Source organism: Solanum verrucosum, unplaced genomic scaffold (genome assembly GCF_900185275.1).
Source record: "Solanum verrucosum unplaced genomic scaffold, falcon-dt-bn FXZP01000113.1, whole genome shotgun sequence".
In the NCBI taxonomy this organism is placed as follows: Eukaryota; Viridiplantae; Streptophyta; class Magnoliopsida; order Solanales; family Solanaceae; genus Solanum; species Solanum verrucosum.
This window is the reverse complement of record NW_026020105.1, coordinates 1,929,006-2,000,893: the sequence shown is the minus strand read 5'-3', so window position 1 is coordinate 2,000,893 and position 71,888 is coordinate 1,929,006. Positions and strand designations below refer to the sequence as shown.

Sequence of the window (71,888 nt, the reverse complement as noted above, 5' to 3'; positions counted from 1 at the left end):
AACAGAATCAGCCCACCATCCATCAACACTTTCAACCATGTTTATGTCGGTAATTACCGCCACAAAAGGTTCTTCGGTAACGTTTTTCTGAGGGTTAGGACCACGTTTTCGAAATCTGCAAAATCGAGCAATATGCCCACTCTTGCCACAAACAAAGCACGGTCCCTTATCTTGAACTTGTTGATTTTGTGCTTGGTTATTTTCACCATTATTTTTCTTGGGAGGTCAACTATTATTTTTCTTAAATTTTTTCTTCTTAGGCTTCAAAGAAGTATTTTTGTGAGTTTCAAGAGTAGCATTATTTGAAGTAATTAAATTTACCTTCGTTGTGATGTTGTTCTCTTCATTTTGTAAAAGCGCATCTTGGCCCTTTGCCTCTTCACCATCGTACTTTCCCACTTTCTCATGATGAGAAATAAGTTCATCATCATCCATGGAGGTGTCATCAACTTTATTAGGATTCTTCTTAGTTAACACATAAGAAGCATTGAGAACACTTAAGTAGAAAAGTATTTTACCCTTCCATCTTTTTGAAATGGTTACCTTTGAACCGAAATGGCTTGTTAAGGTCTTACATCTTGACATCCGCGGTTTTTTCAATTGTAGTCATTCTGAATCTCCTTAAAATTATTAGTGAAAAACTTACAAGATAACAAAAAATACAAGATTACAATTGAAAATACAATAAAGAAATAAAATCTCTTCAGGCTTAGGCGCGGATATATCGCTCTCTTTAAGGAGATTCAAGTCCACTGCAACAAATGTTTTCACCGGTCCAGCAGTAGTCCTTCTTGACTTGTCCCCTCCAGGATACAAAAACCTATTCACAATATATAACTCAACAACTCTGGACAAGAGTTGAGTTCAAAGCTACACAAAAAGAACACCTCCCTTCAACTAATAAGAACTCTCTATTTGATAAACTTTATGCACTCTATATTTTTCTCTTGTATGTTGTGTGCCAAACCAAATGAAGACCACCATTATTTATAATAGAAGAAGTCTTCCTAGGAATAAATAGGAAGATAATGGGGTAGTAAATAGTGAAGATAAATGGCCTTAGGAGTTATATAGGTTATAAGGTATAATGGAGGAAGAATAATGAAGAATGAATGGCAAAGGCCACCAACGGCTAAGAGTGCTTACAAGAAATGTTGTAACATAACAAACAATAACTCCGAATGGAGTAATGCAGCAAATAAGTGCCACCAACGGTCAATGTCAGAAACGTCAAGTAATGGGCAATTAAGCCTCAAAACATTGATTCCAAAATACAATCAAAGTGGCCACTAACATTCTGATAGGAATAGCTGCAAGAGGAATGGGAAATATGCACCTTAACCATTACTTACTAATATTAAAATGCTCCCAAACCAACAAACCCTACCATAGCTGAATTGAACACCAGCATTGCTACAGTAAATGAAGAAACAAGTGGTTCCACTTTGTTCTGTCCTGACTGCCTCAAGGCGGCCGTAGAATAGAGGAAAGAAATCTTAAATTCAGGTAAATTATTAAATTAATAAGAACTGTATCGTCTAACTTCATTTAATAATGAAACTTGTATTTTTATAAAATTAAAATAGAAAATAAATGATTTTCTAATCACTCGATGATGAATCAAGGAACTAGTGTTGGTTGCTTTTTCTTATATCTCTTGTTGAGATATAGGGATGCGATATAGTACTCCACTGATATATAAATTGAATAATTATAATATATGTCTTATAAATGAGGTATCGAGAGATAGAATATACGTAGATATTATGAAGTAAGAATGGAAATAATATAAATTTTCAATGAAAAATATATAATATAAAGTCAAAATAATAAAATCTAACTCAAAATTTTGAAAAGTTTAAATAATGATATCGAAACAGTGTTGCGGTGAATTTGATAAGTTGATATAATGATATTAACGTAGTACGCGTTGATTAGTTTTAGTGTTTGAAATTTGAAGAAGACATCAAAAAATAAATTTGGTCTTTTTTTATGAACACATAACAATAGCTTTTGCATAATGTAGAAGGTTTAAACACTTGAAAGACTTTAGAACATTCAATAATGAGAGAATAAAAATAATAATGGGGGATAAAAAAATAAATATAAGAATAATAATATTGGTTAATAAGATCTTTTAAAATATATTTACATATATATATACATCTTAGGAGGAAAATGAGGTGATTGCTTCAGTGAGTGACCTTATAGTTGAGACGATCTTGACCAAGTAAAGTGTAGATTAAAAGAGTATACCAAATAAGAAATTTAAGGGGTAGGTGAAATGTCAATCTAGCAAAGAATTGCAGTATGATTGCCCCGTTTTCTTTTTAAGATGCAACAATATTAAACAAACATGGCAAGCTTTAATGATAAAGTAATATGAAATAGATAAGTTAAGTTGGTTTAATAACACACTGTCTCAAGAAGTTAAACTTATAGGAAAATCATAAAATTAATTGTAATGACCCTAAAGGTCATTTTTGGAAATTTTCATAAAATGACCGTTTTACCCCTCCCGATACTTGCCCCGAGTCCTAATTGTTGTATTTTCAAAGTTGGTTTGAAGGAAAATTGATGAAAAGTTGAGTTTTTAAGAGTTAAAGTTTGGTTAAAAGTGTTATTTCGAGTCATTTGGAGTTTCGAGACTCGAATCGGATTTCCGTCGATTTCAGCAGTTTTAGAATGTCGAAACGGGTCTATGAGAAATTACGGAATCGAATTTGGAGTTAAAACGAAGATTTGAGGTCCTAAGTTGCAAAAATTGTGAAATTTTGATCAAGAGTTGACTTTGGTCAACAAACGAGGTTCCGGTGCTCGAAATGGAATTCCGAGGGCACCGTTGGATTCAGGGGGTGATTCCAAGTCTAGAATGAGTCTTGGTTGAATTTTTAGAGGCCCCGAGTGCGTTTCGAGTTTTTGAGCCTAAAGTTAATTTTTTGACGCCTTATCGGATACAGGGTCAAGGAGACCTCGAATTCAAATTCCGACGATTTCATTGAGTCCAAAATGTCATTTTCAAGCTAGTAGCATAATTGGTTTGTGTTCGGGAAGTCCCAAATGAGTTTTGGGTGAGCTTTTAAGCTTCTTGGATGCTCTGACACTATTTCAGCAAATTGTGGCAACTAAATGGTTCATTATTAGTTTTAAAGGTCGAAAAAATTTTCCGAAGGTTCTGAAATTTTGAGCATGAATTATAGGACTTATCTGCATATTTTGGTGCATTTTTGCTAAACCGAGATTGGACTTTTATCGCAAATAAGAAATAATTGTTTACTGAGTAGAAACGATATTTGACTGGGCAAACAACCATAAAATTGAGTTCCGATTGAACGAGCAGGTTCGTATCATTATTTAAAACATTTATAAAAAAGAATCGGGTCATTTCACTATCGTATGAGGAAATTACCGCCTTTTTAGTGAAAGATTAACTGCTGTTTTTCTGGTGCATAACAGTCATGTACTATTATAAAAATCTCAGACTGTGTTCATTTGGTATTTTGAGCATATCGGGAGTTCTAGAGATCGGAATGGAGTGATTCTTACTGGTTTCTTCTTGAATTAATATGTGGGTTAGTATTCAATCTTCAATTTGACATTTTCTCATAATTTCTTTATCTGATTTTTTTTCCTATCCGTAAACCTCTTGGAAAAAATTGGGGTTTTATCGATTTGGACACCCTTTTTGATGAAAAAGGTATATTTACGATCCTTATGTTATGGGTAAACTGATTTTAACATAAAATTATTGATTCATCGATTGTTTTCATCATATTAACCGCGTACAATTTGGACTTTCCCGGTAAAGTTAAAGTTTGATAAATTGAGAATTTCAAGGTCGATCTTAACTCCGTTTTTGATGAAATTTCATATGTGAACTTATCTAAGCATGGGTAAGATGTTTTTCAAGAGATATTTCATTTTCGAGTGGGGTTTCGGATCCGAATATTTTAGGCTTCTTCAAGAACATGGATTTTCCTTCAAATTGAGTTTGTGAATTGATCTCAACTCCGTTTTCAAATTGGTTTTCACCATTAGCTTCCAAATACTTTAAGGATCATTTTACATAAAAAAATTCCAGATTTGGGTATCATTTTCCGGTATGAGACTTTTGGACCGTTTTGCCCTTTTTCCCTAAATTTCTTGATTTTGGTGTCATTGGACTCGAATTGTGATTGTGATTAATTTTTTGAATAGATTATCGTGATCCGGATTATACTCGGAAAGGAAACGCTCAAGTCAAGTAACTTTTGGAGTTCGTTTTAAGGCAAGTGGCTTCCAAACTTTGTAAAACTCTTAGACTACGCATGACTACTTTCCTAATTGTGTTGGGGATTGAGGATGGGTTTTATTTGTTGATTGAAATTGTTGTAAATGAAATATGGGGAATAAAACGAGCTAAATGTGTTATATGTGACTTGAATTTGTTGAATAAGTCATGTGATAACTGATATTGAGGGGATAGAAGAGCATGAGTAGGCTATGATTGATACAGACATTGATGTTGAGACAGATGATGTGTAATACTATGATGTGGTCGTGATATGGTTGTGATTGAGACAGGTGATGTGTAATACTATGATGTGGTCGTGATATGGTTGTGATTGAGACAGGTGATGTGTAATACTATGATGTGGTCGTTATATGGTTGTGATTGAGACAGATGATGTGTAATACTATGATGTTATCGTGATATGATTGTGATTAATGACATGTGCATATTCATTATTCATCCCACGTGTGAACTATCTGTTGCATGAGTTCTGAGACACTGATATGAGGATGAATAGATATGAGACACAGTTGAGACTAGCTCCGGCTAGCGATTTGGATGCCGATGGGATCTGGTTTCGGCGATGATACATGGTCCATGTGTGGCACCCATGGGTTCTGATTTGAGTATTCAGTGCGGACTGATTACATCAACAGATGTGTATCGTATGACAGACATGCATCACGACTACATGACATCATTATTGCATTTTGTATCGCATTTGCCTTATCTTTTTATGTGATGTGTGGATTGTATCGGTTTACCCTTCTTATGTGAAATTTGATCTACTTGCTCTTATTTGTTTATCTGAGGTTGATGAGAATATACTGTTGGTTCTGGCTGTTGAATATGATCTGTTTAGTATAGGTTGGTTGGTTTGCTTCTAGATTAAAGTTTCGGTGGTTCGGTTGGGTTTGAAAGGAGTTGTTTGTAGCTGCTAGTTTTGCTTAGTGTAGAGTTACTTGCGAGTACATGTGGTTTTCAGTACTCACCCTTGCTTCTACACAATTGTGTAGGTTGACAGCTCTCTCAGATTCGACTTAGTATTTTCTTTAGCAGATTGAGCTTCGGGACATACTCGAGAGGTAGCGGTTCATTCCAGATGTGCCCTTGAGTTATCTTTACTTTCAGTTTTGTTCTATTCGAGAACTATACTCTGAGATTTGTATATTTTTATTCGAATTCTGTATTTAGAGGTTTGTACATGTGACAACCAAATTCTGGGTAGTGTTGAGTCTTAATTAAAGTCTTCCGCTTATTTATTATCTTTTATTCTCGTATTTCTACTTCTCTATCGTTGTGGTTGGGTTAGGCTGACGTGTTCGGTGGAAAATGGACAAGTGCCATCACATCCAGATTTGGGGTGTGACAAAATGGTATCAGAGCCCCAGGTTCATGGGTCTCACGTGTACAAGTCAAGTCTAAGTAGCGTCTCGAGGATCGGTACGGAGACATCTGTACTTATCTTCGAGAGGCAATGGTGACTTTTAGGAAAGGTCTTTATCACTTGATTCTCTATCGTGTGTCCTTGGTCTGATCTAATTCTTATCATTTCACTTTGTTCTCTCTCTCATTGTAATGACTCGTGGTTGGTCTTGCATGGGTGCGAGTTTAGGTGTCATCGCGTGATTTTAGTGTTAGATCTGATTTTGATGCGGAGGTGATAGGCTTGTGGAAAGGAAGTATGATCAGACATGGAATTCTCTTCGAGACGAGTGAGTAAGGTTGTGGCCAAGGGATGTGTTTTGAGTTTATGGTATTGGAAGATGAACATTTATTAAGAGACTTCAGGAACGTCTTATTTCTCCGGTCATTTATTCAAAAACGAGAATAGTGCTTGTGTGACTTATACGATGGAAGAGGCTAGACAATGAAGAATGGTGTAAGTAAGAGAATGACTATGTTGAGAGTGTTGCGACTTTGGAAACTACAGTTTGTGAAGTTCGTCATAAGAAAATGGATTGCGTAGTATATTATGATGATGAAGTTGCACCAACCAAAATCAGAAGTTCTACGGTGGTTTTATAGTGTGGGTGTATATCATTACAAGGTCATTGTACGGCGACTACGACGGTACTCGTGTTATCTTGGTTAGGGTTATGGGCTATGTTGTTTCTGCCATCGATCGGGCTTACGAAATTGTACATATCATTTTCGGCCGGAGACTGAAGTTCTTTGGTAATGTTTTGCAACTATTTAATGAGTGTAAATGAACAGGTTGTTTGAGTACGACCTTCTCAATGGATCTGATGTCTTCTAGTGGTGGATTTAGCGGTTGTTCATGATGTGGTACTAGTGATATATGGAAGCGGAGAAATCTGAGTTGTCAGCTGTTTCACCTAATCGGGTCAGAAGGTTGATGTTGCATTCTCGATTGAGAAATCAAGTGGTTGTGTCACGACCCGGGATCACCCCCTAGTCGTAACCGGCGTACTCGACCTCGAAGAGGTCTAATACAAGTCTCTTAGCATTCATTCATCGCATAGACACTAAAACCATAAGGAATTAAAAACTTTCTTTACCAAGAAAACATTTCATAAAAAAAATAGCAAGCGGAAGACTTTCTAGACTTTATACATGATGTCTCAAAACCATCTAATACTTTAGAGTACAAAATTCGGGACCAATCCCATACACAACTTAAACAATACTAAAAAGACATAAAATAACATATGGTTTATTGTCCTCGAATATATGAGGACTCATCAAGTCTTCATCTTCAACACTTAGAAACCTATCAAATAGCCATGACATGTCACCATCTCTAAATCCCTACACTTTAGTCAAAAAGGGAAAGAAAGGGGTTAGCACAATTAAGTACTAAGTATGGAAGTCAGGCAAAAACATGCTAAAAGGGACGTTTATTAGAGAAACATGCTTTTATGCCATTTGGTAAAACTTCATGAAAAAAAATACAAGTATAAGAGTCACAATATCCAACCATAACCAACATACAAGTCATTAACCACTTTAGCACATACTCCACACATAACCCATTCCTTCACCTTAAACCATCCACCTCAAGTAACCCTTGGACAACACTTTGTGCAATGTATGGATAGCGTCCCATACCACTATCCACACTAAAGCATCATCCTAAGGCCACCAAATGTGATCTTACCACTTATCATGCTTCATATCACAAGCCATCATGCACAACTAGTACCAATGTACAACACATGAACATAATTGACAAATAAGCCTTTTCATCATTTCTTGACCTCTATCTCAAGTTACCCAAAGCCACACTTAAGTGAAACATGAAGTGACCGCCCATACAATCTCTTCATATACACCTAAGTGTTCCTAAGGGTTACCATAGATAAGGAAATTTTACCATTACAATATAGCATACTAAGTCAATGTTCACATATAAAACCATAGCCAACCGTATACATACTCAACATATATTCATATACAACCCATGCTTAACTTTAAAGGAACACATGTCATTTCATTACCATAGGACCTCTACCTAATATAACCTTAAGACACAATTGAGTAAGACAAGAAGTGACCGCCCATACAACCTCTTCAAGCACACTTAAGTGTTCCTCAAGATTACCTTAGATAAGGACATTTCCTTTACAACATAACATCAATAGACCAACATTCTTTAAGAAACCATTTTTGGAGACATTCAAGCACATAAGGGGACTTTCACATAATAGTCGTTAGACTTAGGGAACTCACTTTAGTATCTTCAAAGCCTACTCGTGCCATGTGTAGATAGCATCCCATACTACTACCTACACGTTGTAGAACCTATCCAATAACTAGAGTGCGCATCCCACATGATGGGAATAGGCATAACCGACATAGACCATACTAGCTAGGTATGGAACCCGGAGTCTATCCTACTCCGTGGAGGTTGTTCTACTTGCCAAAGGTAGAACTAGTAAGCAACCCATGTAGGCACATGGTTTAGGGGATGTCCAAGAAAGTTCATTGTGCCTAATCTCATACTCAAGTAGGCCACCTTCCTAACCACATCCACTCGGTGCTAGCTTTGTTTCCCATAGAGTATTCAATCACATATGTACTTAGAGAAGGTTCATTTTCTAACTCAACTAACTCATAGTACCTCTTCCCAAGAAAGGCCCCATTTCTTAGTCATGGCCAATCAAGGTTCATAAGGATAGCTCATTAAATCCCCCTGGGAGGGTGCCTTAGGCCTACCGATTTTTCATTAAGGGTGCCTTAAGCCTGCCAGTCCAAGGTTCATCATTTCACACATGAGAAGGGCTACCACCATTAGGTCTACCGATTTCATGGTTTTACATTTACTTAGGAAAGCTAGACTTATGAAAGGGCACCATTTCTTGGTTTTGCCGATTCAAATCTTGGCCTAGAATTCCTCTTTTAGCATTTATAGAAAGGGCACCATTTCACGCATTCATGCATTCAAGACTTCAAGTAACAAGGAGGGACACTTTAGTCTACCAACCAAGTCACAACATTGTCATTTAAGGATACTTCATAATCCAACATCATTTCATATATACATCATGAGAAATCATACTTTAACTCACAATGCTTCCACTTTACATAGGATCATCACAAGATCACATAAAACTGATTCACATCATACCTTCACATATAGCTTCATATAAAACTCATTCACATCATACCTTCACATATAGATTCACATAAAACTCATTCACATCATATCTTCACATATAGCTTCACATAAAACTCATTCACATCATACCTTCACATATAGCTTCACATAAAACTTTACATATAGCTTCATATAGGACTTTACATATAGCCTCATTCATATATAACAATATAACAATACAATAACACTCATATAATGCCCTTCATGGCCTCAAATCACAATAATACAATATTCCAACATTATGCAACAACTTCCCCAATGCCTTCATGGCTACAATTCACAATAATACCACACAAGAACAAGATATAACACTTCCACCAAAGGTGGATTCAACCTACCAACAACAATTAATTCGATAAAGAGAGTTCAAGCTTTCTTACCATAATTCAAAGCCATAGCCAAAATCACCAAAAATCCAAGCAATCACCAATATTTCACTCATAAGGCTTACCACCCTTAATTCACCCATTATCAACAATTAATCATCAATAAACATTAAACAACACAAGAGATATCAATACAATTCTCTTTACACATAATTTCATCAACTTTGAATTTATAGAAATATACCCACTTCATAAACACATTTTGGGGTTTTGTAAAATACAAGGATTCATGGAGTTTTTCATCTTAAAACATCAAATAAACATCAATAATATCATAACTTATCATTTGAAATCGTTTCATGCAAGAACCCATGAGTTTGAGTAGAAATTAGGCTTTTTCACAAACTTTGGAAAAGTTGAAAACCATTTGAAATTGGCTCTAGGGTGATAGCTTGCCCTAGATAAAGAACTCCCATACCTTTACTAAGATTCCCCAAGAAATTTGATGAAGAAAACGTCTTGCATCCACAACCCTAGCTCCCACTTCTTCTTCTTCTTCTCTTCTTTCTCTCTTCTTCTCTTCTTCACTCAAGAACCCTAACTCTTACTCTTTTAAAATGGAACAAAAATGATCCACAATCAGTCTAACACAACAATATAACCTCAAAAGAAATGATTTGTGAAAAGACCAAAATACCCTTAAATTTTCGGACAGACTCCCTGCCAACTGCCCAACTTTTCAAAGGGCATAACTCGCTCATACGAACTCGGAATCGAGCATACTCGGTGGCGTTGGAAAGATCGTTCCAAGGGATTTCCAAACATAACTGGAACTACTCCTGGATCATCCTGAGCTAGGAGTTATGACTATTCAAAGTTGGCCAAAAACTCACTGATTTCCACACTTGGCCGAATTTCCAGATTCTAAATTTTTTTCCAAAAATGACTACTTCCAATTTCAAGCATTCTTCATATTCATTTTAAATTGTCGGATGTTACAGGTTGCTACTATGAACGCTTGAGTTAAACATTAATTATAAGGAAAGTTATAGTGGAGGATCGAATGAATCGATCCTGTCTTGTTTCTAGGACAAGGTACGACCCTTGGGTGGTCATGATTATATAGGAAACTAATGGCTTCATGATGAGTCAAAACAAATGGGCAACAATAAGCCATGGATGAAGAAAGTTTTAACAAGTATACTCGTGTAAAGGCAATTAAGGATTTTAGCGAGAAGGTACGATTAAAAAGGAATCGGGTTGGTTTTGTCAGGATATGGGTTGGCGAGGTAAGAGATGATTGGTTGTATCAACTTGTTAGCCATTGGAAGGACTTTTGCATGGTTTGAGTTGTAGCAGTTAAATACTTGTGATTGTAGAAGAGTTCGATGAAGTTTCATTTGAGAAGTTTGACTTAAGGTAAAAGGTAATATGCAGTGGATGTTTGGCCAAGAAACTATAATGATAAATGATTTACGGGGAGAACAAGAGTCTTGCGCGATGGATATAAGTTAAGAGATGTGAAGGAATAAGACATCACGTGTAGATCCTTAGTTTGAAAATCAGGATTGTGTAAATTTCTGCTTTTATGTTAGATATGACAATGCAAGGTGCACTGGTTCAGCACAAATGTATGATGTGTTATCAGCTACTTTCTGAACACTTGGTATTGGTATTGGTATTGGTGGTAAACGTTGATGTATGAGGAATTCTGCAGTTTTTGAATTGGTTTGAATTGTTCAGCTTATGGTAGGTGGCTTACAAGTGTCCAACCGGAAGGACTTATAGCTCTACATGGTTATTGAGGATATTGAACTGGGTTGATAACTCTATTTATGGAATTATCCAAACGGTTGTAACGCGTTACATAGATCCTTGATGGTAAATAGAGGTTGTGTGCTCATAGTATACGGAATTATTGGAGTGACCAAGAACTGCTTCAAGTTACGGCATGAGATATATGATGGTTTGAATAATAGTTGAAGCTGGGTAAGTAAAGGATCGCGTGTAATCGATATTGGTCGTGATTCAATAGTTCTATCTCAATGAAAAGGTACTATGACATTTAGAACTTGGATTATTAGCGATTGGGTGAGACCCATATCGATCGTGGAATGCTTCAATGGAAGGAGGAAGGACCATAATTCAAAATTTTGGAAGCAACAATGTGTTTCTAAGAATGACTAGATACTAGTGGCCATCTGAGGGTAAAGTAACTGGCCGATGTGACTATGATGTTCTGGTAGTATTGATATTGTTAGCTTTAATGGATTATTGTAAAGAGTATGAGAAAATGAATAAATTGAGTATGTCTATGATTGTTATGAGGCCGGACTGGCTGATTGTGAAGTCAGACGAATGGGAAGGTATGTTATGGACATCTTGGAAGGGATATCTTGGGTTGTTCAATTTCGGTTTTGTATATTCTTATGTGACCACCTACCTCATTTCAGACATGGTTTTGGATTATGATTCTTTGTCTATGTTCAAACGTGTTTTTACTTTTGAGGGTGGATGCCTAGTGGTGAATCGGATGGAACGATTCATGCTCTCTTGGCAGAATAGAATACTTGTGTGGGTGGGCCGATTCAGAGATAGTGGGTTCGATGTGGTATTGGGGTGGTGGAAGGTTTTCGGAAGTTCTACAAGTGTCATCTTGCTTTTGGAAAAGTTTAGAAAGGCTACCGTATGTGGCTACGGTTTTTGGCTATTTTGGTATTTATCTTGCCCCTGTATGCATGGTTCAGCTAGGTGTGGTTCGATGCTTAGGTGGCCCATGGGCCTAGTTCTTTCGTTGCTGGAGTTGTCTACAATTACGGATCCTACTTCAGTGTTTTGGTGGCATCCTTAGAGGTTTTATATGCTTGGATGGGTCGATCATCAGTTGGAATCTTAATCATTTCTATCTGTGGGTTAGATAAGCGTGATTATTCCAAGAGGGGTGCTCGATGGATATGCATCAGATTAGTATGACTCAGACTTGTGGAAATGTGGTAATGGGAATGAAATTTTTTCTAGAGTCGGTGATGGTTCATGTGTTGTGAGAGCTTGGTGACTGATTTAGGTTCATTCTTGATTTTTCTGTGGTTATTGATTACGAAATTTCTCTCATGCTTACATGATTAAGGGTTTGTCATGGTAAATATGTTGTGGTTTTGAGATTTTAGATTCAGATTCAGTCTTTGAGTTAGTCGGTGGTTTGAAATAACCCTTTAAGGGTTAAGTTGTCAAGATTGATTTGGGAATCCTTTTTATGGATCTTTGGGATAAGGTTTAAGAATGGGTTCGTTTGGAGTAGTAATTATGGAGTTCGAAAATTTCACCTCGGGGTTGATAGCGTCGAGTATTTTTTTGCCTTCTTCTACTTTATATTCGAGGACGAACATGATTTTTAGTGGTGAATAATGTAATGACCCTAAAGGTCATTTTTGGAAATTTTCATAAAATGACCGTTTTACCCCTCCTGATAGTTGCCCCGAGTCCTAATTGTTGTATTTTCAAAGTTGGTTTGAAGGAAAATTGATGAAAAGTTGAGTTTTTAAGAGTTAAAGTTTGGTTAAAAGTGTTATTTCGAGTCATTTGGAGTTTCGAGACTCGAATCGGATTTCCGTCGATTCCAACAGTTTTAGAATGTCGAAACGGGTCTATGAGAAATTACGGAGTCGAATTTGGAGTTAAAACGAAGATTTGAGTTCTTAAGTTGCAAAAATTGTGAAATTTTGATCAAGAGTTGACTTTGGTCAACAAACGAGGTTTCGGTGCTCGAAATGGAATTCCAAGGGCACCGTTGGATTCAGGGGGTGATTCTAAGTCTAGAATGAGTCTTGGTTGAATTTTTAGAGGCCCCGAGTGCGTTTCGAGTTTTTGAGCCTAAAGTTAGTTTTTTGACGCCTTATCAGATACCGAGTCAAGGAGACCTCGAATTCAAATTCCGACGATTTCATTGAGTCCAAAATGTCATTTTCAAGCTAGTAGCATATTTGGTTTGTGTTCGGGAAGTCCCAAATGAGTTTTGGGTGAGCTTTTAAGCTTCTTGGATGCTCTGACACTATTTCAGCAAATTGTGGCAACTAAATGGTTCATTATTAGTTTTAAAGGTTGAAAAAAATTTCCGAAGGTTCTGAAATTTTGAGAATGAATTATAGGACTTATCTGCAAATTTTGGTGCATTTTTGCTAACCCGAGATTGGACTTTTATCGCAAATAAGAAATAATTGTTTACCGAGTAGAAACGATATTTGACTGGGCAAACGAGCATGAAATTGAGTTCCGATTGAACGAGCAGGTACGTATCATTATTTAAGACATTTATAAAAAAGAATCGGGTCATTTCACTATCGTATGAGGAAATTACCGCCTTTTTAGTGAAAGATTAACTGCTGTTTTTCTAGTGCATAACAGTCATGTACTGTTATAAAAATCTCAGACTGTGTTCATTTGGTATTTTGAGCATATCGGGAGTTCTAGAGATCGGAATGGAGTGATTCTTACGGGTTTCTTCTTGAATTAATATGTGGGTTAGTATTCAATCTTCAATTCGACATTTTCTCATAATTTCTTTATCTGGTTTTTTTTTCCTATCCGTAAACCTCTTGGAAAAAATTGGAGTTTTATCGATTTGGACACCTTTTTTGATGAAAAAGGTATATTTACGATCCTTAGGTTATGGGTAAACTAATTTTAACATAAAATTATTGATTCATCGATTGTTTTCATCATATTAACCGCGTACAATTTGGACTTTCCCGGTAAAGTTAAAGTTTGATAAATTGAGAATTTCAAGGTCGATCTTAACTCCCTTTTTGATGAAATTTCATATTTGAACTTATCTAAGCATGGGTAAGATGTTTTTCAAGAGTTATTTCATTTTCGAGTGGGGTTTCGGATCCGAATATTTTAGGCTTCTTCAAGAACGTGGATTTTCCTTCAAATTGAGTTTGTGAATTGATTTCAACTCCGTTTTCAAATTGGTTTTCACCATTAGCTTCCAAATACTTTAAGGATCATTTTACATCAAAAATTTCCAGATTTGGATATCGTTTTCCGGTATGAGACTTTTGGACCGTTTTGCCCTTTTTCCCTAAATTTCTTGATTTTGGTGTCATTGGACTCGAATTGTGATTGTGATTAATTTTTTGAATAGATTATCGTGATCCGGATTATACTCGAAAAGGAAAGGCTCAAGTCAAGTAACTTTTGGAGTTCGTTTTAAGGCAAGTGGCTTCCAAACTTTGTAAAACTCTTAGACTACGCATGACTACTTTCCTAATTGTGTTGGGGATTGAGGATGGGTTTTATTTGTTGATTGAAATTGTTGTAAATGAAATATGGGGAATAAAACGAGCTAAATGTGTTATATGTGACTTGAATTTGTTGAATAAGTCATGTGATAACTGATATTGAGGGGATAGAAGAGCATGAGTAGGCTATGATTGATACAGACATTGATGTTGAGACAGATGATGTGTAATACTATGATGTGGTCGTGATATGGTTGTGATTGAGACAGGTGATGTGTAATACTATGATGTGGTCGTGATATGGTTGTGATTGAGACAGGTGATGTGTAATACTATGATGTGGTCGTGATATGGTTGTGATTGAGACAGATGATGTGTAATACTATGATGTTATCGTGATATGATTGTGATTGATGACATGTGCATATTCATTATTCATGTGTGAACTATCTGTTGCATGAGTTCTGAGACACTGATATGAGGATGGATAGATATAAGACACAGTTGAGACTAGCTCCGGCTAGAGATATATGAGATGGACTAGCTCCGACTAGCGATTTGGATGCCGATGGGATCTGGTTCCGGCGGTGATACATGGTCCATGTGTGGCCCCCATGGGTTCTGATTTGAGTATTCAGTACGGACTGATTACGTCAACAGATGTGTATCGTAGGACAGACATGCATCACGACTACATGACATCATTATTGCATTTTGTATCGCATTTGCCTTATCTTTTTCTGTGATGTGTGGATTGTATCGGTTTACCCTTCTTATGTGAAATTTGATCTACTTGCTCTTATTTGTTTATCTGAGGTTGATGAGAATATACTGTTGGTTCTGGCTGTTGAATATGATCTGTTTAGTATAGGTTGGTTGGTTTGCTGCTAGATTAAAGTTTCGGTGGTTCGATTGGGTTTGAAAGGAGTTGTTGTAGCTACTAGTTTTGCTTAGTTTAGAGTTACTTGCGAGTACCTGTGGTTTTCGGTACTCACCCTTGCTTCTACACAATTGTGTAGGTTGACAGCTCTCTCAGATTCGACTTAGTATTTTCTTTAGCAGATTGAGTTTCGGGACATACTCGACAGGTAGCGGTTCATTCCAGACGTGCCCTTGAGTTATCTTTACTTTCAGTTTTGTTCTATTCGAGAACTATACTCTGAGACTTGTATATTTTTATTCGAATTCTGTATTTAGAGGTTTGTACATGTGACAACCAAATTCTGGGTAGTGTTGAGTCTTAATTAAAGTCTTCCGCTTATTTATTATATTTTATTCTCGTATTTCTACTTCTCTATCGTTGTGGTTGGGTTAGGCTGACGTGTCCGGTGGAAAATGGACACGTGCCATCACATCCGGATTTGGGGTGTGACATTAATAAAGACAAATATGTAGAAATTAAGGAACAAATAATGTTAATTTTTGATAAATTTAAGGAAACAAACATATGTTGAATTGAAGAGTTGGAGTTTGACTATAATATAAAAGAATAAATTAGTTTGATTGGAAAGAGTTTCACTTGAAGTAGAACTCTAAGTCAAAAGAATTTCAGTTGATGGGTAATTCACAGTAAAAGAGAAACACTCTGAAAAGCTGTGTTTAAATAGAAGTGCATTAGAGGAGGTTGTACACTTACACAGCTAAAAAAAAAAGAGGCAATTAAAAAACTGAAGTCTCATACTGATAACGTATTATGAAATAAATATCAATATTAAAATAACAAAAAAGATAATGAGAAAATAACAAGTATAGTATTTTTCTTTACACTTGTTCTTGCATTTTTCTTGTTACAAGTAGAGGGATACATCTATATCTATCTATCTATCTATTTATATCTATATTATCTATATTACCTTAAAAGCATGAAATCCTAACTTGAATGTTAAATTACTATAATATCCTTAACTTAGGTTGTGATTTTTTTGATGAGTTGTGACTTATTTCAAAGGGTTGTGATTTTTCGATGAGTTGTGACTTTTTCGATGAATTGTGACTTTTCCGATAAGTTGTGACTTCTTCCAAAGGGTTGTGATTTTTCGATGAGTTGTGACTTTTTCAAAGAGTTGTGACTTTTTCGATAAGTTGTGACTTCTCAAAAAGGTCATGACTTTTCAGATAAGACACAAAAAATACTTTTTCATACTGCCCTTTGTTGACTATAAATAGAGGGGCTTCCTCTCATTTTTCAACCACAATTTTTTAAATCTTCTACTCTTCTTATTCTTGCATTTTAAAAAAATTTGTGTGATTTATTGTCGTTGAGTGAATTCGAAGTTTAGCGAAATATGAGGTGTCACTATTCGGATGAAGTAAATCGTTCTATCATAAGAAGGAATATTTCATAACCACGAGTACTTGAGAAAAATAATTTTGATGATATAACAATTATTTTTTTACTTAATATATACATTAATATTCCAATATATGAAGTTAACATGATGTAGTCTAAATACATTTGTTTTTGTTAATAATTTCTCTTGTGATGTAGATATATACTTCTGAATAACTATTTCCAAAATTATTAGACTTCTTAAGAGTTAGATAATTGTCATGATTTATTTTTTTGACGTTCAAGAAAAAAGAACATTCACAAAAGAATCTGTAATATTATTTTGTGCAAAACTTATTATTCAAATCTTCGCTTAAATAAGCAATATTATTTACTATGCCATATATTTCTGAATTGGTAATCACGTGCAACGCACGTGTTGAAAAAATAGTTACCTTAAAAGCATGAACTTCTAACTTGAATGTTAAATTACTATAATATCCCTAACTAAGGTTGTGTCTTTTTCAATGAGTTGTGACTTTTTTCAAAGGGTTGTGATTTTTCGATGAGTTGTGACTTTTCCAAAAAGTTGTGACTGTTTCAATAAGTTGTGACTTTTCCAAAGGGTTGTGACTTCTCTGAAAGGTCATGACTTTTCAAATAAGACACAAAAAACACTTGTTCATACTACCCTTTGTTGACTATAAATAGAGGGGTTTCCTCTCTTTTTTCAACAACAATTTTTTTTTAATCTTCTACTTCTTGTATTTTATAAAAATATTGTGTGATTTATTGACGTTGAGTGAGTCTGAAGTTTAGAGAAATATGAGGTACCACTAATTAAGTAAATCGTTCTATCCTAAGAAGTATATTCCATAATCTCGAGTACTTGAGGAAAATAATTTTGATGATATAATAATTATTTTTTTACTTAACATATACGTTAGTATGTATTGTTCCAATATATGAAGTTAACATGATGTAGTCTAAATTCATTTGTTTTGTTAACAATTTCTCTTGTGATGTAGATATATGCTTCTGAATAACTTTTTCCAAAATTATTAGACTTCTCAATAGTTGATAATTGTCATGATTTTTTTTTTGATGCTCAAGACAAAAAAAAAAAAAAAAGACTTTATTTATCAATATTACTTATGTGATTTGAATTGTCAGGAAGTTTGCTTCAAAATAGTTATTACTATTAAGCTAACAAGATCTTCTAACTTCAAAATCTATTATTTTATAATGTTTTGAATTCTTTAAAAAATAAAATAAAAACTCACAACAAATTTGAAAATATGTGGATATATATGAATCATTTAAAATTTATCATTTACAAAATAAATTTTATATTAGATAATATGAAATAAACATTTTCATGTTGTCCCTACACTAAATTAAAATCTAATAACTATAAAAATAATGGAAACATTAATTAAAAGTCCTATTTATTTATGTAAGTATAAGATTTATTAGAAATCCAGCTATTACACATTAATTCTTTAGTTATAACATTATAAATTCTTAGTTATTACTCCCTCCGTCCCATTTTATGTGGCAACATTTGACCGGGCACAGAGTTTAAGAAATAAATGAAAACTTTGAAATGTTTACCAAATTGCCCTTTAAAAATTAGACTTCACTTTTCTCTCTCCTCATAAATGTCTTGGAGTATTATTTTAAGATTAAGTGGGACCAACAAGGGTAAAAGAGGAATTGTACCTTTAAATACTTACCATATTAGGAAATGTGACATTCTTTTTGGGACTGACCAAAAAGGAAATGGTGCCACATAAAATGGGACGGAGGGAGTACTAATTATTGCAAACGTGATTCTCACTCTTTTACATTCTTTAGTTATAATAATGTGAATTCTCATAGTTATTACATTAATTATATCTATCTTTCATACTTCCTTATATTAACCTTTGACCGATAATTTTTTATATTATTATATTGCCCCTATATATGTTATAACACAGTGTTGAAGTATATGAACTATATCTTTTTCGGGTGTAAGATGAACATGTGATTATATATATGATTTCAGATAGAATATATTCTTTGATTTTAACTTTTAGTTTTTCCGGTAAAAAAAAAAAGGAAACATTTCTCAGTTCACTATGGACAGTCAGATAACTATCTTTGATTTATGTACACAGTCAATAGAGAAGTCAAATATGAGAGCCAATAACAAGAACGACATCTACTATGTTATAACTTATAAAATAAAAATTAATATACAAAAATAGTTCTAAAAAAATACATCTAAATTAACGTGAATTACACCTGCAAAGTACATCTAGTTAGATGACAAGAAAAATGCACAACAAATATCATCTATAAGGTAATATTAGTAAGATACGACTAATTACATGATTGAACCTCATCAAATTGAAATAAATCTATACTTTATTGCATTTAACTAATAAAATATTTCATTGACAACCTTCATAGGTTCGTGTGAATAAGAGATATATATGACGATCCACATTGAACATTTACAAAAGAATTTGTAATATTATTTTGTGCAAACTTATTATTCAAATCTTCGCTTAAATAAGCAAATACTATTTATTGTAACATATATTTTCTAAATTGGTAATCACGTGTAGCGCATGCATCAAAAAAACTAATATACATATATATACTTGAACACAAAATATATTATATGAACGTTGATTTTACAACACAGAGTATAAAATGTGTACATGTGTGTTACAATACAAAGCATATTGTGTGTACATGCATGTTACAACACAAAATATATTGTGGGTATATTACATGTTACAACACAGTATATTTATTTTGGACATTCATTTTATAACTGAAAGAGATTAATTACTTTATTTAAAAGGTGTTTGAACCGAAAATGAGGGAAAAAATTCAAAATTATAAAAAATTTAGATAAATAATCATACTAGCCAACGAGGCATATCATATCATAATTATTTTTAGCTTTATAGATATACATAACTTCCTAAGAAGTCTTTAAAATTACTTCAATTTTCTTTGATATCATTAATTAGTTAGAATATAAAAAATGTTTAATCATGAATTCTAAATATTCTTAGCAAGGAAATATGATCAAATATAACCCCAGATCTAACATCAAAATTTTCAAATAAAGTGAATAATATTGTCAAACGCCTACCAGATGTGTTGGTACGAAGGATAATATTTTTCATAGAGTATGTTTTCTTAAAAAATAAATCAATTTTTACTTGTGAGCAAAAAAATATTTATCTGTAATCTAGCAAAACACAATAGGAATGAGAGAAAGTGGGTTTTTTTTTTTACACTCCCTAGGAGCTCCCACCCCTTTTGCTCCCTTGGTGACTCGAACTCGCAACATTCGGGTTGAAAGTGAGGGGTGCTTACCATCCGAGTAACTCCCTCTCATCGAATGAGAGAAAGTAGGGAATAAACATACAAAATAACTTGTAGGAACATTTTCCTTGAGAAATTTGTTTTCCTAGAGAAATGTTTTCTGACCACAGTAGAAAAATAAGAAAACACTATCCAAAAAAGTTATCCTCCAAACCAAAAACACCCTGAATGTTGAATCTTAACATATTGTTTTCGAGCTACAGTGTTGCAAAATTACAATGTATGTATTGTAGTTACGCGTCCCTCTTCTAAAAAAAGGGATACAGAACTATAGGTGATCAACTTTTATTGATTGAAAAACTCACCACATAAACATGGCAAGGACATTCACATCAACAACAATGATATATAATACAATCCGACAAGGATGAGATATAGACAAATCTTACCCTTATCTTTGTGAAGTAGTTGTTTCCGATAAGACCCTCACAAAGGATTCACACTTCACATCCTCATTACTATTAGCCAAACATATAACAAGTTGGTAATGTAGTAGCAATTAACTTATTTTGATGGAGCCTGTGGTGCATAATATACTCGATACAATTACAGTCCAAGGAGGTACGGTACCTACCCCTCAATGTTTGTGCCATTGAATGGCGAAACACGCCTGTCCAGCTTCCAATCACTGGGACAGGAAAGGTAGACCCTAAACTACATAATCTTAACTTTTAAAAAAAATGAATTTTGCATGCATTAATACCTAAGAGATGAGATAAAACAAAATTTCAACAGTTCACGTCAATGAAAATTACTTGCTATCTTTATGGTGCTAGTTAATTCCCCGGGTAGGCTGGCTCAACCCCTTCAGCAGCTAGTTTTATTCGTTGGTGATGCTCCGCAACCTTGTAATCTACAATTTCCTTGAACAGTTGAGAATCAAGAACGCAGTCTGGGCTCCCATATACAGTTGCTTGAACACTTGCCACAAGTTTTGCAATCTCACGCCCAGAGAATCCTTCTGTCTTCTTAGCAGCCTCTCTAATCACATCATCAGACAAATCTTTTATAGTTATCCTTTGCGGGCTCTTCTTGAAGAGGTGTCCCCACTTAGAATTGCTGTCACTGTCACCTTCACCGGCAAGGTACTTGTTCAAATAGAGCTTCAGCAATTGGAAACGTTCATCCTCTTGAGGGAGAGGGAATTCAATAACTTCATCTATACGGTCAGTGACAGCACTGTCAAGATCTCCTGGCCTATTGGTAGCGAGGACAAGAACTACGTCTCGTGACTGGTCCCCTGTTCGAAAGAGTAAAGCATTCAAAGCGCTTCGCTGAGCTTCACTCATGTATGTACTATTCCGCCTGCCATCAAAGAGCACTGTCCTTTAAAATTATATTTCTAGTAGTTGGTTCTATATTTAGAGAAGTAACTCAAAAAGGGCAACATATCATTATCATGAACCAGCTAATAAGTAGCATTCTAAAAGGAAGCAGCTGCACTAAAATTTTACTTACTCGCACAAAAATGCATCAGCCTCATCAATGAAAAGTAGTAAGCCTTTCTTTGATTTTTTGGCCCAATCAAATATCTCATGAATTTTGGTGACAGCCTGTGCACCCAGGGGTGCAACATCTCCTCCAGTCATCATGGCATAGTCCAAACCCTGTAATATTCAGACAAAATATTTAGCTACGGACTAATTTTTGGAATCAAAAGAAAAAACTGCAAAGGTTATTTCGTTCCTTTTGTTTCCTAACTTCAAAAAATGCAAGAGTCGGAGGGTGGGTTCTTCCCTTCTAAATAATTTGGTAGGGGAGAGGGGAAGGGGGCAAGCAGTTAATTTCTGGCTATAGTTCAGAAAAGTGAAAAGTTAGTCCATTCATTGCCATAAGCAATTATTCATCCTGCTCAATAGATGAAAGGGTATTTACATTAAAAAATAGGAGCAATTAATGATGGTTGCCCGAAAATTCGATATTAATAGCATGAAAACATCCACACTTACTTATTTATTAACTAGTGGAGTAACAATATAGTTGAGGAACAAGTAAAAATATGAGAGAAGTGTACCGATTTTCTTGCTATTTCCCTTGCAACCATTGTTTTCCCAGTGCCAGGAGGACCATAAAAGAGCATATTGCGAAATGGTGCCTGGTGAGACTTGGTGTTTGCTGTGGCCCTAGCAAGGTGTTCTATTCTCCTCTGAAGAGAAGGATGAAGAATAATGTTCCCAAAAGCAGATTTACTTTGTCCAGTTGCTGACGAACCAGCTGCTGTACCAAATTTGAGTCCTTTGTTTGCTACTTGAGAAATCATCCCTGACCAAGGAAATCTTGACATGGATGATTCACGAATTAATGATGGCTGACCAAGAATTCTGTTAATATATCCCCAGGTAACTCTTGCACCTTCCCTGTATTAACAGAAAAAATAAGAACAAATACGTATAATTACTACTCTAAAAACTAAATACCAATGGGCCAGCAGATATAATTAAATAGGACATTAAGTACGACTTCATCAGCAAAAAAGACCCACAGCCAAATCCTCTCAAGACTAGCAAATCGATGATCGTCTAATTACTTGAACAAGTCTTTCCTTGCACCCAATTGTTATGCATAAACAAGACTAACTTAGCTGTAAGGTGCATTCAATGATTAAATTTATGACCATATTACAAGTAAACTAAGAAATGAAAGACTTACTAAAGTTAGAAACAAGGCCAAATACACCGGCAGACCCTCAACCTCGTAACCATTTTTCATTTTGGCACCTCATCTCTGCAGGGTACCTATTGAATACCTCATGTTGCTAAATTATGCCTATTAAGCATTTTGCGGACATGTAAAACCGCGTGTTTGGCGCTTCTTCACAACGTAAGAGCCTAAATTACTTATAAACCTCACCAGAGAAAGTAAAAGGTTTGAACTGTTTCTTTTAGCCAATTATTTTCACCATGATTTCTTCACTACTATATTCCCTTTCTTACCTGCTTTAAAATGTTTTACTTGAGTGAGATCTACAGGAAACACCTCTATGCCTTCACAAGGAGGGGTAAGGTCTGTGTTCACACCACCCTCTCTAGACCTCACTTATGGGATTACACTGGGTATGTTGTTGTCTTTCTCTGGCCATCTTCACCTCCTCCACCACTACCCTTGTTTTCTTCTTCAAATCTGTTGTGACCATGCACATGCCACCTCTTCTTCCTCCTGCTCCATTAAATCCAAAAACCATGCGTGGGAACTCCAAAAAATTCCTCCACCGTCGTCTTCATTACTCAAACCATCACAACGAACCTAGTTACATCTCAAATGATTCACGTTGTCTTGTTCTGGAGGCTAACATTCTCCTCACCAAAACAAACCATTGCTTCTTCAGGCAAAAGTTCAGCAAGTTAAAATCAAACTCTCTTCCTCACAAGCACCCAAGACCTTCACAAGATTTAACTAAAATCCACCTCCTACAGGATACCTTTACCTTCTGCTATACCACCCCAAAATTAACAACTGACCCTAAAACCCCGACGATAAGCACGACTTCAAGAATGTTTTTATCCCTGACCATTTAAATAATTATAACCTGTTATTAGATTAACATTCTTGAAGTTTGGTTCTGTTCTTCCCCCAGATCTCTACATTAATATATTGTCTTCAAGTCAAAATCCATTCATTTGCTTATATGTTGGAGTAAACAGAACGTGAATGAGCAATAATCAGAACTCCAGTCCAAATTAGCCCAAAGAACCCAACCTCCAGGGCAGAATGAAGTCAAAGATTATTGATCAATGCGATATCAAGTTGACACTGTTTATCAAGTGGGATACAAATGGCCATGTTCAACAGATAAATGTCCCTGGAATTATAGTAACAAAATAAGGTGATAAATAAGGGAAATACAAAAATGTCACATGGTTAATTGAGTACCTAACGTGGTAGTTTCCCATCATAGGGCTTTCTATCTATAGATTAAGCCATTACCAAGGAGCTAATTCGTTCAGAACTCAGTTGACTGCTTCTATAGAGAAGGCGGAGCGTCCTTGGCTCAGCATTATAGTCATATATAATCATGTAAAAACTCCAGCCATGTCATTCACATGGCAAAAAATGTGAATGACGTCTTCTTCTTTTTTCCATATGGAGAATTAAGCTGTCAATTTGTTTCCTTATTTTAGTCAACTAATGTCAATACATAAAAAAGAAATTCAAACACATGTAAGTTGATATTTACTTCTCTGAACCCATCAGTTTAGTAGAAAGGCCTAGAATCTCTTTAATTTTAGCAAATCCCACATGTAGAGCTCTTTATCTATCACTATCCTCCTAATAATAGCAAGACAAAAAGAAATAAAGCCAACATGAATGAGCAAAATCAAAAAATCTAAAAGGTATCCTGCCAAGATCTTGTCTTAGATAAATCTAAACTATTGAATATTGGATTGAGACAGGTTTAATCTAAAGTATGGACATGCTCACAGAAAATAATCTAGTATGGACAAGATTCAACCGTCAAAAACTTTCAGTAACCCTTCCCTGTACCAAACTTCTTTAAGAGAATATGGTAAGAACATCTCGAGGAAAAATATACATCAAGAAACGGAAGATATAATTTAGAGTTCACATATCGCATCACTCCATCACAAATTAACCGTGGTACTACAGCTATTATAGGTCTTGTGGGTATCATACATCTATTGATACCAAAAGACAATCATAGATCTTGGATCTAGGAATGCAGTGAAGTACACACTTTGAGTATCACTGCCATTAGTTGACTTTTATGAAAGGGAAAAGGAAATGAAAGAGTAGAATATAGACCTGGTGGTATAAACTCCAGCAGCCAATGCAGTGACTCCACCAACAGTCATTACCAATTTACTCCTATCAGTCAATAGAATCCGGAAGCCCTCTGCAAATTGGATTGAGAAACAGTTCCATTGGCTCTTGCTCTATTTGTAAAGAGTATCATTAAAAAGATGCATTAATACTGTAGATAGCAGAACATCTTTTATAGCCTATTCTATGTGGTTCATCATCCAACACCTTCCTAAAAACCATCATACTTTTTTTTTCTTTTTAGGTACTCTTATCCTGGTCTATCATAAGGAACAACTTTGCTAATATGATGACACAACTACAAAAAGTAACAGAGAAAAGATAAAATCTTTAAATAAGCACGTAATGGAGAACTGACGAGTTTCCTTCCCTTTTTATTGTGGGCCCTTTGGGATAAGTACCAAAGTCATAACAGTTTCTACCAAAAGAAGCATTGGATATGCCAAATGTATTTCCATGCACAACATGTCAGTGAGTTTTTTGTACAAAAATAGTAACAACATTAGCATACCTTCAACATGACTGAAAGTTGTATTAATGGCTGCAAGCCACTTCTCTCTTTCACCATTTATTCTTTCCATCAGCATCCTCCTTTTATGATCTTCAGTCAGTTTAGCTTCATGTGCCCTACCTTCTGCCTCAGCCATGGCCTTCACTCTTATTGTTTCTCTTTCTATTTCAGCTCTCTCCTTTTCAGTTTGTCTTTGTTGTGCTTGAATTTGATCTTCTGTTGCTCGTCTAGCTTGTTCTTTTCGCAGTGATGACTCCTCTTGCATTTTAACCAGTTCAGCATTGTGTCTCCTTTGAGCTTCGTGATCCGTCTGAAATCATGATGTAAAGAACAGTCAACAAGGTCCCCGTGTAAGATCATTTCAGCATTCAAGAACAATATACACATTCTATGCTATCTGAAATAAACAAAAATGCAGATTTATAATGTGCACAACTTTCAGGAAAAGTAATGAGGCCCAATATAATTTCTATACGAGAATAGTATAATATATTAAGTGGGAGCACTCAATTCCTCTTCTACTGCCCCCTTTCCATACAATGTTTTAGCTGTCAAACAATGGAATAAGTTGTGGCATGATTGGTCGAGTTTTTGTGAAGAGAAGGATGAAGCATCAGCAGTGCTACTGAGTGTTAAAGCATAACCTTTTGAACACTTCAAAGTTGGTTTATTTCAGGAATCAACTAGTGGGACTGGAGATGGTGCTAGGATTCCCTTTTTTTAATGATTACTGTTTAACTGATCCCCATCAACTTTGAAAACTTTAGTGCTCAGACGAGCATTGTTTAGCTAAACTGATGGAACCCTGTCTATCTTACCCCAACTTGTTCTCTTCTCTGGCCCTTTATCAATGACAAAGTCTACTTTAATAAAAAAAAAAAGGTATACAACATGGTAAATGTAAGCACATGTATACAACTTGAGTTATATATTACACATTCTAATAAACTATAATTTCTCCCAAGTACTTTTTTTTTTTTTTTGATAACTGAGAAATCCGTCTGTGACCCGCCCTTTGGACCAATCACAACCTTCTAAACTCGGTGGATAATGGACCTGCCCCTCTACCCTTCTCCACTTAAATACCGGGCTTCGCTTTGCATGGTGTGGGGATTGAACCTGCGACCTAAGCCACAAATCCTCCACCTTTTGCCACTTGAGCTAGGCCTTGGGGGCCCCAAGTACTTTGATACTCAAGATGGCATGTCCTAGCTGAATCAAGTCTAATTAAGCAAGCAAATCACTCTACACACCTGCATTCTTTTCCTAGCCAATTCATCTTCGTATCTTAGCATTTGTGCCTTGGCTTGTGATTGTTGTTGGTAAAGATTCCGCTGGTCTTCTCCCCATTGTCGCTGTTTATCCTGCATTTACACAAGTGCATTTGATATAGTGTAAGAGAAACTTGATAATAACTAAGTAAGAAGTAAAGGATATTCACAGCTGAATGTGTCAGCATTATAAAACAACGATGTTGTGCTTTAAGCATGTACACCAGAATCAAAGCAATCACATCATCCTAATAGGCGATAATGCACACCAAGTCTCATTTGGTTTTTGGTTTAGGTTTTGGAAGATCTGTATTTGAAAGATTCTTTAAACTAATCACTTGTTTGGACTAGATTTTGCCTTGTATCTGGACTATATTGTTACTCAACATAAGTGGTTGGTTAATGTATTTGACAAAAAATGGTTAGTAAATGTTTTCTAATTTTCCTATGTTTGCTTGATCAAAATGTTTGGAGAACATTTTTTTAGGAAACAAGCTCCTAAAAAATGACTTTACCAATGGATAGGGAAAACAAGTTGCTTAAGTGACATTTCAATTTTATTGTCTCCTCAGCAACCCTCACCCCTTGCTCAACCCACCTTCCACCTCCCACCTCCCCCGAACCCCCACTTCCCATCCCTACTTGCCTCATAACATTTTGCTAGATAACATATAAATGCTTTTGAGATGATATTTTCTTGTTTACTTACCAAACACTAGAAAATAAGTAAGAGACCCACTTATTTTCCAAGAGAACATTTCTAAAAATCATTTTCCATGGAAAACATTTTCCTTCATACCAAACACACCCGTACATTGTTTCCGGAAGTCAATACGACTTGACTTTGCAAAACTAAGTTTCAGTTAGTTGCCTATTTTTTAGAACTAAAATAATTTGGCTTTGCCGAAATTATTCGATTTGAAACCAAAACAAAAGGTGGTTTCTTTTTAAAATATTACTTAAGTTAAGGATTTTCTTCTTATTTCTATCAACATTAAAAACAAGATTACTCATATGTTCCCTATCTTCTCTTAATTCTATTACTTTTATCTAATGAATTCTATCAGAATTACATCTATCATCTTAATTGATCTCCATTTGACATGCTTTACGCGTAGTCAAAAAGACTTACAATATCTGCTTGAGCCTGAATTGCCTCAAAATGAACTTTCTCCGCAGCAATATCTGCAAGCCGGGTTTTTTCCTGCTTTCTCATCACATCAAACACCTTTACCAAAAATCAAAAACTAAAATTAGATTAATCTGTTCACCAAAAAGACAACAAAAAAAGGGAAACTTTACCAAAAAAATAAAATAAAACACTGACCTGTTTGTGATAGGGAGAACTATTGATTTCCCTAAGAGCTTTTGCACCCCTTTCTAACGATTCCGGGTTGAACCCACCTCTTGAATCTTCAGAAGAATCCTTTGCATCTGACTCGGCAGAGTCCGTCTGAGGAGTCTCTGAAGAAGATGAGGGCACAGAAGGAGATGAAGATGAAAAAGGGTTGAAGCGAAATGGAGAATCAGCGTACGCACGGTTAGGGATAGTGGAAGATGTAGCAGCAATGGCAGCTGCAGCTGCCATTGCTGCCATTGAAGACAACTTCGAAGCTGCCATTATTAACAAAGCAATTTCTTGCTCGAATCAACAGAAGATTGAATACAACATTGACGTGAAGCTAAACAGAGTTCTTCAATGTCTGGTACGAACGAGCTTAAACCCTGCAACTATGGCGTGGTCAAAACTAGGGTTTAAGAGGATCGATTAATTGACCAGTTAGATTGGGGATATTGATGTAATTTTGGTTCCGCCTTTTGTCGAACATTTCTTGTGAAGGGAGTAACCGGGTTTGGGCCAAATTGGTAAGTGTTTGAGTGCAGCCCAAAATAATAGTGACAAGAGAAAATGAGACAAAAATTCATATAAGTCGAAATTTCTTATCCAAAACAACTCAATGTAAATGTGAAATGTTTTGATTGAATAAATATATCAAAGGACTTGAAAATTGAGAGGAGCTCATCTCTAAAATTTGAAACTGTTTAAAGGAGATTTGAGTTGATCGAATTTGAAAGACTCCATGTTCGGCCATTAAACCTTCTTTAAAGTTTGATTTTAAAATTTGGTGTGCTGTAATCGTGAATCGTTTTGAATGAATATATACAAAAAACCGTCAAAACATCGAGATAAGTTCATATCTAAAATTTGGGGTTATTTAAAGGAAATTTGAGTTGGTTGAAATTGAAAAAATATATGTATATGTAAGTATATTTATATTAACAGTGTATATATATGTATATACATTTGTGATACATAGTTATACATCATATATATATGTAAATATTGTATGAATAGTATACCACTATACCTAATATATATTTTATATACATAGTTATACATCATATATGTACGATCATACAATATCGATAGATTACATATACATATGAATATTTTTGTTAATTTTTTTATAAATTTATAAGGCTGACACTACCTCTGATTGAACTTCTTGCATTTTTTTTGGAGTTCAAGCCATTTATAACTCATTTAGGTTAGGTAGTTTCCTCTATGGCTAGCTAGTGAGCTTTGAGGTGTTCAAATACTTTACAAAAAGGTTTTCGTCGAAAATGTGGATAAAAAAATATCAAAAAAATAATACTTTATTTTCAAATTTGAGTTTTCTGATTACTGATTCATGAAAATGTCAAGTATGATATGTCCCTCATTTGCTCTCAACTTTTTGTTGGCATCCACTCAATTTGGTAAAACCAATTTGTAGGGTCCTCTTAGTTCCCTTTCTACATATTGATGTACTCAATTGAATTGAGGTGGTTGAAATTTAAACCAATCACATTTATCTCTCCAAAATACATTTAAGTGTGTTTAGCATGAAGGAAGTTGGTTTTCATAGAAAACCTTTATAAAGATATATACATATTTTCCATGTATGGTGCTAGGTTGGCAAATGATTTTTTTTTAAAAAAAATAAATATTATTAACAAATTGCATGGTAAGCAATCCTCACTTTCAATAAGGATTGTGAGTTTGGGAAGACCAATGAAGCAAAAAGAGCAAAAACTCTTAGGAAGGGGCAAAAAGAAAAAAAAAAGTTAGATAGCATTTGATGCAATTTTTGAATCTTGAAGATCAATTACTGATAATAATTATATCTATGACTTAGTTGGAGCAAGTAATACGACGTAAAAGCTGTTAAAAATGTTTTCATTTTATAAATGAAGGAATTATTTTTTCCTTTTAGATGAAAAATGTTTTTCTTAGGGAAATGACCTTCTCATTAAAAATATGTTTTTCCTTGTATTTCCATGCATAAAATTTATAACAAGAAGAAAGAAAATGAAACTAGAAGGGCCATGCCATAAAAAGACTACAAAGAAACTAACTGGAAAGTGGAAATCAAATCAAAATTTCTTTGGAAAAGTGAATTGCACTTATTTCTTGGCTTCCAGCTATTCAACTTATACTTTACTTGACTAATTATTTCCTTCAAATCTTTAAGAAAAAGAAAGTAGACAGAAAAAAAATAATGATTTTCCCTATGATCTATAGCAAGTGAGGGGACACTTGATACCAGTCGCGGACCTAGGTGGGGTTCATGGATTTGAACGAACGTACTAGTTTTTCATAGATTTTGTATTTATATTAGAAAATTAAATAAATATATGTATATTAACTTAGCTTGTGAAACTCCTAATAAAATTAATTGATAGTTCAATGGTAATAAGTAAAGGGATATTGAAAATGTCTTTTCACACTAGTATTGTGGATTTGAACCTCACCATCAACAAAAGTTTCTTTTATTTTTAGTGGCAAGTTATTAACAATACTGATAAAAAATTTAGCACTCTTTATTAAGGTACATATTTATCTCACGACTATTTTTATTGTAATCCAACTAGATTTATACGATTAATTATTTAGTTGAAGAAACAATATGTTCGCATTGGTTCGGTTGTTGTGCAAATGGAGGGGTGTGGGGTTGCAACAAAAGCGTTAGGTAAACAATTAGTTGAGGGGTCCTTGATTAGCCAATGGGGGTCACACCCATATGAAAGAGATGGGATCAAAAAAAATTTAATCATTATTGCTTTAGGGTAGGTTTGATATGAACAAAAATGTTTTTACGAAAAATATTTTCAAATATTTAATAAGTAAAAAAAAAATATTATCTAAAAGTTATTTTATATATTAATCTAGAGAAATATTATAGAATGTGTGTGGGTGAACTATAGAAGTGTGACGATAGAGTTGGGGTGTGTTGCAGATAATTAATGTGAAATGTCATTTATGGAAACAAAAATCTCTACTCTCATAAGAGAAATCATTTTCTCATTTAAAAAAAAACTTATTTTTTTTCTAAAGAAAAGTGTTTTTTCTTAAAATTTTAATCAATTAAATATTGAAAAATCATTTATACGAAACACACCCTTAAGGATATGATATATCAAATTAATACACATTTGAGTAATTTAAACTTGTATTGAATAGACCTGTATATTAAAAGGCCGAATAAAATGTTATATGTATTAAGAAATCTTTTTTTTATTTTACATGATCAGAAATAAAATTTTTTAATTAAAATATAAAAAAAAATCTCAATCATCTCACGACAGCTGTTAATGGTAGTGAAGATTCATTGAGCAACACTACTACCAGTCATGGCCATGCTCAATCACAATCATTCTAAAGCTGTTTTATCTTATTATTGTTGTATACTTGTATTATATATTCTTTACAAATATTGGGTCCCTTAAATCTTCAAACTTTATCATGCTAATGTGATCTTGTCTCTCTTCCTCTTCATATAATATGTATGTGTCACTTATCTCTATTATTTGACTAATCAAAATTATTTTAGTAATGTCCAACACATATTTAACAAACAAAGGGATAAGAAACAGCATTTGGAAATAGTACCCCAAATTGCCTTTATCATGAAAATTATTTATTTATTTTTGGGAGTAATATTTTACTCTATTTAAAAATTAGTGTTTAATTATAAAAATTCAATTTGAAGTTGGTTGTATTTCAAATTTGAAAAATAATTGATAACCTATTTTTCAACTCATTATCACTATTAAAGTTGAAATTAAATAGATTCAAGCATGAATATAATCTTAAATATTTTTTTTCAAAAAGTATAAAGAAACATAATTACTCCATCTTTAATTCCAACATCACAAATTTCAGAAAAACTAGAAAATATTTTAAAACTATACCACCAAACGCCTACCTAATTTAGCACCAAAACTTATTTAGTACTAAGGATAACTAAAGGCTTTCGTACGTTAGTTTTAATAATAATCACCTATCTTGTTATAGTACTGTTTTTGTCCATTTAGAGTTTTCCTTTTTCACCAAGAGAAAAGGTGTATCTGGGACCTCAAAATGATGGGTGCATTATTACAAAAAAATGAATATATATGTATTTTGTATAGTAAGTACTGAGATCAGTTGAACCCATTGATGGTATGTTATATGTTCAATTTACATAGTTTAATTATATAAAAAATTTACACTAATTTTTTTTTTAGGACTTTCGAATGTGAAAAACTTGAAAACTTTGAAAGACTAAAGAAAAAAATGATTTGAAACACCAAAAGTGCTATCAAGAATCACTTCGAGGGGTTTTATTACTCAATTTTAGAAGAAAAAAAAGATAGATATAAAATTTAACTTTCTAACCTCACTTAGAGAGGTGTATCCAGTCATCACATTACACGATACTTCAAGCCTGGATTCACACGTCTATATTTAAGTATTTTAAAAATATATAATACTGTTATATGTGATCTAGATTCTCGGGAGAAAACATGTGTTCATGTGCACCGGAAAACACCCCTTAGATACGCCATGTTTGGAAGTAGTTAGCACCTTCCGATCACGATATGCTTTTTTTCATCATTTGTTGAATTCAGAGAGTATGAAATTTTTTCATTTCTTGTTTTTTTGTTGCGGAAAAATTATAGTTTAACGAGCATCCAATCACAAACAAAATAAATAGATAAGAAAAATAACATAATGATTTAACGAAGTTTGGCTCCAACTAGAAGTAGAGAGAATTTTTCACTATGAAAGAGAAGAAATGTACAATGATTTATGAATCCTGAACTATAAATCCAATTTTTAGATCTCAAGCAATCATCTCAAACCTATAAAAGAAAAGTTTTCTCAATCCTAAAGAATAATATATTTTCTTTTTTCAAATCTATTAAGTCAATGAGTTTCCTAAACCAATAGGGATTATGAAATTAATTTCCTAAATATACAAGAAAATATTCAGGGCATAATTAACAAATCATCCCTTTGACTTGATTTCTCTCATCACCGATAGAAACGACTTTTTGTCTTGCTTTCTTAACCCTCAAAAGGGCTCAATTGAATACTGACTTACCAATCAAGTTTAGGCAATGCTTAAATTTATTGATCGAAATTATCTTTGATCATAATATATATGTCAGATCGATTATCAATACATTATTCACGTTAACTATCTTTTTTTATACAATGTCTCGAGATCCTCTATGAATCCCCTAACTGCAACCTTATATATAGATTTCATAAATAGTTTCAAACTTATAAGAAAAAAAAACACCTCAATCCTATAAAGACAATATATATTTGACGAGAGGGAGTTGCTCGGATGGTAAGCACCCCTCACTTCCAACCCAAAGGTTGCGAGTTCGAGTCACCAAGGGAGCAAAAGGGGTGGGAGCTCCTAGGGAAGGAAAAAAAAGAAGACAATATATATTTCTTTAATTTTCCCAAATCTATGTAGACAATAAAATTTCTAAAACAATAGAAATTATGTTTTTTCTAAATATACAAAAGAAAATTCAAAATGTAATTAACAACTTTATTACTTATATCATATATGTTTATAATAGCGGAACTAGAAATTTCTATAAAGGAAATTGAAAAGGAAAAAGAAGTTATAATAATGTCACACTTGAAATTTGAATCAGTGGAAAATTAACAATCATATATATGAGAAAATTATTTTTTTTCTCAATTTAGACAATATAATTTTTTTAAATAAAATATATATATATTTTAATATTAAAATAATAATATTAATTTGCATGAGTTAATGGTGATAAAAGTGTGCAATATTTTTAGTGCAACTTATATAATTACTATGATAAATATGCTTCACCATTAATTACCTCCCTACGACTTAAATATTGTAACCATTATCACATGTCTTCACTTAATATCTCACTATTCTTTAATTCACTCTATTAAAGAATTCCTATACGTATAGTCGTATATACTAAGGTGTTTCTTCCACAAATTTCGATATGAAAAATATTATATTATGTATAAGAAATGTGTAAAAAAATATTGTAGTGTTCGTGATAAAAGTGAAGTAGGTGTGTAGGAAAATAGAGCTGAGAGAAACAAATGTATTCTCTAACTCCAACTTATTTATTACATATATAAAAAAATATTTTGAAGGAAAATGTTTTTATGATAAAGATTTGGACTCAATCGATAGCTGGGCTGAAATTGTTCAAGTCACACCACTTGAAGAGATAAGTCAACAACATTATTGTTGCACCCGATGAAGATTATATTATAGTGATCTTGAATCTTAGAGTCGAATATAAATAGGAAATGTATATAAATGTTAGTTGCACACTTTTTTGTATATTTCATAGCACGTTTGTAGGTGTGACCACAACTTATCTTTTAAATGATTAAAATTGTGGGGATAGAATGATAAGTTGAAATTTAGTTGAAGAATTAAAAGAGAAGTGAGTCTTCCTCATAATTTGAAGTCTTGTTTTTTGAGTGGCCAAAAGAAGAGAATACCATGATAATTTTGCACAATTTGTCTCTAGCTGCCTACTGCCTCTTTTATTTGTCTCTCTCTAGTTTTTAACCTACATCCCTTACTTACTTCGGAAATTACAAGGTTGAGAGTCGAACTCTCATCAATAAATTAAAGTATTGTCAAGAATTTAACCCTTTACAAGTATGAAAAGACTATAAGTGAGACACTAACCAATAGAAAAGCTCCATTCGATCGAGTCCTAAAATACTATGTCTAATAGAAATGCCCCACCGGAAAATATCATTACGCATGCCAATTAATATTCCTCTATAATTTGCGGGATCTTGTAATATAGTTGTATGGATATGTATATGATATATCTGTCCTGTGTCCTTTTATTATGTGTTTTCAAGACACAAATCTTTCACTGACTTCGGACCACGAATTCTCACTTTATCTCTAACAACAGTCATTTGATAAACCTGATAAGAAGATTATATAATAGCAACATATACTTTGATCATTTAATTGACCCATGATTGTCACTTTGCGCTTATTTCATGCTGACAAAAGTAAAAGTGTCCATCAATTTTACATACTATTAGATTTGAATCAATAATTAACTTTTATAGTGTGTAAAAATAAAAATAAAAACTCTTTTAGATGTTTCACCTTGTCTTAAAACCTCAATACTACTGTTTTGGATAGATTTATGGTAGGATCTCTTAATTATTTAATCCCAATTTTGTTGCTTTATATATATATAAATAAACTTTTTTCTCTTTCACATACAAGACATATCATGTGAGATTTTAGAGTCCTTTCAATTTATGTATATTTTCTTATGACCTCCACCACCAATAATGTCTAGTGTTTTGTCTCCTTTTCTATACGAAGACAAAAGTTGTTTTATTTCTGAATTATGTTGGTGAATACCTTCTAACCTTGGTGATTTTATTTATGTCTTGCATTAAATTTTCAATTTTTGCAACTGTTCTTAGACGCAGAGCCTCAATACTAGCTGTAAAACCTTAAGTTTATTTCTATTGAGGTTGATGTATATAATTAAAGGAGATGAATTTTTTTTATGTGGTTAACTTAACTATCTAATAGATGCTTGAGGACACACCCATAAGTTTTTTTCTCCAAAATTTGAACCACAAATGTCTAATAGTAACACTTCATCATGTATTCAAGTGCCCAGTTGATAAATGTTGATCCGTTGATGTATTAAGCCAAATCTTAAACTTATTTAGTACGAGATCTAAGCAATTAGATCTTTTGAGAACGTTGCAAGACTTTCTCAGTAGACGTTTGGTATGCAGACTAAATTATTTTAGATTTATAAATCCTGGACCAACTTATTCAAATGAAAAAAATCAGGGGCGGAGCTAACCAGGGTTAAGGGGGTTCATCCAAACCCGCTTTGACAAAAAAATATGCCATTTACACATGGTAAGAATTTTCGTACGTATATATAGTATATGTTGAACCCCTTTAGAGTTTTGACCTTTTCGTATATTTACTTTTTATGTTTCAGACCCTCTTAATAAAAAAGCTTTGTCACTAAGACAAAATAATTCCTAGTTAAATGAGATAAAAAGGTGTGATATCCAAGAATTGAGTTTGCATTATGCTTTTATACTGTCATCCAATCTATGAAAGTTTGGTAAAGGATAGTGGAGTGGTGAAGATGGATGTGACCGTTTACGAGATTCAATACAGATTCATGCCGGGGTGATTGACTACACAAGTTATACATTTGGTGAGGAAACTGATGGAGAAATATAGGAAAAGAAATAAGGACTAACATATATTGTTTATTGATCTTGAAAAGACTTTCGAGAAAGTCTCAAGGGAAGTCCTTTGGAGAAATCTAAAGGTTCAAGTCATATCGATGACTTATATTAGCGCGATAAAGAACATATATGATGGATTCTGGGAGGAGATTTAGAGCACTTCTCAGTTGAGATTGAGTTATACTAGAGATCAGCTCTTATTCCATTTCTATTTGCCTTGGTGATAGAGGAATTGACACGGTGTCTTCATTATGAGGTGTCATGGTCTATGATATTTTCGAATTACATGGTATTGATTAATGAGACGTAATAAAGTTAATGCTAGGTTGGAGGTGTGGAGACAAACTCTTGAGTCTAAAGGGTTTAGATTGAGTAGGACCAAAACCGATTATTTGGAGTACAAATTTAGTGATATAGTGCATGAGAGAGACGTGGAAGTGAGGCTTGACACACACGCTATTCCCAACAGAGATAATTTCAAGTATTTTGGGTCAATAATCCAGAGAAGTGGGGACATCGATGATGATGTCACTCCTGATCGCATTGGTGCGGTGTGGATGAACTGAAGATTTGCTTCCAGAGTCTTGTGTGATAAGAAGGTTTCATCTAAACTTAAAAGGTAAATTCTATAGAGTTGTGGTTAGACCAACATTGTTATAGATGCGAAGTGTTGGCTAGTCAAGAACTTTCATGTTCTAACGATCAAAATTGAGGATGTTGAGATGGATGTGTGGGCAAACTAGGAAAGATAAGATTAATAATGATGATATCTGGAGCGAGGTGAGAGCTAGACCTTGTGGTAGACAAGATGAGGGAAGCAATATTGGGATGGTTTGGACATGTGAAGAGGAGATGCGTAGATGCCTCAAAGAGGTAGAGATATATAGGCAAAAAAAGTATCAAGGATAGCTAATTAGATAGGACATGTGGCAACTCCAGATTATCCAAGACATGACCTTAGATAGGAGAGTGTAGAGGTCGAGGTCAAGGGCTTTAGTCGTATTCAAATTTAATCCTCATAAATCATGGCTACCAAACATCCCTCAAAGAGTTAAAATGACTGGGACTAATGAAAAGGACTTGGCAGAGTTGATTACTATAATTGAAACGCCTACTTTTAAGATGTTAAACATGTTTATCTCTCTCCTATTATTGGCATAAACGCCGTAATATCTGTTGCAATGGCTTTTGATTCCTCTGTAAAGAGTACTACTGTACATAACCCCACCACTGTTTCTTCTTATCTCCACATTCTTGATTTGACATTTGCCCATTCTCCCCCCCTTCTCTTTATATCCACTACCACCAATCCTTTTCTCATCTCTATAAATCCTTCCTCTCTATCTTTTTCCACTTTCACAAACAACTCTTACCACAAACATCTCGCGCAAACATGTTACAAATGAGTGTTCTTGAAAGGCAAAGAGCAGTGTTGGAACGTCTTTATAACCATTCTAAGCAGCAACTTTCTTCTCTACCTCAACAAGAACTTGCTCACTTGTTTACCGGCTGCGTTCAGGGGAATTTTAACAACTTTGATATATTTGGTGGGAGAGAACATAAGGGATTTGCAGGGTCTAATTTTGTTAATTGTCAAGAAATGTCTCGTCCCTCTTTCTCTACAGTATCGAATTCATCGATTACAACAGTGTCTCCACCTCCAGAGAAAGAAAATGATTTAAGTACAATGATAGCTCCAAGGGAAAATGTTGTTTCAACCAAGAAGAGAAAAGCAGAGGTTTGTAATAGTATATATATAATTATGCCTCGATCGTATATAATTCATTCAATTAATCTGAATATCTATGTTTTATTCTGTTTTTTGCAGTTTTCTGAGGAAGAGGATTGTGAAAAAAGTCCAGGAAATGATTCGAAAGAGAATTCGAAAACGTCTGAAGTTCAAAAACCTGATTACATTCATGTCAGGGCACGTCGTGGCCAAGCTACTGATAGCCACAGCTTAGCAGAAAGAGTAAGTGCACTTGTTGAATAGTCGTTAAAAGCTTAAACTGTTAGAGAGAGTCGTATGTTACTGTGATTTCTAATAGCAATTTTGGCCTTATGCAGGCTAGAAGGGAGAAAATCAGTAAAAAGATGAAATATTTACAAGATTTAGTTCCAGGTTGCAACAAAGTGACAGGCAAAGCTGGAATGCTAGATGAAATCATAAATTATGTTCAATCGCTTCAGAAACAAGTCGAATTCCTTTCCATGAAACTTGCTACTCTGAATCCTAGGCTTGATTTGAACACGGATAACATTTTCGCCAAAGACTTCCCTTCTTACATGGCCACTACTTTTCCACCAACAGTAGCAATTCCAACACTTTCAGAATATAACATAATCCAACACCAGCAAGCCGGTGATGTCGCACAAATGTTACCCCAAAGAAGAGATTTAATGTCATTTCCAGACACTTATCTTGGTTCTTCACCTCTTACGGTAATTTCTCAACTAACTAATAGTTATTATCTCAGAAAGTCATTTTCTCGTTATCTTAAGTCGATCTGTTACTGTTCTATTGCAGGTAGTACAACAGCAACAACCAACTTTTGAGCCTGATTTGCAGAGCCTTTTCAGTGTTGGATTTAACTAGTTTAAAAAGATTGATCTACAAAGTTTGAAGTGCAAAACTAGTATTGATCTCATTCCAATGGCTCCTGTCCTGTACACAAAATTCGCATCCTTTCGAGTCAATTTTTTTTTGAAGTTAGCAACTGTGTTAGAAGGCAAACACCCCTATCCCTCCCCCTCCAACCCCATAAATCACAATGAAGAGAAATTCTTTTATCTTACACATTTATAAGGCATCTTATAATTTGTTCATATGTATAGCCAAAGTTGCATCCAGTCATCCACTATTTGACTGATATGTAATAAAAGATTGAATTTTCTACTCTTTTTTATTCTTTCCCTGATGATCTTATGTTTGAATACAGTAACAAAGCAAAATTGTTGAGTGATCCAACTTTTATGGTTAAGACAAGAAGACAGCCCTTTGAATATTAGGCAACAAATATGTTAGTCAAAAATGGAAGATTTTACATGAACGAGCTGGTTGATTTTTCAAATGATCGCTTAACTAATAGTTATTCAATATAGAAAGTGATTTTCTGAAATAATAACAAACATAGAAAGCAACTCAAGAATGACCTCAAGAAGATCCACTATGAAATGAGAAGTAGTCAAAGGTACTACACTAGTGTTTGAGCATTGTGAGGACAAACAAAGAGAGGTGATGAAATTAGAGGGAGGGGGGGGGGACTATTCATAAAGATGTGGTGTTATGATTGAGATAATCTACTCTTAACCAACTCGAAAATCGAGAACCTTTAGTAAAAAGCATCTTATCTGCTCAGTGAATATACTCGACATAAATTCGAATTATTGAGATTAGTAGACATTGGATACCAAATATATAAAAGGTGGTTCGGTCCATGAAATATCTCGCATTCACATAGAATCCGGAGAAGAGCCACATACAAGGGGGTGCATTACATACAATAGATTCTGACACAAGTATTAATGAATGATTTTACAACTTGAACTCATGACATATAGGTGATGTTTCTTATAGAAGAAAAAAGGAACTTAAAGGAGAAGAGAGAAGGTGAAATAAACAAAAAAATAAAATAAGGATCTATTCCTAAAGATATGTTGTGATGATTGGTATAATCTACTCTTAACTGATCTGTGAAAATAGAGAACCTTTCGGTAGCGAGCATTTTATTCCTCATTGAATATACTCGATGGGAATACGAATTATTAAAATTGAGACTAATAACTTTGGATACCAGATAGCTCGGTACACAAACTATATCTCATGCATGTTAACTTCGGATTGGAGAAGGCCACACTCTAAGGGAATATGATATAGACCGTCTATCGAAATACAAATATTAGTAATTGATTTCACGATGGTTTTAAATAATTTAGAAAAAAGGAAATAAAAGGAGAAGTAGTGGAAATTGATGGGCAGTGGTTGAGTGGTCCATATTTTTAGTTGCGTCTGCTTGTGAAATATGCTTTGTTTAGAATGGGGACAAAGAGGGGCCTAGTTCAAATGGGACAATCACCTAATCAACAACTGGTGTTTCTTCTGAATCGACTTCTACTCCCTTACAGCACATGACAAACCAACAATGTGTTTCAAAGTTCACAGTGCAACTAAATTTCGACTCCTTCCGTTTCAATTCAAGTGTTTTAGTTTTGACTGGATAGAATTTTTTTAAGAAATAAAAGTGAGACTTTTGAATCTTTGTGATTTTAAATTATATATGTGTGTACTCGTTTGAATCTCGTCATCTTTAAATTGTCATATAAAATGTTCGTATTCAAAAACTTACTAAATATAGAAAAAGACGTATTGTGACGTGATTGGAAGATTTCAACCTACTTGAGCAGCACAGAGAATTTGTTCCATTGTCCAATGAATGTTTTCAGAGCATCGTGTATCTAGTGTATCAGCTAAATGAAGTAATGAAATAAATTAAATGACAAGTTTTCTCTGAGAATAAGGTCCCGTTTGGACATGATTTGAAATTAGCGATTTGATATTTAATTTATTTGAAGTTAAAGTTTTGTTTGAATATGCAATTTAAATTTCTTAAGTTGTATTTTTTCTCTCATAAACATGAAAATTTCACAAGTTAAATAAAAACTATCAAAATTTCCCCAATTCGTATTAGGGGTGTGCAAAAACTGAATTGACCGATAAATCGAACTGAAAAAAGTGTTATTGATTTATTGTTATTGGGTTATTGGATTAATGGTTATTTAATGGTTTTATAAAAAAAATTACTAGGTTATTGGGTTAACCGATTAAGAATATAATAGTTTACTATTTTAATTTTTAGATACATAAATATCAAACAAAAAATATTACTTATAATCACTATATTAGACTATAACTATAAGGACCCTACACAATTAACACTACTTAAATCTGCTTTCTGCATTTACCCTTTAAGTTTTAGTATTACTAAAGTATTTAGATTCACAATGTCAAAACCTAAAGAACTAAGAACGACAACGGGTAGGATTTGCAACGACGACGACAAGGGTTATGCAACTTCTAGGGTTGTGCTATACTTTTACTACACTAAGCAGAATTTTTGCACTCAATGAGTAATTTGATTTTTCTCTTTTTTATTTTGCGTCAAATTATTGGACAAGTCATATATTTGTTTTGAAAACATATTTTTATTGTTAAACCAAAAACTGAACCGTTAAAAACCAAAAATTGTAATCGAATACCGATAACAAATATCTTATTGGTTCAGTTATCGGTTTAGCATATTTAAAAATCAAAAATCGATAAACCGAATCAATAAACTTAAAACCGAACCGAACTGACTGAGATCACTACAAAAAAAGTGGGAATTACATGGGGGTTTTCCTTGGGATTAGTATGAAAATTCGCAGGAAACTTATTTTCCTGCAAATTCTCATACTAATTCTCAGGAAAATCCCCATGTAATTCATAGTTTTCTTGTAGTGCGATACACACTCCTTATTCTTATACGATTTTACCAAATGAATAAATTATAGTTCATAAACAAGATATCGAAATATAATAACGCACCACATTGATAATTTACACTATTACTTTTTTCAAAATTGAGGGTATGAGAAAGGGAAATAGGGAAAGAGATTACAATGTGAGAATTGAACCCTCACCAGCAAGGTGAAAAGCTCAAGTAGCCAACTAACTGAACTACAAAAATTTCTAAATCACATATCTGCACGTGTCCTTTAACCCTTTATAAATAAATATTTGCGATTTCAAACTTCAAATACACATAATTTTATAAGGATCCACTAGTCAACAATAATAGTAACTAACTATTCCTTAATATAATCCTTTCACATGGTAGGAACAATCTTTTCACGCTGAACATGAGTCTTTTTTTTTAAATTTGGAATGACAATTTTTTTATTTAAATTATAAACGTATGAGTCAAATTTTACATTTAAAAAAAACTGAATTCACAATTTGAAATCTCAAATCCTACTTTTTGAAAAATTTAGTATTTGAAATCATGATCTCAAATCGCATGTCCAAACACATACTTAGATGATTACAAAATAGTTAAAGATAATTTAAACCTCCTTTGTTTACACTTAATGGAAATTCTAATTAATTATTTAGATCTTAACAATTTTATTTATTTATTTAAAAACTTTTAACTATTCAATATTAAGTACGTTTTCTTAAACCAACAATTTGGCATGGATAATTCCTTCAAATGTAGAAGAGGATGAAGCTTAAACTCATTATATGATGGATATACGAAAAAATCCTCCCATTCTTCTAAAGTTGGTTTTCTTAATTCTATTAAGGCAAATTCCAAACTCACGTGTTTGAGAGTGTTGTGAAATCTTAGATAGCGATCAATCTCAAATAATTAGCACCCTAATCAAATCAAGATCTCTTTCAATACAAGGACTCCCAATAACATAACATTTTATTCGATAAGTTGGTCGATGAGATGTAGATGTAGATCGAAAAAGTATTGGGGAGAGGTGATTAGACAGAACATGATGCATATTCAGTTTACTGAGGACATGACCTTAGATATGAGGGTATGAAGATCACGTACCATATGATAGAAGATTAGTAGGTAATGAAAGATTGTTTTTGTTTTTTCGAGAGTTTAGGCTTGTTGGTGTTTGTCATTGTACTAACCATGTTATTCTTGCTTAGGATATTTATCATGGTTTGTTGTTTAATGTGTTTCGACTATCGCATTATTTTGTTGTTCCTGTTCATTTCTCTACACTATTTCCTTCTTTTTGCACTTGAATTTGTTGCTCTTGAATCCGGTGGTCTTTCAAAAATAAACTCAATAGCTACCTCCACGGGGTCATGGTAAAATCTGCATATACCTTATCCTTTTATCCTAGCTACATTCTATCCTTTTTATATCCCATTATGAGATTTTACTGAATATGTTATTATTGTATGATAAAATCAATTATTTCAAATTATCACCCCCAACAACCCCTTATAAAATTAAAAAGTATAGTTTAAGATGCCAGCTCTCCACCCTTTCTTTAATTTATCAACTTATAATAGTTACTCTTAAGTGACAAACATTATATTATCAAACATATAAAAGTTCGATTTATGATACCATCTAATTTCCATGTCCCATTTTAATTGTGCTTTTAACTTCTTCTTTTTCCGTCCATTAAAAATAATAATAAATAAAAAATATAATTTATTAAGTAATTTATACTCCCTCCCATTTTATGTGGCACCATTTCTTTTTTGGTCAGTCCCAAAAAGAATGTCACATTTCCTTATATGATAAGTATTTAATGGTACAATTCATCTTTTACCCTTGTTGGTACCACTTAATCTTAAAATAATACTCCAAAACATTTATGAGGAGAGAGAAAAGTGAGTCTACTTTTTAAAGGGCAATTTGATAAACATTTCAAAGTCTTCATTTATTTCTTAAACTCCGTGTCCGATCAAATGTTGCCACATAAAATGGGACGGAGGGAGTATTATTTAAATAGTTTTTAAAAATTACTTCTTTAACGTTTAGTTGCCAATTTGGATCTTTGATTTTTTAAAATAACATTTCCTTTTTAGATAATTTTTTAAGATATAAATTAGAATATTTGAATTTATGAAGAAAAAAAAAATGGTGTAACACATCCTCCATTTCCCCAAATCCACTTTTCAAAATTGAAAACCAGTATGCGCTCGAAAACCTAGGGTTTATGTTGTTGCAAACAATTGGGGATTTTACCTAGTTGAATTAAGAGCTTAATCAATGGCGGATTCATCAGAGGGTGAGGAAGAAGGGAAACTAACAGGAGGAAGCCAGCAGTTAGTTGTAGATGATGACCTCCGGGAGATGGGTAAAAAAGCAGCTTGGAGTGTCAGCTCTTATAAACCCGGCAATGGGGTTCTTTCACTTCGCGATGATAACCTTGAAACCTATTGGCAGTAAATATTCTCGATCATCCGTCACTGTTTTCTACTCGTAGTTTCACTGCATGCTGATTTTTGGGTTTTGATTTCTTTGTGTATTCAGGTCAGATGGTGCACAGCCTCATCTTGTTAATGTTCAATTTCAGAAAAAAGTTAAGCTTCAAGTAGGTTCTATCTTACGTACAAGTATATATTTCTATTTTCCTTCGTCACATACTTGGCTATTATGAACTCCTCGTCGAAAAATACTTAACAATTAAAAGATGTTATCTTTATGGACGAAAATGAACAATCTTTCTTAATTTAAAAAGTTGCTTTATGTGATGGTTAACAGTTAACACTTCCTTCTATGAGTTATGGGTTTAAAGTTTTTTTTTTGTACATAAACTTTTGCGATGAATAGAAGTGATTTACTATATAATATGAAGTTCTCTTAAATTTTTCTTGAACTTAGCTAAGGCTATACAATTAAGTTTTTAGGTGAAAGAATGGCATATGTCATACATTTATTTGTTTGGTGCATTCACCGGATGCGAATAAATTTTTGCAGCCATGCTTTTTGGCTAATCACATGAGACTGGTTTTAATTTCTTTCTTATCTTTTTATTGTTTTGTGTTAATTGTTCTCAGTTAGTCGTCCTGTATGTTGATTTCAAGCTTGACGAAAGCTATACACCTGGTAAGATCTCTATCCGAGCAGGCGATGGCTTTCACAACTTGAAGGTAATAGTATAATGGAACTCTGAGATAATTGTCAAAATATTGAATTAGTTATAACAGTTTAGTTTCAGAAACTTGAGACATTTATGTTCTTTTTTTTTTGTTTTGAAGGAGATAAAAGCAGTGGAACTTGTGAAGCCAACTGGATGGATGCATATATCTTTATCTGGTAATGATCCACGGTAAGAAATTGAGACTTGGTCCCATGATTTGGCAAGTTTTTGACTTGTTTTCCTTCACTTCTTTTGCCAGATTATGCTGCATATTATTCAGTAGCTCTACACAGTTCCATCTTTCTAGAAAATTTATGATACCAAATTTGCTTGTGTTTCGACAAAAATGCAACCACTATGAGGCATTCCAATCATTAGAATTTCATTAATCCAATGGACCACGTGGACATATATACAAAGGAGTATTTAATCTAAAAATCTGAAGCTGTTAAACAGAAGTAAGAAACGACACAATTTTTCTCATTTCTCTTGCCAACTTATATATATTGAGAACAGTCTTTTTCTTTTGAATCATAGATGATTAGATGTGACCCGAGTTTGTTTATGCTTAGTCACACACTTATCCCAACACATTTTTTAGTAAAAAGAATGATTTTGATGGTTATATTCGCAAAATGTTGATGAGAACTAAATACTAGCAAAACTATGAAGGACTTCAATTTCTTTCTTTAGCATAAGCGAGCGACTAACTCTGGGAAAAACTGACAATGAAAGATAATGTGGCTTTCTTGAAACATACATGAAGGTCTCAGTAGGTGTTCGGACAATATTTGGTTGAAGTGAAAAAAAGAGAGAAGATTATTTGAAGTTGAAGTTGGGAAAAAAGTATTTGAAAGTTGAAGTTGTGTATGGTCATGAAATTCACTTGAAAACGTGTTTGCAAATGTTGAAAACTTGTGAGTGGCAAACATTATTTCACCTGAAATATTGACCAAACCATCACTTCAATATAATTACTCAGCAAATTGATGTCCAGATATTGATCTGCAAAATGACACCAAATCTAAATAAAACTAATGTGAAGTAGCAAAATGACACCAAATCTAAATAAAACTAATGTGAAGTAGTTAATTTCCTTACAAAAAATATTGAAATTTTCGTTGATATTGTGGAGATAAATAGAGGATTAAATCCAACCAAGACTAGAATGATTTAATTGTTGTCCATTTAGAATAATGAGGGACAAATTTTGTTAATATCTCATCCTGTTCATTTTTCTCTTTTATGGATTTGGGGTCTCTGTTCTGCACTGACAGAAAGCGTCTACCAAATATCTGGATAACTTGCAAACGCAAACTGTTATTGCGACTTTTAACATATTTTCTCTTTGTTTTTTGAGACGACCTCCAATTGCCTTGTGGAAATATGTTCTGCAAGTGTTGAACGCCATCCTCAGGTCTTGAACTCTCGTAATTTTATTCTATGAAGAGTAGATCTACCCCTGTTTCTTTAATAGAAAAGATACAATCCAACAAAGTTATCATCCTAAAAGAGGGAAAGGAGGAACTGTCCGTTTTTGTCAGTGAATTTCCTGCGCACGCTGTGACAAACTTGTCCATGCCACATTGGGTTTAAATTGTTTAGAGTTTCCTTACAAAAGCACATCTCAATTTATTCATTTATTAAGTTTGAAAAGTTGTTGGATGGGCATCAACTTTAAACAATATCATTACTTATCATCCTATTACCAATAAAATTATGTACTACCTTAGCACAGAAAAGTATCAGTTGACCTATCATGTGTCTGTGGAAGCTGTTTCTTTCATTATAAATTCATTGAGTAACCATATCCTAATTTATGTGACAGTGAAACTTTTGTCAACACTTTCATGCTGCAAATAGCTGTGCTCTCGAATCATCTTAATGGAAGAGACACTCATATCCGTCAGATTAAAGTCTATGGGCCAAGACCGTGCGTCATTACCCTTTGTCTTTTTTTTTTCTCTCTCTTTTCTTCATGTAAAATATCAGTTCCAGTAATTGTGCAAAGAATCTGATAGATGGCTTATGCAGGAACCCTATCCCTCTTCAGCCATTTCAGTTCACTTCTACAGAGTTTATTACTTATTCTGCTGTGAGATGAAGCTCAAGGGACTATCCCAAGAGGAAAGATGCCAACAATATTTATTGATATTAAAATGCAAACTGGGGATACAAAAAGAGTCCCTTTTTCTCTTGAAACAGACCAATCCTCCCATTAACAAATCTGAGATCCTGTCCTTGGATGACTTGAGTAATAGGATAATGGAAATTGGGTCCTACAATGGTAAAACCTCGTGAACCAGGCTTACTGCTTGACTACTTGCTTTTCTTCTTTATGATATTGTTAAGTCGTAGGCCTATTGGATGTCCATGGTTGGTTTGTGGTATTCTAGAAAATTCCTGTTTACAAGTCCTATTTGGCTTCATATAAACCCTGTCACTAGCAACCATGGTAGGGTCTTATATTAATTTGTATTTTCTCTCAATTTTCTGTAATACCTGGAACTGGAAGAGTGGATTCTTGCTCTTTCAGATGTTTTTGTTTCAAAGCATATTGCTAAATATTCGTAAATCGTGGTTTGATCTACTTTCTACATGTTTCATTCCTGATTGTACCCTTCCCGACCCAGTGCTTGGCTGCCAATTAAAAAACAAGTAGTATGTGGAGATGTATAGCATGGTGCACTAAGATGATCTGTAGTCATATCTAAGTACCATGATTTTGCCATGAAAGTTGAAGAATGATCTTGCTACGTAGCTTTGGAACTACGACTCCCTTTTTAAGTGCTATCAATTACTAGCATTTTGTGAAATTGTAGGATGATCATATGTTGGTTGTGTAGCAATGTTGCTAGACATGACCTTGGTAAACATACAAATTATACCCTGAACCCTTCATGGAAGTTGAAGAATGATCTTTCTACGCAGCTACTGGAACTACAATGCCCTGTTGAAGTTATCGATTATTAGCATTTTGAGAAATTGTAGTATGATGTTATGTTGGTCGTGTAGCAATGTTGCTAGACATGACCCCCAAGACAGTAACTTTATACTAGTCAAGGTCTGAAATCTATCATTTATATGCAGGCAACTTATTATCATTATTTCATCTGGTAGTAGAAATTTATGATAAACTAGATAACTAGATTCCAAGCTCTATGTATATGCCTCTGGGACTGGTTTAACTTAGCAGCTTCACCCACATAATCTAACCTCGGAAAAAAATTGATAAATTATTATCAGTGTTAGATGTAAAATCGTCTAGCCTTATCCAATCAAAACGTGCTTGTGAAAGTATCATCATCTTCTCGTGGTCATGCTAAACTTTCAAGTTATTCCATAACATAAGTAGGTCTTTCATAGCAAGTTTTTCATTTAAAAAACATTTTGTGGGAAGAAGACCAAATTGCATATTTCAAGTTGATGGTTAATATTTTTAGTCCAATTATTTATGAATCAAAGGGCCAAAACAGAAACTACCCCTACAGAGAACTAAATATTTACACCTTATTGTGTCGTATGGTAGAATAAGCTCACAAAAAGAGTAGAAAAAAACGAGGTAAAGCTATTATAAAAAAGTAAAATAGGATTATTAAATAATTAGTTAAGACAGAATGAAAATAAAAAGACCATCAAATTAACAAAAGTTCACTGCACGTAAACTTTACCAAATCGAACTTTAGGGAATTAAGAGAATCGATTATGAATTATTCAGCCATTCAGCAGAGTTGGAATGGAATTTGCATTTTTTAGACTTTTGAAAATACGATATGTACATAGAATAATAGTGTAATATCCAGAAACTTAACTTGTAATAGTAGGTTAATCACTATTTCTACCACACTACCATAACTCAAGTGGCTTTAGAGATTAATGCTGCTTTAGCATGATGAACAATAGTACAATACATGTTGATACAGGTGCTGCTATCTACACAGCTACTGTTAGAGAAGCTGCACGTTGCACTACGAAAATCCTAATTTACAAATATGACTGAAACTGGAAAACATTAATTCCAAAATCATTCACAGACTGGTTTTGTGTCAAAGCTGCTCAAGCAGATTGCAAAGGCTTGATAGGCAGAAAGAGGATAGCGGTAATCCATGGTAAATATGTCTTTTCCGATTTTTCCAAACTGTAAAATTACTTTTTCTTGTTCCGCGGCAGGTATATTGTGAGGAGAAGCCACCGTTGCTACTAGCTGGAAATTTTTTACAGAAGCCACAGTAACACGACCTCTAAAATTTAGGCACCAGCACTGCAGTTGTTCATGCCATCTAGGGGACTTGTTTTTAAGCACAAGTGACTCTTGAAGAGGCAATGGCACTGCTGAACTTGAAATACTAGGTGAACTGGCATCTTTAGCTGTCTCTTTGGAATCTGAAACTGATGGAGGAGATGCCTTTTCACCAAAAGACCGAGGGAATGATGTTGGTGTTGGAGCACTGCCTCCTTCTTGGATAGAAGAGAAAGGAATAGAATGCATCACACAATGCATTCTCCTAGGTCCTCTTGTACGGAGAACATTGAGTTCATAGGAGATGTTGGCGATAATGTAGTTGCATGCAGTTCCTGTTACGGATACCTGCTTTGTGCAGAATCTCCTACTACGTTGACTACGTTCTTGAATAGATGCAACACTGGGGGGTTGGCTATCGTATATGGTGAACTTGGTCCCAAGAAAGTTAGACCTGCTTATGTTGTTTTCAACAATATATTAACAAAATGAAAGGACAAGAACTTCGAAGGGTACTTTCAAAAGGGTGGTTAAGCACAAGTTAATAGAAGATAGTTAGCAGTTTGCGAGGACTTGCCTCAATTTCCCAAGGTATGTTTTGCTTGCTCGAGAAAAATCATCTGCAACCAATGAAATTACAAAATCTGTGCTTGTTGCCCTCCTGATCCTTCTGGCAGCCAGCAATAGTTTATCACTCTCATCCTCAGCTGTCATGTGAAGTAAGAAATTCAGATGTCTAGGGGGTTAATGGGATAATGCTCAAGACAACTATGGAACTGCTACAGTATTGGTGCATTAAATGGTTGGGAAAGACAGAAGTGAAAACTTGGAACTCAATCCCCATCAGCTGTCTGATGGACAATTTGGAAGGAAAGGAATGAAAGAATATTTGAAAGCAAAAGTAAATCATTAATTAGCATTAGGTATAGATGTATCTCTCTACTATTTTTTGGTGTACCCACATCTATTGCATATGAAATAAAAGCCATTAGACGTTTTGAGTTCTTTACACTTGTAACAATGGAGATCTTTCCGTAAATACTTCTACAGAACTTTCTTGTTGCTGGATACTCAATAAAATGCCTTTAACAATCAAAATAGAATTTCAGATGTGCATCTCCTTTAAAAAATCAGATCAGATGTGAGCCAATATTTTTATAATGAAAAATTATAGACCACAAACATTAAGCAGAAGTTCTAAAAGTTACTGTAATTATATTCCGGTGCAATAAAACTTGACAAGTATCACTAAAGACCCATCAACCCACGTGTACGTAACTCATCAAAGTAGAATTTCAGGGTTTACATGATGAAAATCGATTTATCAATCAAATACACAAGGTACCTACATCTTCAAGCCGGCAACAAGGCACACAATTATCGAAGAGGAAATCAATTTCATAATACAGTGTCGAAAAGGGGGGAAAAAGGCTTGAAGAAGAGCGTGACTTACATGGGGTCAAGCCAAAGTAGAGGCGATAAACTGAATTGTCACTGTCCCGTTTGATAAAGCAATGGATTGGGGATTCACGGGGACCAGGCTGGTTCAAAGCAGAAATAGAAGAAATACTTTCTTCAATTTATTTGACACATTGGTGATAGGAATAAAATGAAAACTAAACAGAGTATGAACAGTTACCTGCTTCAGTGAAATGGGAAAGGTAAGTCTACCACATTCCTCAGGAGTCCTGACAATCTCTTTTGTAACTTCTCTCCATGACTTGCAAACAGATGCACAAAAGATAACCACCTTACGAGCAGGCCAAGTTGTCTCACTCTCTTCAACCCTGCTGATTATATCAAAAAGTAGCTCTGGTGGTAAATTTGCCCATTGCCCTTGTTCACTTGGTTCAAAAGGGGCCACATCGGGGGCTATATGAGACCGGGTTCTGTTGCGCCAATGTCTACCTTCCGCTCTCCTCCTTGATATATTCCCTATCCCATCTCTCATCTCCCGCAACTCACGGACAATGCTCTTGAAGGACATTTCTGTTGATCGCATCAACCAAGTCTTACCTTCAATGAAGTGGCAAAAGATTTAGAACAAAGAAGCAGCGTAATTACTGCATTTCAACCATCAACTGAATATTCTTTCTAAATGACAAAACCACCTCCCCCAAACCCCTAACATTAACTCTTTCCCACTTAGCTCTTTTAGTACTCGAACTCCAACTATAATCCAAACAATTAGGCTATCCTTTTCCTTGTCTATCTCGAGTAAATATTTATGGAAAAGAATTACAATTTCCCCTTTTTATCATCTTAAGTAAAGTTCAGTTTACTTTTTCAATTCAAAACTCTTAGTCGAGCTGATTGCAAGATCGATTTTATGTTCAAGATTCAAGAAGGAGGAGAGGAACCACCACCCAAAGGTGCTTTTACGAAAGCATGATCACCAGTAGCTAATACCATTACCTACTACATACATCATGTCTTCAACTAGCAGATCTTAACAATGTGGTTAACCCTCTATGTTAATTAAAAAAGATTACCTAAAACATCTTAAACAAATAATTAAACCGAAAATTATTTATCTCTGTCCCCTCCTCATTAGGGTGGGGTTGTAGGATTTGCAATAAACTATTGAACAGGTAACCATCTCAACAATCAACATCAAGATTGTATTGCGAAGAAAAATAAAAAAACATGATCAATCAAGTAATCCCAGTTCGACATTTGTGTTTTAGCAACAACACCAATTCCAAAATTTAAAATGCCAGTTTCCCTAACAACAAAACAATAGAAAACCCCAAATCCAAGAAAGTGAATAAATCAACCGTCAACATCCATTCCCCTACCGATTTCAATTTCATTACAATGGTGGATAATTTTGTGTTACGCCGGTACAAATGTAGGAAGGAGAAGGAGAAAACCTGAGAAATTATATGAAAAATGAGATCAATGAAAGACGGCCAATGTCTGTTCCATTTGTGAGATCGCCGCCGGTAAACGCCGCTTCCTCCGCCACCAATGTAGAAGAAAAGGGTCAAAGATGATTGATACAGTTTAACTATACGTATGTAACCCCCGTACCCCCACCGCCCCACCCCCCACCAAGTTGGATTTATTATTATTGAGGGAATTATTATTCTCTTTAATTTAATCCACTACTTTATTTAAATTTTGTTTTCTTTTTTCTTGTATACTTGAAATAAATAAAAAGAATTATATATTTCCAATGGTTTTTTTGGTTGCTATAAATCACCAAGCTAAGATTAGTTTATTTCTTAACTATTTTTCTAGTATTTTTAATATTCAGAGTCATATTTGAATGGGTGTTCATGAATTTTATCCTTTTCCTTTTTTAGACATTTCATGACTATAATAAGACTTAAAATAGGAGGAATAAAGATGCTAACTTTGACTATCATAGTGTAAAGATTTTTAATTAGATTTTGGTATCTCAAAAAGACCTCGGAGTATGTATTGTAACATGGCAAAATCATGACTTGCTTTCAAGTTTGAACAACTTTATATTTTATATAATATAGTTTATATTTTGAGAATCAAACAAAAAAAAAGTTAACAACGATTTATTTGTATGTCTTTTAAATTTTTAATTTTAGTGAATAGTTTTTATGTAATTTTTAAATATGTAAATTATATTTTAAAAAATTTAAAGATTATATATTTAAATTTACAATCTAAATTAAAGAAGTTGAACTCTCAAAATTTAAACGGTTATATAAATTAAAATAGTGAGAGTACCTTTTCACATATAAATTTAGCTCAAGTGGAATTGTAAGTTGTAAATTTAATTGTATATTGTAAGATAATATTTGTATAGACTATTTTATTTAAACTGTTTTTTCATATAAATTAGGATGTGGAAAATGTAGTGCTCAAAAAGCCCGAGAAATTGAATACTCAGTAGTTTGACTTTACATAAAGTTTAAGAAAGAAAGATTTATTTTAAAATTTATGGTTTCAAATAAATTATAGATATTTATGTGGTTATAGATTATTTTGTAAAATTGACATGTTAAAGTTAAAGTATTACTAAATTAAGAAATATGCCTTTTTTTTTTAGATTGACTAAAAAACAAAATGAGCCATATAAAATAGAACAAAAAAGTATCATTTATATCGTTCTAAATTGATCCATAAAATTTGAGTTTAAACAAAATCCGTCTCTTCTCCATCCCTTTTTTCCACGTAGATAATGCCTACTTTTGTTGAATAATTAATTTCTGGTTCACGTATGAAAATTACCCCCCTAATATTATTTTTTTTCTTTCTTTTTTTGGGTCAGAGAAATAAAGGAGGAACTAGTACAACAAATAATAGTTATCCAAGTGGAGACTTGTAAAGGAGCTTGAGGCTGGGGTGTTCAAAATCGAATCGTAATCAATAAATTAATTGTAGCATTAGCTTATTGACTTATTGGTATTGGGTTATCAAATAAACGGTTGATATAGATTAGAATTTTATAATTAACGGTTTATTAGTGTGGGGTGGATTGCTCATTTTCCTTATTGGATAAACCATTAACCCGTTAGAAGTTACTATACTCACACTTTTAACTTAGGTGAATTAGCATCATTTAATATTTTTCCATAATATATTATTATATATTTGTAGTTCTAAGTCGTAAAGTCAAAAACTTGAAAACCTATTTACTTTTCTGTTATTAACTATTACATTACTATTAATTTTTTGTAATATAGAAGAATTTTATAATTTAACTGCATTTAAAATAATAAAAAGAAGTCATTTTTTAAGGTGCGTTCATGGAGAAAAAAAGGTAGAAGTTAGCCGATACAGCATCCGCTAACCGCCACACAAGTGCTAATCTAATATCGAACCAACCAATATCTTATAGGTTAACTAGCAGATTAGTAAATTTAAAAACCAATATTCGGCCAACGAAACTATCCGCGCGATAAGCGCCGTGCCTTGAGGACTCTATACTTTCATTTCTTTAGAAAGGAAAAATGAGTGGTTTTGAATGCATATAATTAAAACAATATATAGTTTTTTTAAGAAAAAAATTATTAAACCAAAATAATTTTATCAATTGTGTCCTCTGTCTTTCTTATAGTTAATAGTTAATACCAAAAGTAAAAACTATTCTAATCTCATCAACTTGTTTTTTATCACTCGATAATAGTAGATTAATACGATTTGATGGAGGATAAGATAGTTGAAAATAACTTTAAAGATGTGAAATTTGTAATGTTTATATAACTATAACTTAATAAATTATTATTCCCTCCTTTTGTGTACGGTTGTTCACTGAAAGGAATACCCTAACAAATAAATATTAATAAGTGAGATCTAAGGCTTCTCTAAGCCAAAAAAAAAAAAAAAACTATGAAAGAGGAGAAAAGCAACTAAATCTTACAAATAAATCCATCTCTTGCATAACTTGGTGTACACTAAAGTGTGGTTTGATTTACCGTATTAATAAAAAATAATCCCAACATAATATATATGATGCTTGGTTAGTTCGTATAAGAAAAACAGTACTTAATATATGATATGATCTCATGCTATTATTTATCGCATAAAGCATAACTATTATGTGAACCAGACGACTCCGAATAAGGGTCACATTATGATCCGTTAAAGGATCAAATTCCCTAAAAGTGTCTGATAGTCTTAAATGCTTATCAGACTTGTGAATGTTTTCATGCTTAAGTGCAAAGATGATAAAGAAACTGTTAATATTTGATTAAAGTAAAACCTTTAGATTCAAGTTGGTTTAGTGAGAACGACCGCGAAAGTCATCTTTGACAAATGTTCCTTAAAATGTTTTGTTCTCTTTACATGCTAGTGTTAACATGCATCTCATACAAGCCAACTAGTAAACATTACTTCTTTACCTCAAATGGTAAAGTCTATGCTCTATCTAGTGGATTAATTTGGTTGGTCTTATAAACTGTCTCTTTCAGTATCAGTATTTTGCTTACAAGTTTTGCCCATTGAAATCCTTTTTCTACCAAATCTCTGTTACAACCTACCCTGCCTTCAACAAAACTGAACATTAACTTTCACTTCTATAAATAGGCCATACATTCATCAATGTCTTATCCATTTTCAAACAGGTGTTTGAGAGTTTCAACTCAATGGCGGCTAACCAGACAAACTTCGTTAAACTTTTAGTCTTCCTTGTCTATGGATTTCTTTGGTTTAGTTGTCAACCTGCTGAGGCTGCCATAAAGAAATACCAATTCGACGTTAGTGCCTAGCTAGTTCCTGTTTTCCTTGATTCATAGCTAATGTATTTGTCTCAGGCTTTATTCATCATGTACAAGTTTTTGTGTTTTGTAGATTCAAGTGGCAAATGTGAGCAGATTGTGCCATGCAAAGCCAATGGTCACAGTTAACGGGAGATTTCCAGGGCCTACAATTTACGCTAGAGAAGGAGATAGAGTTCAAATCAATGTGACTAACCATGCTCAATATAACATGTCCATCCACTGGTGAGAACTTAAAACTCTTCAAAATCTGTTTAATTTCAGGTTCTCAAGCAAATGTATATACATGTTAACCATTGCAGGCATGGATTGAAACAATATCGTAATGGTTGGGCAGATGGACCGGCTTATATAACTCAATGCCCTATCAAGACAGGAAATAGCTATGTCTATGACTTTAATGTAACAGGACAAAGAGGTACCTTATGGTGGCATGCACATATTCTTTGGCTAAGGGCAACTGTATATGGCGCCATTGTGATACTTCCATCACAAGGAACCCCCTTTCCTTTCCCCCAACCTGATAGGGAAGAAGTAGTTGTACTAGGTCAGTTTTCAGTACTCGTAAATATATACATAGAATGTACTTTTTTCTGAAGATCTCCTCTGCCAAATCATGAATCAAGATGGTAATAATTATGTTCATTATGATGCAGGAGAATGGTGGAATGCAGATGTTGAACAAGTGGAGAACCAAGGAAATGCACTAGGTATACCTCCTAATATGTCTAATGCTCATACAATCAATGGAAAGCCAGGGCCACTTTTTCCATGTTCCGAAAAATGTAAGAGATTGATATTGCTTCAGCTTATCAATTTGATATCTTACTATATGCGCGATGCACCAGGTAGTGACTTGAAGTTTCAACTTTCTTTGGCAGATACCTTTGCCATGGAAGTAGAAAAAGGGAAGACTTACCTGTTAAGAATTGTCAATGCTGCACTCAATGATGAGCTCTTTTTCACCGTTGCAAATCATACTTTAACAGTGGTGGAAATTGATGCAGTTTACACAAAACCATTTTCCACAGAAACCATTCTGATAGCACCAGGACAGACAACAAACGTTTTGGTCCGAGCCAACCAAATTCCCGGAAGATACTTCATGGCTGCCAGGCCTTTCATGGACGCTCCGGTCCCAGTAGACAACAAGACTGCAACTGCTATATTCCAGTACAAGGGCATCCCAGAAACTGTTATCCCTAAACTTCCTAACTTGCCTGCTCCTAATGACACAGAATTTGCATTGAGCTATGACAAGAAGCTCAGGAGCCTAAATTCACCTAAATATCCAGCAAATGTTCCACTAAAAGTTGATCGAAACCTCTTCTACACCATCGGTCTAGGAATCAATGCTTGTCCCACTTGTATAAATGGAACTCGGTTCTCAGCTTCTCTAAACAACATATCATTTGTCATGCCACAAACTGCACTTCTTCAAGCTCATTACTTCAACATTAAGGGTGTGTACACTACAGATTTCCCCGACAAACCTCCTACTGCTTTCAATTACACAGGGGCTCCTCTTACAGCAAACCTCAGGACAACTCAAGGCACAAGACAAGTAAAATTGCCTTCAATTCTACAGTAGAGTTAGTAATCCAAGACACCAACTTGTTGACAGTAGAATCACATCCTTTCCATCTCCACGGTTACAACTTCTTTGTCGTTGGAACTGGCATTGGAAACTTTGACCCAAAGAAAGATCCTGCAAAATACAACTTGATCGATCCTCCTGAAAGAAACACAGTCGGTGTTCCTACTGGTGGTTGGACTGCTATCCGGTTCAGAGCTGATAATCCAGGTACCTAGTTTTCTACTAAGTTTAAGGTTGTTACAACTTTCATAATCCCTTTCGACATGTAGTTGCAATTTTCTTTCTATGAAGGGGTTTGGTTTTTCCACTGTCATTTGGAGTTGCACACAGGCTGGGGACTTAAAACAGCATTTGTGGTGGAAGATGGACCAGGATCAGATCACAATGTTCTCCCTCCACCAAAGGATCTTCCACAATGCTAATTTTACAACGCGATCTTTTATCTGCAGATTGATTTCATATCACGTTTACAATTAATTCACTTCTATTCCTCGTAATGCTACAAATGAGAGAGGCAACTCTGAGGACCATAAACATTTAAGACTTGTTTAGGGAATGTCCTAAACAATGAAGGGAGCTTCAGTCAAGTAATTTAACGGGTTGTTTTCTTCTATCATCTATTCTTGAACTGGCATGATCGAGTTAAATTGCTTTATATCGTCTACTGGAAACTTGGTAGTCTTATTGTAGTATTCGCTTCAACAAACATCTAAAAGCATACATGGAAAAGAAACTACAATATTCAGATTTCTAACATCACTTAAGATAATGATCAATGAAATATTTTCTCGTACGGTATAAGAACTAGGCATTAGGAATTTTCTGTTCCAACATTTCTAACAAGCTCTCGGTACAGCAGGAAAAAGAGTGGAAAGAAAACAAGGAGTAGGCATGGATCAATTAAACACATTTTATAGATTTACAAGTAACTGTGAAAACAACTCCAGTATGATTCTGAAGAGATTATTGTTTTACAAGACAATTTCACATCTATGATGACTACAGTGTCTCCTTGTGAATCCTAACAAAGCAAATTGAAATAAAACAAAGTGAAACTCCTTTGAACGAGTATAGACAAGAATAAGTTTTAAATCTGACTTTCGGGATTATGGTCCCTGAGCTTCTCAGCTTCAAGTTTTTGGTCCCTGAGCTTTTCAGCTTCAAGTTTTCTCAAAGCAGTAGAACTCAGTTTGTCTCCACTTGATTCTTCAGAAACAAGATCTACAACTTCAATCTGCACAACATTTTCGACATGCAATTTCATAGTTGACGAAACAAAATAGATGATAAGAAAGCTGAAAACAGCAGCCCAAAGGACACTGCTCTTAGGAGGCATGAGTCGGACCTTTAGCTGCGAGAGTCCTTTTTCAGCCCTCTTCCTATTGACAGACAGTCCACCAGGCAATGTCTCCTTGCTATCACACAAGATCTTTAATTAGAAACCTTAAACTACCACTGAAGTAATACACTTTCCATTTCAAAAAAAAAAAACTCCCACTAAAGTCTTTTTGAGAAATTACAGCTTGCTATCACCGTCAAATTATGCTTTACTAAAATTTGGTAATGATGAAATGAGTACTGCTAGAGCTTGGTTCTTAAGATTCAAGATTTCAAAACGTAAGTTTCATATTGCTGCAAGGAAACTCTAAAGCAATTCACATAAATCAATAGTTTGTAGAAAGAACTTGGTGATGAGATGCCTAGGTAAAATTCTGTCAACATCCCATAGTAGCCTCTGGGTATAAGAGAATGATGTCTAAACCTTAGTGGGAAAAAGGAGAAAGAGATCTAAATCAATAGAAGCAGAGGTGTAATGATTTCTTTACGCACCTGACGACAATGGCCTCCAAATTCTCATCGACGATTGACGGACCATAGGGATCCACTATTGGTTCTACTTCCACTATCAGCTCAGGTTTTATAGACTGAATGTACGGTTTGCAGCAAGGAACATGTCATTGTCATCACAATACAAGTAGGAAAAGCATTCTGCATGCTGGACGATGTGATGTGGGTTTGATGGTGCACTTATTTGCTTCTGAATCAAACTCTAGTATGCTACTGACAGTAAAAAGCATCAGCTACAGCATACTTTTCTAAACCAAAGCCTTTTAGAAAGAGAAAAACGTTTGTTGCTATAGGCAAGATTCACATTGAAACAGAAAAAGATTGGACATACTCCATTCAAACCCACCATCTCAGCTGGACCAGTAAGAAAGCTCTTCCTATGATATTCAAAATCAAATTATACTTGCCAAACCAGTTGATAGAAGAATACATGAACATAAAATTTTGAGCTTAAAAGTACCTTGATGTAATCTTCAACATGTTTCATTCTCAGCTCAATTGGCTCTATCAGATCAGCATACTGCCAAAGGAAGACAAAGACGTAAGCACTGCATAAAAAGATAAGATAGAAGGAAGAGAACAAAAAGTTACAAATAGAGTTGAACATCGAAACTTAACATTGATAGAGTAAGAGGATTGGACTCATCTGAAAACATAAGATAATATAGTACTTCAAACTCAAAAATCATCCTTATCAGAAAAATCAAGTACGAGATTTAACACCTTGGTTCATCAAATGTCCAGAGAAATGATTATGAACAAGCTTTTAAAGGCCTAGGAATTTATTTACTCAACTTCCAAGGATACAATATTAACTGTTTAGATAATTTATTTGCAGATCCTATTAAGATAAAAAATAAGGTAGAATGAAATGTTTGGCTGACGGTAACCTAATGATGCAACTAGAACCTTGGGCCAAAGGACACAAGCAAAATGTGAGAGCACAGAGAGAAGTTCCGTAGAGTGGATCCTATAAAGGCGTGTAAATAACAAACTTCTCAGCAATATCATTTAAGAAAATAGAAGATGGTATCAAGAGCGTGACTTGGTACTGCAGCCAGTAGCATCTTTTTGTATTTATCAGAGGATAACTTGGTACTGCAGCCAGTAGCATCTTTTCGTATTTACTTCAAAAGTATCAAAAGTTGATAAGAAGTTTCGTCTGGTACAAGGCCCCTGCTATACCCAAAATAACTGGCAAAAGTCTAAATACATAAGAAGAATGCTCAGAACTGAAATGGGGTTCACCAAAAGACTGAAGGAGGAGGGAGATGATACTCGTTTCACAACAACAAGAAAACAATTCAAGGACTACAAAATTCCAAAGAGAAAAAGAGAAAGACAACTTGGCATGATATGCAATAGATCTTCGACTAACACAATGGACTACGAGATCAAAATGTGATAAACTGGAAACATATAGCATTCACAGTTGAAGTAATGCCAAGTCTAGTTATACCACAGTTTACTGTGGGAAATTAAAAGGCATCAAGAAAATAGAGCTGATGAGAATGAGCATATTGAGTTACACATGATGAACATATATGTCGCTATCCTGACATAGCATGTGAAACCCCATAAGAGAAGGTGCAACAGTTGCCTCAATAGCTCATTACAACTTTTTGTATTAGTATCACTTGTTAGAACTCAGAAGTCATCACGAACTTATCCTTTTTCTTTTTACTTTATTTATGGAAATTTTCCTTGTATACATCAAATTTTGTATATACATAGTATGCATTGCACTGACCATGAAAAATTGAAATTTAAAAATCCGAAAATATAAACAACAAAAAAAAAGGCTGAAGGAACCTCCAAAGATGGACATCAGGACATGAGCCGACTATTCTTATCTATTTTAAGTCATATTTTCAAGTTGAAGATTTTCGAAATGAAGAATCTCCAATCTTCTTTAGATTCCCAAATAGCCAAGTAATCTATTCTCATATATCTTACTTACATCATGCTCTATCCAAAATTCCCAATCGATTTGCGAAATTTTCCAGGAACCACACATAAAAGACCACTCTCCAATTTTCTTTAAAAGATTCTAGGCTATACATGTTACCTTTGCAAAAGACGAAAAAAACAAAGAATAAGGGTGTGTTCGGTGTGGGGGGAAATATTTTTCTAAAGATGTTTACTGACTTTCTCATGTTCGATTGTTCAAAAGTTTTTCTAGGAAAACAAGCTCCTTAAAAATGAGCGAAATGACTTGCCTAATGAAAGTAAGGAAAACAAGTTGTGCAAGCAGCATTCCACATTGATTATGAGGACTCCACACCCTCCAACTTACCTTATCTTCATCCACCCCTTAGCCCTATCCCCACCGCCCCACTACCCACCTCCCATATTGTTTGCCCATATTATGTACAAATACTTTTAGAATAATAATTTTAACTTACTTACCGAATACAAGAAGATAATTAAGAAAACCACTTATTTTCCTAGAAAACATTTTCCCTCGAAAGGAACACACCGTAAATAAAAGATACCACTTTTCATTCTCTTCTGCATCTCAGCCCCCTTTTTGCTACTCAAATCTAAGTAGCCTCCAACAGGCACCCTATTTGTAGAAGTTGTATTCTCCTCTGATTTTTTGTAGCTTCTTTGTAACAAAGAGCTTCCTGATCTTTGGCAACTCGGGACTTAGCAATTTCAAAGCTTCCACATTTCAATTTCAATAAAAGGGCTCATCAACAACGTAATAGCAAAACAACAAGAAACAAACTAATAAACATAGAATATAAAACATGAGAATTACCTGTTTCTTAGTCAACATTGGACCATCGCAAACACCAACAACAATTCGATTCTTCGCCAATTCAGCAGCCGACTGCCAGAAAAAAAAAACATCACTTACTAGTAATAAAGATTGTTCCTTTTGATGAATGAGATTATTAAAGGGGAAAAGGGTATCGGAAAAACCTTAAGAAAAAGTCGGTGACCTTCATGTAAACGATCAAAAGTACCTCCAAGAACGACGGAAGTGTAGGAATTAGGTGGAGATAAGGTGGACTTGGGATTTGATTCCTCCATTACTGACATCTGCTTCTTCCGATGATGGCTGACTCGCCTGTATTTATTTATTTGAAGCTTTCCTACTGTTTCACAAAATTGGTCAATTAGTCCCCTAACTATCATTTTTGACACATTACTCCAAAAGTTAAGACGATCAATTATTTGAACATCCCATTTTTATCGAGCAACAATGCCGTCTTACTTCTTGGATTTACAACTTCAAGCATAAAACGGTACGCATTAAGCACTGCATATCCGTGCTTATGTGTTCCCCTAACATTAGACTTAGCATGCTCCATGCCCTTATAAATCTTCCAATAAATTACCTTACAACCCAATTCTGTGTGGAGTTGATTTGACATGTCTCTTGTGGATGGGCCTTTACCATTGGGAAACCTATTTTCAAAGTACTTACCTATGACTTTTGCCGTGGCATAGGGATTATGGCTTGTAAAATGCTCTGAACCACACGTATGGTACTTTTCATAGATTCTGATGACAAACTTGTCGCTACTTGTAAATTTCACAGCCCTCAGTCTCCAATTGCACTCCGGATATGAACATTTAAAAGAAAATACATTACGAGAATTGATCACCTTTTTTGGTCTAAAATCTTTTTTCAAGAAAGCAATTTTTAATGAATTTGCAAGTTCTTCCTTGTTCTTGAATGTCATTCCCTTATAAAAACCGGTTTCATCATCTCGAACATTATTCACACGTGATGATTGAGAAGAACATGGAATGTTACTACCAACAATAGGTGTAGGAGGATTGTTGCTCTCAAAGTCCGGCACTTCATCTTTTCCAATTTCAGCATCGTGATTATTCATGTCCACAACATCAAATTCATCATTTAACATATCTTGTTGGTCTTCTTCTAGATTATGATCCTCCTCGTTAGGATTTTCATCCACATAGACTCTTAATATGGGTGGTCTCTCTGCTCCTCCCAAATAAACAAGCAAACTAGGTTGATCAGTTATTTTAAAAGCTAAGACCTTCTCATTATGAAAAAAATGGGAAATGTAACTATGACAAGATCTTTCAGTTGACAATTGTATCCACATTTTTGCATGACTAAATTCACAAAATCATCATACAAAATATTTTTTTCGATAGTCATCCCTACCGACCCTCCCCTTTTCTAACCATCCTTCCAACGCCAAATGTATTGATTTTTCTTCTCGACCCATTCACCACGACAATCAATTCCTACAAATAATCCCTCCATTTATTGTACCTGAAGAAATTAATTAAAAAAACAATTAGTACTAATGAAGAAATGTGTAAGTCATATGTTGCAACATATGACTATTATGTGGTGACATGTAAGTCATATGTTGCTACATATAACTGATATGTTGTGACAAATAAATCACATGTGGCAACATGTGTAAGTTATAAGTAGCAACATATGGCTATTCTGTTGCGAAATGTAAGTCATATGTTGCTACATATAGCTATTATGTTGCGAAACATAAATCACATGTTGTGATAGAATGTATAAGTCATATGTTGCAACATATATAACCATCTGTTGGAAACGCGAATACAAATTATTGAAAAAATTGCGGCTACCCATATGATGATGAATGATTTCAAAGAACTGTTAATATTACTTACCAAAACAATGGTGTGTCAACCCATCACTTATGAAGTAATTCCAATTGATACAGAACGAAATCTGGTCCATTGATTAGATTAGCTAAATCTGATTCAAGAAGATGAAAAGAAGAAGAAAAAAACTCTAGGACTAGCAACCAAGACCAACAATGTACGAAAAGAAGAAGATGAAGAGAACGCGGGAAGAAGAAAAGAAAGGCAAGCAACCAAGCAAGAAGAGAGCAAGAACAAAGCAGAAGAAAAATAAGAAGAGGAATAGAATACGAGGGGAGGCGAGAGGGAAATGTTTTATTTCCCCCCTTTTGGTACAACTGGTGGCTTCCCTCCAATTTTGGTTCCCACCAAAATTGGTTAAATTAGGTTTTAGTCATTTACCCTTTTACCTCTCATTTAATTCAATGGACCAAACTGTCAACTTATAAACTTGAGGGCAACTCCACAATCCTTAATCATTAATCACATAATTGTCACCTACACTCAATAATTAAGACTTATGTCACCGCCCCTTTATTTTGACACATTAATGTCACCTTTAATTCAAAGCCCCGTAAAATTTGTTGTGATCTTTCTGTGAAGAAGTGAGAGCAGCGGGTTAACTTTAGAATATAGGTTTAAGGAAGCGGGTTGAAGTGGAGAATGTATTGTGATCAACTCAGAATTAATTTAAAACGAGTTTATTGAATTGGGTTGAAAACTGACCCAAATCTAAATTATGCTGAACCCAACCCATAAAAGTATGGGCGGATTGGACGGGTTATTAAGTTTGGGCTCATTTTTGACACCCCTATCGAGAAGCATGAAAAATCTATAAAGACATATTAAAGCAATACTATCAATTTTGATTTACAAGACTATTATTAACTACTTCCTTCGATTCATTTTAGTTATCGTGCTTATTAAATAAAATTAACTTATATTTTGAATAGGAAAATTACGAAGAATAAGAACAATTCATGAGTAGTTTATGTGGACAAATCCACCAACATGAGAAGTAAGGCATGTGGATAGATCCACCAACTTTTTTTTAGATACATTGAATGTAGACAATAGCATTGAGGACATTATGGAGTGATCACAATACACAGTGATATTATGATGATCGAGTTGATTGAGCTGGTGATTTTTTAAATAAAAGACTTTTAGATTCAAAATTTCTTATATGTTTTCTCGATTGAGCTCATCGTATGAGACTTGTCTAGTATAATTTATCTCTCCTTTTTACAAATTGTATGATGTATGGGATATGTCCTTGTCATCAAAGGTCATTTTCACAACACTAACACAAAAGTAGCAACATATCTACTATACCAAATCTGTTGAAATTAGATCTCTTGGCAAAGAGTAACACAGTTTTATTTTACCAACAAAATAAAAGAATGTGAAGCAAGTAAGATATAATGCTCCTTACATATTTTTAATCTTTTTAGATCCGTCAACTAGTATTGTGTAGAGCAATATTATTGATAAAATAGGTATAATTTAAAACCAAATTGACTTACATTAATAGTTGATAGAATTGGGTTAAGATTTTTAAATCTCATTTAAAAGGAAAAATTTGGAAGAATATTCATTCGATCATTTTACCAATCAAAATTAACTCAATTATTAGTCTAATGGATTTTTGAATAAAAACATCCTCAAACCATATCCAAACTTTATGACACATCTTTAAACTATAAACATCCTCGAAGTTGAGGTCAAAATTTAGCAAGCTTCATCCTTCTTTTATTTTGCACTATTTGCATAGCTTTTTTTTATGTTGCAATCCCTTACTTGTTCTTGCATACATGGTTATGTGCCCCCATTCCCTATAGAATCAAAGAGTTTCCCGGTGATTCTTAGGTTGTGCTTACGAAAATATGAAAATGTAAGAGCAAATGGCTCAATAGAGTCTCTAGGTTTTCTTCTTTTTTGTTGTTATATTTGATGATCATAGTGTTTGAGTCAACTTTGGTGCAGCTCAATTAAATTCATAATATACCATTTTTCTGGCTTCCATATTTTACCTGTAAATTGGCCCTTGCAGTTTCATCCATTTTTCACATTGCGTTCCGAAGTAATAATGGTACGTCTTAAACGAATCACAACTATCGACTCCTCCTTCCTTGGATTATTCACAACTCCCGCCATTTATGAATTGAATTCCTCCCTCCAAAAGCTGCAGGTGCAACCCACACACCACCACCTACAACAACTCATCCTCTCTCATTTCTCAAATACAAATAACAATCCACATTCTTCACAAACATACGCCACACTCTTCCACGCCTGCGCCCGCCTTCATCGTCTCGACATTGGCCAAAAACTCCACCACCACTACACACTTTCCCATCACCTAATCACACCACATCAACAAAAACTCTACACCATCAATCATCTCCTTAACATGTATGCTAAATGTGGTGATCTAGAATATGCACACCACCTGTTTGATCAAATGCTCCACAGAAACATTGTTTCCTGGACTTGTCTTATTTCCGCCTACGCTCAATACGGAAACACTGATCAATGTTTTCGCTTATTTAACAAGATGTTAACTCATTATACCCCTAATGATTTTGCTTATGCTAGTGTTCTATCTGTTTGTGATACCAGTACATCGCGTGGTAGGCAAGTACACGCGCTTGTAATGAAAACAGGTTTTGATACGTGTGTTTATGTGTGTAATGCTTTGATTGCAATGTACTCAAGGCATAGTGGAAGTACGGAGGCTTGGAAGGTTTTTAATGATATGGAGTTTCGGAATATTGTTTCATGGAATACAATGATAGCGTTGTTTCAAATATGTGGACAAGGTGATAAGGCTATGAGATTTTTCTCCTTGATGCATCGTGATAGTTGTTTGGGGTTTGATCGAGCTACTCTTGTTAGTGTACTTTCTTCTCTATTAGGACAGGATGAAATTGATTTTTCCTGGGGTCTTCGAAGTTGCTTTCAATTGCATTGTGTTAGTGTGAAAACCGGGCTTATACTAGATGTTGGGATTGTGACTGCTTTGGTGAAAGCTTATTCGATTCTCCAGGGAGAGGTTAGTGATTGTTACAAATTGTTTCTGGAAACAAATGGATGTCAAGATCTCATGTTGTGGACTGAAATAATTGTGGCGTTTTCGGAAAGGGATCCTGAGAAAGCTATTCTCCTTTTTGGTCAGTTGCTCCGAGAGGGGTTAAGTGTAGATAGTTATGCTTTTTCTATTGCACTGAAAGCTTGTGCGGGACTCTTGACAGATAGAAATGCCTTGATGGTGCACTGTAAAGTGGTTAAATCTGGTTTTGTGGATGCTCTAGTGCTTGGAAATGCATTAATTCATGCATATGCAAGGTGTGGCTCAATATCTCGGGCCAGTCAGGTTTTTGAGGAGATGAGGTACAGAGATATAGTGACATGGAATTCCATGTTGAAGGCTTATGCATTGCATGGCAAAGCAAATGAAGCATTGGGACTTTACGGTAAAATGGATGTGAAACCTGATGCAGCCACTTTTGTTGCTCTGCTTTCAGCTTGCAGCCATGCTGGAATGGTGCAAGAAGGGATTCAAATTTTTGATGCTATGTTTGCAAAACACGGTATTGTTCCTCAACTTGAGCATTATGCATGTATAGTTGATATTGTTGGCCGAGCAGGTCATATTTTTCAGGCGGAGAAAATAATAAAAGAAATGCCCATGCAACCAGATTATGTGGTGTGGAGTGCATTTCTTGGAGCATGCCGCAAACATCGTGAATCTGGGCTCGCCCAAATAGCTGCATCTCAGCTGAAGGAGTTAGATCCAGAAAATTCATTAGGATATGTACTCATGTCTAATGTATACTGCTCAAACCATAGCTTCAATGAAGCAGGTCATCTTAGGAAGCAAATGAGAGGGCTTGGTGTTACAAAGCAGCCTGGATTGAGTTGGACAGATCTTGGTTGAAGGAGTTTGATCCAGAAAAGTCATGAGGATATGTACTCATGTGAAATGTATACTGCTCAGCCCATAGCTGCGATGAAACAGGTCATCTTAGGAAGCAAATGAGAGGGCTTGGTGTTACAAAGCAGCCTGCATTGAGTTGGACAGATCTTGATTGAAGGAGTTTGATCCAGAAAAGTCATGAGGATATGTACTCATGTGAAATGTATACTGATCAGCCCATAGCTGCAATGAAACAGGTCATCTTAGGAAGCAAATGAGAGGGCTTGGTGTTACAAAGCAGCCTGCATTGAGTTGGACAGATCTTGATTGAAGGAGTTTGATCCAGAAAAGTCACGAGGATATGTACTCATGTGAAATGTATACTGCTCAGCCCAATGAAACGGGTCATCTTAGGAAGCAAATGAGAGGGCTTGGTGTTACAAAGCAGCCTGGATTGAGCCATTGGGGTTTTGGTGCATGAGTTTGCTTCCGGAGGCCTGCAACATCCGGACAGGAGAGATATACACTAATATGGAGTTCTTTGTGAAAGAACTGAAACATATTGGTTACATTATCACAACAACAATAATATACCTAGTGTGATCCCACAAGTGAGGTCTGAGGAGGGTAGAGTGTATGCAAGACCAATCCTCCGTAGTTGAAGCTGAATCGAGAACAGGGACCAACATCTCAACGAAAGAGGTTAGATGTGGCAAATCAGCTGCCGTCCCTCAAAGAAAGGGAATCAATGAATCCAAAGCAAGGTGCGGAGAAGGCTTGGTTGAAGGCAAAATTTGGTGTAATTCGCGATTTTTTAAGAAAAGAAAAGCAGGTTAGGAAGTCTTGCTTACTTATTTCTCCATCTAAGTAAGAGAAGACCTTACCACCACCTAGTGCGAGGTAGAGAGGCCGTTCCTGATAGACCTTCGTCTCAAGAAAAGCATTTTCAAAAATAGGTTTGAAAGATACAAAAGTGAAGAAGCGCCCAATGAAACTCCCGGAAAGTAGCATGACATACAAAATGCAGAAACAAGGAAAAACTTGTGACTATACAGAATGCATAAAAGAGGCACACTTCATGTCCGGATTGTGCACACTTGAAACGGCAAGGACTGATAAATTCTGGTAATATTGATTCATTTTCTCTCTATGGCTTTCTAGCACAGATACTATTTTTTAAAAATAACTAGGCATTGTTGAATTGAGTGCAGCACCCAAGATTGAATATCCAAATGATTTCACAGCATTTGTTATCCTTGTTTCTGTATTTTGCTTACATTGGTCAATGATTTATAGTATTAGCTGGCTTATGGACTTCCAATATAGGGTATATTTGTTTCGAAAAGATTCTGAATCGCTACATGTATTAAACTATGAACACATTTTATCCTGCCTTGTATTTGATTGTTTGATTAATTGTGAACTGATGAATATTTTCAATTTCTCATGTTTTACAGAAGATAATAGCGTGCACGCTCTCTCTGTTTGAGTTAATTTTTCACATACAAGGGTATTGACTGCTTGGCTTTGTACTTCCCTTCTTTTTCAAAGGGCGATTTGGTTTACATCAGTAGCTATGAAATTATGTTATAGAATAAACAAGTTCATGGTCAAAAAAGGTACCACAGAACTCAATTATGTGTGTTATAGATGTCATTAAACAGATTGCATGGCTAAAAACTACAATAGAGTAAAAGTGAATTGTTATTTCAATGTGAATCATTACAGAAATAATAACACTAATCACTACTCTAATTGAACTGTTAAGATTAAGAATAATGTAGGCATTCATGTGTTGTGGGGTAAACTGAAGCTCTATAAAAAGGACATGTATCTTTCCTCTGCAACTAGGGGTGTGCACTATTCGGATTAAACCGAACAACCAAACCAAATCAAATCGAATTTTTATTTGGATTGGTTTTTTGGTTTTTCGGATTGGTTTTGGATTAATAAAGTACTTTGTTTGGTTTTTTGGTTTGGTTTCGGATTTAAAAAATAAAAACCGAAAAAAACCGAATTATATATATATAATGTTTAGGTTTAGAATTAAGTTGGAGTTAACCACTTTTGTCCCTTTTTGGTTATTGCCTTTCATGATAATTACGTTTATATTTTATGTTTGAATTACATCTATAATAGGTATACTTATAAGTATTGTGTTTTGAGTTTTACTTATGATTTATATTAGAAAGAATATCTAAGGGATTAAATATTATTACTTTGGTTATATATGTTATTAATTATTGACATAACCAAATAACCAAATCGAAAAAAGCCGAACCGAATAGAGGAAAACCAAATTTATTTTGGATCGGATTGGGTTACACTTTTACAAAACCAAAAACCGAAAATTCAAAGTAAAAACCGAAAATTCAAACCGAAAAATCGAATGCACACCCCTATCTGCAACCACTTGTGCTGTGGGATAAACTGAAGCTCTACAAAAAGGACATGTATCTTTCCTCTCCAACCACTTGTTGATGCATTCAGCATGAAATTTATGGCCACATTGAAGTGTGGCAATTGTATATTCATCTTTATATTCAAGCAAGCAGATAGCACATGCTTCTTGTTCCTCATCATCAGCAAATTGATCTTCCACCACCTCTTCTTCTTCTTCTTCTTCTTCTTCGTCTTTGAAATACGCAATCTCAATAATATCCTGTTCTTCCCCCTCTTCTTCTTCTTCATACTCCATTGCTGTTTCCATATTTTCAACTTCAACATTCTCCCCTGCTTCTATAAATATAAATTCTTCTTCTTCTTCTTCAACTTCATGAACAATATCACCAAGATTTGAATCCTCCAACAAACGAGGCAAGAAACTACAATCAATATGAGGCAGTTGTTCTAGTTGATTCAAGAGAGAAACATTATAAAACCAGGGAACTTGATCATGTTGAGACATGTTTCTTGACATAAAAATGACTGATTTTTGTTAGATTACGAGAAAAAAAAGAAAGTTTAGAATGGGAAATTATTGTTAATGTTAATGCATTTATAGGAAAAAATAGTTATAGGAATTTGATTCCAAACGGAAATTGAGAAATAGTTTCCTATAATGTTTCTTTTTTCCTTTTCTGGCTCCCTAATTTGTTTTTTCCAGGTTTTAGTTAATAAGAAAGTTTAAAATACGAAATTAATAGGAAAAAATATTTACAGGAATTTGATTCCAATAGGGAATTGGGAAATCGTTTTTATAATTTTTTTTTTTAAAAAATCTTGCTTTCCCCCCAAGTTTCTAATTACATTTGACTCTTTTTTTTCTTTTTAAAGAATAATCACATATCAACTTCACCCTAATTTGCAAATAAGGATCTTGACACTTACACTTTCAAAAACATTAAATTACCTATCGAAACAAAAGGTAATATTCAAATAAAAATAAATTATACACAAGTTTAAAGAAAAGATATATATGTATATATAGTAAGTCTGCGTTTCGGTCGGTTATTAAAAGATATCATTAATTTTGTTTATGTGATATTTTGTATAAATTAGTTCTTATAGAAATATAAATAAAAGAATGAAAATAAACGTTTTTTTTCCAATATTGGTCAACTCCTCAATTTTTTTTCTAAAGATAATCTAAATAAAATTAAAATAAATATAAAGATTAAAGATGTAAGAACAATAAACTGCAACTCTCCCAGCATAATTGGATAAACATGATATTCTTTATTGATGAGACGGAATTTTTCTACGAATAAATGATACAATGGGAAAAATAATTTTTTTTATAACAAACGACACCAAAACTTCACATGCTAGAAATAAAAATGCTAATTGTTTTGATGGAGTTGTGTTCAGTTCCTATTTTGAATTTTACCATATTTGTAGCTAATTATTAAAGAAAAGAAAAATAAAAGGAGATATTGTGCATTCATTTTATATCTAGAGTCAACGCTCAATTTGCTTTCACACTTCTGACACTTCTGCCTGATATTATTGAGATTTTGAGATAGAATGAGAAAAGAGTATAGAATCTCGGGTCATGCAATCGAGAGACAAAAAATAGGACTTCAGTGCCAAAAGAATAATAAAATTGATCAAATTTCAAAAAGACAAACAAATTGAAGATGAAATCAAAAGGCAAAAATGCAGGGTCCAATGCCTTTCATTTGACAGCGATACGACTTGTGCCTAGGCACATGATATCATGTGTCTTCCTTCATCCGTTAACGCCGTTCACATCGTCAAATGAAAGGGACTGGGGCTTGCATTTTTGTCCTTTTGAAAATTTTGATTAATTTTATTGTCCTTTTGACTCTGAAAGCTGAACATGTATAACTAAAGAAGCTGTTGAATTACATTAAAAAATCAGAATTCACTTAATTTTATAAGTATCCTTTCATTTACAGGTGTATATGACCAGGTTTGTTCGAGCTTTCAATTTATAAATCAAATCAAACTAATCAAATTTGAGTTTTCTGAATTTTTCAACTTCAATTTTTTTCGGATTGGTTCGGGTTTTTCAAATATCAAACCAAACTATTTGTGTCGAATTTTAAAATTTATAAATCAAACCAAACTA

General features: G+C 34.3%; 7 protein-coding genes across 9 annotated transcripts; 4 read left to right on the top strand and 3 right to left on the bottom strand.

Moving 5' to 3' along the window:
• Nucleotides 1–20,826: 20,826 nt before the first annotated feature.
• On the bottom strand, nt 20,827–28,481 carry LOC125825232 (uncharacterized). Its single transcript, XM_049504572.1, has 8 exons — nt 28,008–28,481; nt 27,813–27,908; nt 26,663–26,773; nt 25,410–25,719; nt 24,881–24,971; nt 22,134–22,476; nt 21,578–21,726; nt 20,827–21,424 (listed from the first exon to the last, which is right to left on the bottom strand). Exons 1-8 carry the CDS (start codon nt 28,299–28,301, stop codon nt 20,896–20,898), a joined length of 1,923 nt encoding a protein of 640 aa, XP_049360529.1. The 5' UTR covers nt 28,302–28,481; the 3' UTR covers nt 20,827–20,895.
• Nucleotides 28,482–37,659: 9,178 nt separating this feature from the next.
• Nucleotides 37,660–39,177, top strand: LOC125825243 (transcription factor BEE 2). Its single transcript, XM_049504591.1, has 4 exons — nt 37,660–38,010; nt 38,101–38,244; nt 38,340–38,714; nt 38,800–39,177. The coding sequence occupies exons 1-4, from the start codon at nt 37,666–37,668 to the stop codon at nt 38,866–38,868; spliced, it is 933 nt and encodes a 310-aa protein (XP_049360548.1). The 5' UTR covers nt 37,660–37,665; the 3' UTR covers nt 38,869–39,177.
• Nucleotides 39,178–43,938: 4,761 nt separating this feature from the next.
• On the top strand, nt 43,939–47,502 carry LOC125825246 (anaphase-promoting complex subunit 10). 3 transcript variants are annotated; one of them, XM_049504596.1, is made up of 6 exons: nt 43,939–44,235; nt 44,324–44,384; nt 44,851–44,943; nt 45,052–45,122; nt 46,762–46,866; nt 46,968–47,502. In XM_049504596.1, the coding sequence occupies exons 1-6, from the start codon at nt 44,060–44,062 to the stop codon at nt 47,035–47,037; spliced, it is 576 nt and encodes a 191-aa protein (XP_049360553.1). In that variant the 5' UTR covers nt 43,939–44,059; the 3' UTR covers nt 47,038–47,502. The 3 variants fall into 3 exon arrangements, with proteins under 3 accessions (XP_049360553.1, XP_049360554.1, XP_049360552.1); XM_049504597.1 differs by having other exon boundaries at nt 44,878–44,943; nt 46,968–47,399; XM_049504595.1 differs by having other exon boundaries at nt 46,762–47,005.
• Nucleotides 47,503–48,731: 1,229 nt separating this feature from the next.
• LOC125825240 (tubby-like F-box protein 5) lies at nt 48,732–52,179 on the bottom strand. Its single transcript, XM_049504588.1, has 5 exons — nt 51,972–52,179; nt 50,813–51,189; nt 50,627–50,714; nt 49,751–49,880; nt 48,732–49,627 (listed from the first exon to the last, which is right to left on the bottom strand). The coding sequence occupies exons 2-5, from the start codon at nt 51,173–51,175 to the stop codon at nt 48,958–48,960; spliced, it is 1,251 nt and encodes a 416-aa protein (XP_049360545.1). The 5' UTR covers nt 51,176–51,189; nt 51,972–52,179; the 3' UTR covers nt 48,732–48,957.
• A 3,049-nt stretch (nt 52,180–55,228) lies between these two features.
• On the top strand, nt 55,229–57,408 carry LOC125825236 (laccase-11-like). The gene is given in 7 exon segments (XM_049504576.1): nt 55,229–55,352; nt 55,447–55,598; nt 55,676–55,920; nt 56,030–56,158; nt 56,255–56,932; nt 56,935–57,177; nt 57,262–57,408. Coding segments are annotated over 7 exon segments (1,689 nt in total). The 5' UTR covers nt 55,229–55,241; the 3' UTR covers nt 57,393–57,408.
• Nucleotides 57,409–57,876: 468 nt separating this feature from the next.
• Nucleotides 57,877–61,913, bottom strand: LOC125825247 (phosphopantetheine adenylyltransferase). The gene is made up of 6 exons (XM_049504598.1): nt 61,747–61,913; nt 61,583–61,654; nt 59,279–59,338; nt 58,801–58,895; nt 58,316–58,385; nt 57,877–58,204 (listed from the first exon to the last, which is right to left on the bottom strand). Exons 1-6 carry the CDS (start codon nt 61,864–61,866, stop codon nt 58,058–58,060), a joined length of 564 nt encoding a protein of 187 aa, XP_049360555.1. The 5' UTR covers nt 61,867–61,913; the 3' UTR covers nt 57,877–58,057.
• Nucleotides 61,914–65,524: 3,611 nt separating this feature from the next.
• Nucleotides 65,525–68,799, top strand: LOC125825233 (pentatricopeptide repeat-containing protein At1g71420-like). The gene has a single exon (XM_049504573.1). The coding sequence runs from the start codon at nt 65,525–65,527 to the stop codon at nt 67,373–67,375; it is 1,851 nt and encodes a 616-aa protein (XP_049360530.1). The 3' UTR covers nt 67,376–68,799.
• Nucleotides 68,800–71,888: the final 3,089 nt, after the last annotated feature.

Coding starts and splice junctions, on each gene's coding strand:
- LOC125825232 (XM_049504572.1), bottom strand. CDS start 28,301: ATGGCAGCTTCGAAGTTGTCTTCAATGGCAGCAATGGCAGCTGCAGCT. Junction 22,477..24,880: donor GCTGGAGTTTATACCACCAG/GTCTATATTCTA, acceptor CTGTTAATACAG/GGAAGGTGCAAGAGTTACCT. Junction 21,727..22,133: donor GGGAAATAGCAAGAAAATCG/GTACACTTCTCT, acceptor TGAATATTACAG/GGTTTGGACTATGCCATGAT.
- LOC125825243 (XM_049504591.1), top strand. CDS start 37,666: ATGTTACAAATGAGTGTTCTTGAAAGGCAAAGAGCAGTGTTGGAACGT. Junction 38,245..38,339: donor GCCACAGCTTAGCAGAAAGA/GTAAGTGCACTT, acceptor GGCCTTATGCAG/GCTAGAAGGGAGAAAATCAG. Junction 38,715..38,799: donor TTGGTTCTTCACCTCTTACG/GTAATTTCTCAA, acceptor GTTCTATTGCAG/GTAGTACAACAGCAACAACC.
- LOC125825246 (XM_049504595.1), top strand. CDS start 44,060: ATGGCGGATTCATCAGAGGGTGAGGAAGAAGGGAAACTAACAGGAGGA. Junction 44,944..45,051: donor ATGGCTTTCACAACTTGAAG/GTAATAGTATAA, acceptor TTTGTTTTGAAG/GAGATAAAAGCAGTGGAACT. Junction 45,123..46,761: donor TTATCTGGTAATGATCCACG/GTAAGAAATTGA, acceptor TTTATGTGACAG/TGAAACTTTTGTCAACACTT.
- LOC125825240 (XM_049504588.1), bottom strand. CDS start 51,175: ATGCGATCAACAGAAATGTCCTTCAAGAGCATTGTCCGTGAGTTGCGG. Junction 50,715..50,812: donor TTCCCATTTCACTGAAGCAG/GTAACTGTTCAT, acceptor GCTTTGAACCAG/CCTGGTCCCCGTGAATCCCC. Junction 49,628..49,750: donor ACATACCTTGGGAAATTGAG/GCAAGTCCTCGC, acceptor CAACATAAGCAG/GTCTAACTTTCTTGGGACCA.
- LOC125825247 (XM_049504598.1), bottom strand. CDS start 61,866: ATGTCAGTAATGGAGGAATCAAATCCCAAGTCCACCTTATCTCCACCT. Junction 59,339..61,582: donor CAATGTTGACTAAGAAACAG/GTAATTCTCATG, acceptor TTCCTTTGGCAG/TATGCTGATCTGATAGAGCC. Junction 58,205..58,315: donor AAGGACTCTCGCAGCTAAAG/GTCCGACTCATG, acceptor AATGTTGTGCAG/ATTGAAGTTGTAGATCTTGT.
- LOC125825233 (XM_049504573.1), top strand. CDS start 65,525: ATGGTACGTCTTAAACGAATCACAACTATCGACTCCTCCTTCCTTGGA.